Below are 72089 nucleotides of genomic sequence, written 5' to 3'. Positions count from 1 at the left end.
CCAAATTATTTTAGTTGCCTACCACGGCATTTTGGAGTTGAAACTGAACAATGAATATGAGTTGAAAGTGACTTTCCGTTTTAATTTGCGCATATTTACATCCAAATAAGTTGAACGATGTATGAATTACAACCATTTTAACACAAAGCCCCCCTCCAAATCATTTATGGACTTGACTGTAAAGTAGCCTAACTACTACTTACTTAACTACTATTTACACTGAATGCTATTGAGTAAATTCTCCCAAGAGAACATGGTTTCTTCTTCAGCCTCTCTGTTGTGCTAACATAAGCCACATTTTCAGCCACACCTCTTTTTGTGCTGTATCAGAAAATATGTATCAATTAGAGACACCATTGCATTGTATCGAAATTGAATTCTGAATTCATTACACCACTAGAATTATTTGTCAGTCTTACCGTCATTTCATGGAGGAGATCTGCAAGATTTTTTGCTTATTTGTAACTTGAGCTGAAATAGAAGAAGAAAGTGTACCAACACATTCACCATAGAGACACCATTGCATTGTATTGAAATTGACTTCTGTGACTTGAGTGGACAGATACAGTTACTCAAGTGTCCTATTAAAACAGTGCAGTTAGGGCAATATGACAATGTTTATCATTATTGTGATAAAGTATGTCACTGTATGTTACTATAAGCTTTTCTGAGCATATTGTGGATAGCACTTAAAAACACTTGCCAGTTGCATGTTTAACTACAAAAGAGAGCCTCATTAGTCATGTTTAATTGGATTACTTGCAGTACAGAATGTGAAATGTTGAATACAAATTACTGGATTCATAGTTTTTGAAAGTATTTTTTAAATGAGGCACTACTTTTTTTTTTTTTCTTTTTAATTTATCAGATATTGTGGAAATGTCTTAAAATATCGTAATATCACATTTTTGCCTTGTTGCCCAGGTCTAAGCGCTGTATTAACACTACATTACAAGTTCTGAGAAAAAATCAACCATAATCTGTGAAGGAGCTATAGAAGATATTAGGCCTCATCATGTATTTTGATGCTGCTGCAGGCAAAATTGGAGCTGCAGCTGTTATCTTAGATTTTCACAACATGACAAGTGCAGTGACGATTAATGATTTTTTTGCACCTGTGATAAGTTGCAGTGGCTGCAGGATGGCTCTGTGTTGTGGCTGTAGCTGTGGCCTGGAGCAGTGGCAAAGATGTAGCTATTGTCTGAAACTGTAGTGGCACAGCAGCAGTTGCTTGGGAAAGTAGTGGAGATACTGCTATTTCCTGGGCCTGTAATTCAGATGTAGCTGCACCTTGTACTTCTGATAAGACCAAAACTGTTTCATCAGTAGCAAAGTATAAAACCTGTGTGTCTAAACTTCTGTTCAGACTGTGGCGAAGATTAGCAGCAATGTACAGAGCGCTCTTCAAATAAATCATATTTCCTGTGAACCCTGGTCTCCTGAATCTCCTGAATGGCAAGATCAAAGATTTACATCAAGACTAACATTTTACATCCATGACATTTTAATGCCTGGAAATTGAGAGTTTAAACTCACAAAACTGTTTATGTATGAACACATATGTGATCATACGTGATCAACACTGTCAAAATCATTCAATGATTTACAATTAACAAAAAATGTCAATATGTGAACATAAGCTTAGGTTAACTGTGTGTGCTTTTGAGTGACATACTTCTGGATGGTTTGTCAGTTGTGGTAGTGGTGACACAACTAAGGCTATGCATAGAGGAGGTTACAAGTAGCCAGGGTGACCCATCTCTCTGTACAGCTGTTGATACCTCTGAAATTCTCCATCTTGCTGAGCAATAATATTCTGTTGTTCTGGGCTTTCATTTAGGGCATAAAACAATTTAAATACATTCAGAGATCTTTTTTACTCATTTATTTAATCAGAAATGTTTAATTGCTCACCTGACTTCATCACTACGATGTGTAAAAGTGAGGTAAAAATAGTTTTGAGGAACACAAAGATCTTGACAATCCCATAAGCTTAATTTAAGATCAAAATCTATCAGCTCTGTTCAATGTTTTTTAACTTTACAACAAACTAGATTATCACCAAATTAAGTGTTGTGGTAGCCAAACAGCAATCAAATACAACATATTGAGACATAACAACACTAATAGCTAGATCAGTGTGTAACCCCAAAAGTTGTGAATAATATTTGACAAGAACCAAAAACAGGGGCTCATGTTTTAGCAGCTTGTCTCAAAGGGCATTGTTGCATTGTAGCATTCGTCACTTCTCAAACTTTTCCACCTGTCCTAACCTGAAGAAACATAGAAATGTTCATGTTCTTAGAAACGGGCTCACACCTGCTATTTAGTCTGATTTGTTGTAGCATAGGTTACAATCATCTTATACCAATTATTTAACATTTCAATTTACTAGAAAAGTAGGCAATGATTAACACATATTGTATTCTTAGCCTTTTTTACAGTTATAGATTGTTGTTGTCTTTATAAGCTACACTGAATAGTACAGTGATTATTTTACTTATTTCTCTGAGAAATTCATTTAACATGGTTAACATGGTTCTTTAACATGGAGTCTTCATGGGAGCCTATAGTCTGCATAGCTGATGTGGTTTACAAATAATGATAGAATAAATCTGTATCCCTATTGGCTAAATTTTATAACAAATCAGTAATGAGATTTGAACATTAAAGCCTGCAGTCTCCCTTATGTTTTCAATTAGTTATCTGGTGGCTGAGCACCTTATCTGTTTGAAATTTCAAGGACTACACAAGGACTAATGCAGAAAGGTAGACACTCCATCATAAATCTCACCACTTGTTGTCCTTCATTGGTTAGATAAATGACGTGACCTGCCCTGCATTCCTGAGAAACCAGTAACAACTGTAAAAACTGCTATTCAGACTTACGGCAGAATGTTCTTGTGTCACTAAACTGTCCTGGTTTGTCTAAAACAACACAAGGGAAAATAATTGAGAAGATATAAAAAACTGCAGTGTTAAGAAATATATTATTTTCAAAGCAACCATTTTATGCAACCGTTATATTTTCATCCATGAAGAGATCACATGAGGGTCGAACATAGATAGTTTTATCTTTAAACAGCGTGCATAGAACAGATCCATCAAGAATTTGTCCCTGCTTCAACACTAGTGGCATCAGTCTCAGAGATTCTGCAAAAAAATCATCCATAACAAACAGATAGTAGTGTGGGGCTCTGATGCTAAAGAGGCAGGATTTACTGCTTAATTTCTTCCACAGTCTTTTGACAGAGATTGGTTATCGCTGATATTTATAGACTTATGTATCAAACATTTTCTAACATCTGATTTGAGCTGAAACGTTGTTCTAAAGTCAATGCATTTCTAAAATCCCTTTCATGTAAGCCATCATATTCAATTCATTTTTCAAAACATTATATCAAATTAACTTCCTTGACATAACAGGTTATTTATTATATATTATAGAAACAAACACCTGCCATGTTCTTTAGCAGATTGTTTAGCCAATGATGACTAAACTAAATCATAATCAAGTTGAACAAAATTTCTAACCTGCATGCACTGGAATAAGTCTTGTAAAGATTGATAAGTGTTACTTTTGTCAGAAAAGCATGTTTTCACAAAAACAAATAATGTAAACACAGGAATCAGATGTACGCCATGTCTTATATAGATGAAAATATCAGATTAGACCCAAAGTATTAATGCAACCAGAAAAATATGGCAAACTCCACCCTATACACATTCTGAAATGTTGCAAGAGAACTACTAAATAAGCAAAAAAGACTTACTGTATGTTGTCCTTAAGTTTGGACTGAAAAACAGTTCTTATATATATTTTTGCAATTGCACAGCAGAAATAATATGGCCCCCTTCTACAAGTAACACTCCTCCTGCTACATCTTAGGACTGTACAATCAGTGGCAGATGGTAGCAGGCAAACGTCGCGGAGGAAGGGAACATTGTCAGTAGTTAATTGTTTCCAGTTTCTACACCTAGATGGTGGGGAAAACAAATAAACTTCTCAAACTAGGTTAGCAAACAAAAGCAAGCTATAGCCACAAACACTGTCAAAAAAAAGTTGTCCCCTACAGAATACTCTTTTTTTTACCTCCACTCCCTATTCTCCAATTCTCGCCTTCTGATTTTAATATTTGATGTGACTCCAACCGCATTTCAATAATAACCCTAACACTTTATCTCATTGTAGCAAACTAATAATTAATATACATGTAGCTGGACTTGTAGTTACTAATGATGTATTATGTTTCAATGTGTCATTAAATTTAGACTATTTTATTGTCTTAATTCAGGGTTTTGCAGAAGTCCCTGAGAGGCTGTACAAAAAGTTATTTCCTTACTACACCATGATATCAGTGAACCACAAACCGAGATAAAGACACTGCTAACACCTGCTGCTGGAACAAACAGAAACATGAGTAAAGGGCTTTAAAATCTGACAACTGCATATGCAAATTTCAAAACTGAAATGTAAGATCATTCCTTTAACATTTTTTTTTCTTTTAAAGATTACTTTGAAAAGCTGTAATGAATGTATGAATGTGTACATGCATATACATCTTCATCATCATACTGTTCATTTGCATGTTTTCTTATTTCTTTTCTTTGTTTCAATAATATGGATATATCGGGTTACATGGACTGTTTCTCTTGCATTTACTTAAAAAAATCATATGAGTAAAGTGTTTTAAAACATGACAACTACATATTCAAACCTCAAAACAGAAATATAATGTAAAATCTGAAGTCATTTCTTTTATGGTTTAATTTTGAAAAAGATTACAGAGTGAAGCTGTAATAAAAGTATGAATGCGTACATGCATAGATGTGTAAATGAACAACGATCATAATGTTTGTTTAATTGTGTTATTTATTTATTTATATATATAGGTATAAATATATTGGGTTACACAGATTGCTTCTTTTGCATGTTCTAAAAGATGCACATGTCTTCCAAGTGAGAGGAAAGTGCATGATAGACTGGACATTTTAAGGTGGTAAAGTTAGGAGCTGATAAATGCATGGTTTACTTTCAGCAGTGCTGAACTGTTCAGGGCACATTATACTGTTTCATTATATTATTCAATAATAGAATTATACAATAATGATGAGTTCAAAAGACATCAAAACATTAAATTTAATGACAATCCAGAGACTGTATGTGTGTGTATGTGTGTGTGTGTGAAAAAGAGAGACGCTGCTTTGCACTGCTGTGTCCAGCAAGCCACTGTGACATCATCACAATCAACCATCATACACAAACATGCTGTCACAGAACAATTCCTGTTTTAAAACCTGCAGTGCTGAATTAGTACTAACCTCCAACTAAAGGCGATTTACAGAGCTCTGGAAGAGTTAATTAAAAGCTTCTTTTCTGCTTTGTGGTTACACCTGTTGGAGAATGCTGCAGTTGTAAAAAAGTTTCTTTTTGCTAATGTTTCTGGTTCTATTATTATTTTTGCTTTGATCTTTCACAAAGACAGAAAGCACAGTGGAGCAGCTCCCCAGAGCAGGAGTTTCCTGTTGTAGTTTTTCATAACTGCACTCACTTCAGAGAGATTCACACTAACACACAGATCAGCATTAGAGCACTGAGAGCTTAAACACACTACTGACTCCATCTGATCATATTCACAATGAAGAGAAACCTCCTTATCATTCTCATTATCACTTCAGGTACTCACATTAAACATGTACTTTGAAATAATCTAAAAATTATACTTTATTAAATTATCTGTTTTTTTTCTGCTACTTTTCTTTTAAGTGTGTTTGGTGCTGATCAAATTGGACCAAATGATCAGGAGACTGATGTTTCTAGAAAAGAGGGAGAATCTGTTACACTGAAATGCTCTTATGAAACAAGTGGTGAATATGTTATACTCTACTGGTACAGACAGTATCCTAACAGAGCTCTACAGTTTTTACTGCATAAAGGTGCCCGAAAACAGGGTGGTAGTGATACTGTAGAAAGCAGATTTCAGTCTACTGCATCCTGGTCATCCACTAAGCTCATTGTCAGAAAACTAAGACTGACAGATACAGCTCTCTACTACTGTGCTCTTAGAGTGCTTGCAGCCCAGTGATACAAAGTCTCTGAGAAGCTTTACAAAAACTCTCATACCTTCTGTTTGCTTTTCTTTGTTTCAATAATATGGATATATTGGGTTACATGGACTGTTTCTCTTGCATTTACTTAAAAAAATCATATGAGTAAAGTGTTTTAAAACATGACAACTACATATTCAAGCCTCAAAACAGAAATATAATGTAAAATCTGAAGTCATTTCTTTTATGGTTTAATTTTGAAAAAGATTACTTTCAACAGAGTGAAGCTGTAATAAAAGTATGAATGCGTACATGCATAGATGTGTAAATGAACAACAATCATAATGTTTGTTTAATTGTGTTATTTATTTATTTATATATATAGGTATAAATATATTGGGTTACACAGATTGCTTCTTTTGCATGTTCTAAAAGATGCATATGTCTTCCAAGTGAGAGGAAAATGCCTGATAGACTGGACATTTTAAGGTGGTAAAGTTAGCAGCTGATAAATGCATGGTTTACTTTCAGCAGACTGAACTGTTCAGGGCAAATTATACTGTTTCATTATATTATTCAATAATAGAATTATACAATAATGATGAGTTCAAAAGACATCAAAACATTAAATTTAATGACAATCCAGAGACTGTATGTGTGTGTATGTGTGTGTGTGTGAAAAAGAGAGACGCTGCTTTGCACTGCTGTGTCCAGCAAGCCACTGTGACATCATCACAATCAACCATCATACACAAACATGCTGTCACAGAACAATTCCTGTTTTAAAACCTGCAGTGCTGAATTAGTACTAACCTCCAACTAAAGGCGATTTACAGAGCTCTGGAAGAGTTAATTAAAAGCTTCTTTTCTGCTTTGTGGTTACACCTGTTGGAGAATGCTGCAGTTGTAAAAAAGTTTCTTTTTGCTAATGTTTCTGGTTCTATTATTATTTTTGCTTTGATCTTTCACAAAGACAGAAAGCACAGTGGAGCAGCTCCCCAGAGCAGGAGTTTCCTGTTGTAGTTTTTCATAACTGCACTCACTTCAGAGAGATTCACACTAACACACAGATCAGCATTAGAGCACTGAGAGCTTAAACACACTACTGACTCCATCTGATCATATTCACAATGAAGAGAAACCTCCTTATCATTCTCATTATCACTTCAGGTACTCACATTAAACATGTACTTTGAAATAATCTAAAAATTATACTTTATTAAATTATCTGTTTTTTTTCTGCTACTTTTCTTTTAAGTGTGTTTGGTGCTGATCAAATTGGACCAAATGATCAGGAGACTGATGTTTCTAGAAAAGAGGGAGAATCTGTTACACTGAAATGCTCTTATGAAACAAGTGGTGAATATGTTATACTCCACTGGTACAGACAGTATCCTAACAGAGCTCTACAGTTTTTACTGCATAAAGGTGCCCGAAAACAGGGTGGTAGTGATACTGTAGAAAGCAGATTTCAGTCTACTGCATCCTGGTCATCCACTAAGCTCATTGTCAGAAAACTAAGACTGACAGATACAGCTCTCTACTACTGTGCTCTTAGAGTGCTTGCAGCCCAGTGATACAAAGTCTCTGAGAAGCTTTACAAAAACTCTCATACCTTCTGTTTGCTTTGAACACAAGATGATCAAAGTAACATCCAAACCACAATGCATTATCTGTCTTTGTCTGAAATTACTGAGGTTACATTTCTGAGGCGAAGAAAAATGCATGCACATGTGGCAGACACAGGATGCAGGTAAACTGGGTGCACTCCAGTCATAAAATGTTTGAACAGAGCCTGAGAGACAACTTGGCTAACTAGGCAATGAACAGAGTAACCTCCTGACAGGTCAACTATGAATTAGGCTATATTCATCAAAGAATGATCACCAATGTCCACATCAAAAATTGATGGACTGAATTAATCCTTTTTTTAAATAAAAGTTTGTTTATAAATATAGAAACAGGAGGGCGGCACGGTGGCGCAGTAGGTAGCGCTGTCGCCTCACAGCAAGAATGGCCTGGGTTCGATTCCCAGCCGGGTGACCAGGGTCATTTCTGTGTGGAGTTTGCCTGTTCTCCCTGTGTCTGCGTGGGTTTCCTCCCACAGTCCAAAGACATGCAGTCAGGCCAATTGGACGTGCTAAAATTGCCCCTAGGTGTGTGTGATTATGTATGTATGTCTGTCTGTCTGCCCTGCGATGGACTGGTGACCTGTCCAGGGTGTATCCTGCCTTCTGCCCAATGACAGCTGGGATAGGCTCCAGCACCCAACCGCAACCCAGAAGGATACGCAGTTTAGATGATGTATAGAAACAGGGATTGCATGCATTAACACAAAAGTTTCATTCTTGTAGCTATAGGCTGTGCTAGACTCCACATTTTAGCATGGAACATATTAAATAAATGGAATAATTATATTGTAACCTTGGTAAAAAGAAGCTGAAGCCATGATTCTACTCGGAGAACAGCCCTTTTATCAAACTTAGCAAGCAGAAAAGGCACATAACAACACACATACTCACAGGGAGTTCACCACCAGCCACAGGCTTTACGCTGACAGTGACCCCACCTCACACACAAAACCCCCACAACCCAACACGAAACATCCCAATGAACACATATAACACATCACATTTTTTAACTAACTAACAAACAAATACATTTTTAACTAGGTTTTAAAAAGCCTCTTTGTGCAGCTCTCTGTTTTGCCAGCTCCTGGCTGGCAATACGCCCCGTGGCCATCATTACACTGTTCTCTCCTTAAAAATTCACTGTCCGGGTGACCCAACATAGTTCAACCAAAGTCCCTAGGGTACATGAAGGCTTCCTCCCCCACCCTCGCCGTCTTTCCAGAGCAGGAACTAAAGAACATCCACTGTCCTATTCCACAAAAATGTCACCGGCCACGTGCTTGTCCTTGGCCTCACACGCAGCTAGTCCTTTTTTGGGGCTGCAACTTTGCCAGGGCTGTCCCTCAACGTGCTCTGCTCCAGGTGTGCTGCATTGCTCTGGCCTTGACAGGCCACCAAACCGCATCTTTGTGGGTGTTCTGTCAAGTGTTGCACTGGAGCAGAGGGGCAGGAGATTTCTCTGTGCTCCTCACTGCCCACCACATCAGGTATGCTGCTATAGGGGACAATGACAGCAGCATCAACACTCTTCTCTGCAGCCTTCCACTTTCTCTGTCATCTGCCATGCTAAAAATGCTGGTGAGGCTGTTGCTCATGTGCGCTGCCTCTACTCCGCACCTCAGCCATATCACTAGCCATAGCGAACAGCTTCACGTGTCCAATCGCCCAGCCCAGCATTTCCTTCCTGAGGTTAAGCATGGCCCTGGCTGCAGCCAGTGAATCCAAGCTGTGAATGCACAACTCCCGTATAGGTGCAAGCCAAAACTTTTGTACTTGAGCTTCCTGGTCAAAATTCAAAATGCTATGTGTGGTGCAAACCTAACACTGTTCTTTCACAAACACCATCCCAACAGTGAAGTATGGGAGTGGCAGCATTATGTTATGGCGATGCTTGTCCTCCGCAGGGCCTGGGTATCATGGTAAAATGAAAGGACAAATGGATGGTGCAAAAGGTTTTAAAAAATTGCAGTCCACAAACACCATCCAACAAACCTGAGCTACGTGAAGCAAATCCACCAGGAGAAATGGGTGAAAATCTCTTCAGTGTGCAACAGTGTGCAAAGTTGGTAGAAAGTTATTATTTCTGCAGATGGTGGTTCTATCAATTACTAGTCTGAAGGGGTTGAATATTTATGCAAGCAGCATTTTTCAGTTTTATCTTTTAAGATCTGCTGACAAATAATTAATTTTGACTTTTGCTGTAAAAATGTCGAATTAAAAATTACTAGAACAGCATATTAGTTTGCAATAACAATACTTGCTGAGATGGACGGTATAGGTATAGGAAGTACCTCACTTTTGTGTAATTCCACAATCTTGACAGTAAGCTCATCTGTAGAAGAGTCTAAATCAACCTGGAACCTTGGAGATGTTGTATGTGAAGCTCTTATTAATTCGAGCTCTCGTCCTTTTGTGCCATTATCCTGTGCTGAGAACGACTCTTGGAGTCATAGGAGAAATCCAAAGACCTTATGCACACCTCTGTAGATGCTGCGAGAAGCAGAAAGGAAACTCTTTTGCTTTGGGATTGTCAAACAACACTTCCATAAATGGTTCAAAAACATGTCCATTATATCTGAGGCTGTAGAACTGGCTTGAATGGACAAAGACGAAGCAGCAACAGATGGGCTCTCAGTAACTGCTAATTCCTCTAATAAGGCATAAACCTTTGGCTGAAAGTCAGTTAGACTGAAAGCCTCAGGTGACTGTGTGGACTCTGAAGTAGACAGTTTTTCTCCTGTTTTTTGAAGGATGTCACTGATAGTCTGTGTTGCTTTAGTCTTGAACTGAGCACTGAAAACTCTCTCAATAGAGCAAATTGAAGAAGTATAATCCAGTGCAGAATGTACTTTAAGATCAGAGTCTAACTTAGAGAACGACACGTCCTTACATTTTTCTAGATCTCTGTCTGATGATATACTCTTGGATGAAAATCTGCTTTTTCTCACAAGTTCTCCCAAACCCTGAATTATTCCATATGCTGTTTCTGATTCTTCATCTCCAGCTGGTGCTTGGCACTCAGGGGACAGATCTGAGCTGTTGAATCTCTCCAATAATGTCGTTTGTGCATGTTACTGTGAGATCATCTAGCTGGGAAACAGTATGATCTTGAGAAAGCTGCAGATCAGAGATCAGAACATTCTGTGTGGAGACAGTTGCCTGACCCTCATGTTTCAGAGAGGACTCTGAAATGTGAACACAAGTCATGAACAGATCCTGAAGACAACCACGCACACCTCAAAGCATTTTAGCTTCTGTGGAGGAGGGGGGTCCTATGGGGTCTAGTTTTAGGCTTTCCTGACTTTTCTACGGATCAAAAAAGGTGATTAGTATGGCAGATGATTCCAGACTTTTGAGCACTGCTGAATGTTGTGTCAGAGTATAAAGTACATTTGAATTGATATCAGCACGTTAACACAGATACTGAGCCGTTTAAAATTCTACAGCTTGTTTAAACAGTAGAGAGTGGAAAACAGATCTGTTGGATGAATATAGATGAGTCCAGCACTCATCTGCATTGTGCTGAGGCCGGACAGCTGAATGCCCAACGTTCAACTGAGCAGAACAGCGTTGAGCCGCTTCTGGAAACTTCAGAAGGCTTCAAAACGCGTTTGGTGAAGATCAGCTAGATTGGTGGACTGGATCTGTATAACCTGCATTTCTCCGGAATTCAGAACATTTCCGTGTGTGATCATTTATAAAAAACTCATAAAATTGGCTGCCAAAGCTCATAAATAAAAAAACTCATGCATATAAACCAAGCTCAAGTTAGTTTCCTATTCGTCAGCTTCTCAATTGAAGTTTCCATTCCACCTTAAATGTTGCTGCAGTTACACTGAGGTGTCTTAAATGTAGAACTAATTTCTAAAGTTGGCGAATACGAAGCCAACATCAGCTCAAGAAATGCATCAGTTTACCTCAATAAATAATCCTTGATCAACAAATTACCTCAGACTTTTGCTCGGAGATGTTTACTGAGCAGTTAATGTGCAGCACAGCTAAGCTACAATCAGCCATTGGAGCTGCTGATCGCGTCTCACTGGCTGATCTAATGCTGCGTCCCAAACCACACACTGTTGTACTTCACCTACTACACTAATTAGCGCACTTCCAATGGTATATGCACTATTTTGTGCACTATTTAGGGTGCTAGTGTGCGGTTTGAAACACGAAAATAATATCCCAGCGGGAAATGTCAGCCGTTTAGATTATAGCTTTCGTTTGTCATCAGTACAACCACAAATCGAGTGAAATCAAGTCAGTACACTCAAATACACTGATTAATGTGCTTTACACATTTAAAAAGTGTTTCAAAAATGTGTTTTACTGTCTTTGCTGGATCAGTTATGGCTTTGGTACCTAATTACAAACCGCCACAGCACCGCTGAGTGAACTGAAGTTGATAACCAAATTGGTAGGAGCGCGATTGTGATGTCATCGAAATACTATATATAGGAAACTGCAGGCATTAGAATGTTGGGGTTTGCTGCAGAATGATTGGGTAGGACAAACTTCTATATGTAATGATGTCATAGTGGCTTTTTGTGACATAATTTGGGAAAACCTATATATTAGCTTGCAGAACATCAATTCTTCACTACTGAACTTAGCATAGCAGTGAAAGGTCAGCGCCTCTCGTCCAGTTACAGTAAATAGTGCATGTTTTATTTAGGACTTTCTTCAAACTAACTTTGTGATCTTTTCACTGCAGCGTCCCGACTAGAAGCGTGACAATAAAAATTGAAGGTGACTATATGGAGAACATAAGAACCGTTATACAGGGAGATTCGCTCAAAAGAGGCCCCGGATATTCTGTTGTAACTCCCTTTAGGATGAAGCAATCTGAACTAAAAAATACACTACATACCTTGATGTATCCAACCTTGACGCTTCATCCAACGGGAGTTACAACAGAATATTCGGGCGTGCCTGGTGTTGCACATGGAGAAACTCAGTGCTGACCTGACGATAAAGGACTGGCAGTTGGACAAAGCCAGAAAGATGGAAAAAGCGTCCAGGGAGACAGCTGAAAGGCTGAAGGACAGAGAGATCTCAGAGGAAGACAGAACAATGGAGGGAGGAGCCCAAAAAACACCAAAAAAGAGTGGATAGAAAAGATGAGAAAAGCTGCTGAGGCACTGGACAAAGAACATCTAGAAGCCCAGATAAAGAAGCCCAACCAGAAGCTCTTAGTGGCAAATGAGCAGCTACAGGATGAGCTCCTGATGAAAGATGAAGAGATTGAGGAGATGAGAAAGAAGTGGAAAGCAGAAAAGAAGAAGGTGGAGATCATTCATTTGTTTCAATTTCGTTATAATTCAATGAGTAGCCTAGAATATTTTTATGCTGTTAACATGAGTCATTGTATTCCGTACTTTCTATCATTTCTCAGGCATCCCAAAAAAAAAAAAACATACTGTCACCAACACCAACAGTACACCATCCTTTAAGAGAGTAAACAAGTACCTGTGTCCCAGTAAAGATCAATCTGTAAAGTACATCTTTACTGATACTGCAGTTTTGGAAACACTAACATATTTTAATATCTTCACAGAATGTCAAGGAAAGGACACAATTTTCCAGCCAAGAAGACAGCAGTGGGCATCTGAAAGAGAAACAGTAACTTTAGATTGTGAATACAACACCATAGACACAAATCCAACTCTGCAGTGGTACCAAAGAAAGATCGTCACTCTCCAAAATATATTTTACTGACAAATTCATATGGAACTGGAGATACAGCAGCAGAGTTGAAGTGAGAAATTCACACATTAGCAATTAACATTTACTCTAAATGATTCTACACAACAAACCAAACAGGAATCAAGATATATATCTTGCTGTAAACATATATATGTTTTTCATACTTGCACATTGTATCAAATGTTTTTTATAAGGATCTAAGAGTGGGTTTCCATGGTGTTGCTCCAAAAAGAACACTTCTGACAGCTTAAAACTCAAGAGAATAAGATAATTGAATGACAGATGCTGTCAGTTTGTGCATATTTCGTTCTGTTGCTGTATTTTAGGCCTAACCAGTAGGTCAAAATCCACAATGACCTAGTTCTGAATTTGGTCTCACTGACAATCTGTGGAAGTACTGAAAAATTGTAGTTCACAAACACCATCCAACAAACCTTCACGACCTGCTGCGAAATCTGCTAAGACAAATGAGAAAAGAACAAAAAATTATGTTTAGCGTTAGAACAATGTAAATTATTCATTTTCATTAAACTATCTGCAAACAAATCACTTACTATGACCTTATAAACTCTTATATTTAGTTTAAAGACATGGATTCACTTTCAGCGTTTTTGTCTTGTTCAACACCTATGCATCACTTTTGACTGGTACTGTATGTATCTTAACCTCTTCATCATGGACAAGAAGGAATTCAGCTCTATCCTCAGCTCAGCAGCAGTGACTCTGTAAACAGTACTAAGTCTGTACTGTACTAATGATGTAGTTCATAGTTCAGACTCTCAGAGCTGACTGCCACATGCTGTAATAATCAACATATTTCCCACAAGCACTTCCTGGGTGGGTTGCCAGTAGTGTGATTTTCTCAAGTAAAGAGCGAAGCACTGAGACCACTTTCATACACAGAGACCTCTGTGTTCCAAAATGGCTCAGAGATGCATCACACAGCACATGGAGAGATATATAACACTTTATCTCATTGCAGCATCAGGTGATCTATTAATTAATGTTGATGCAGCAGGAATTAGAGTTACTAATTATCTAATATATTGTTTCAGTGTGTCATTATGTATATACAAATGTATATGTGTTTCTTTATTTCTTCATTTTATCTTTTTATGTTATTTTCATATTTCATTTTTTAATTTTTTTAAATTATTTTTTACTACAGGTATTTTTGCAGATACAATTGAACCAATGGAGGAAGATGCCAACCTTGTCCGAAAAGAAACAGACACTGTTACTTTGAAATGCTCATATGAGTCAACCAGCAATGATATCAGGCTTTACTGGTACAGACAGCGTGTTAATGAAGCTCCAGAGTATTTACTGTATAACGGAGCAAAATCACTCAGTTGGGACCAGAGTACCCCCACTGACACTCGACTTGAAGCAAAAACAACTGATACATCAACTGGACTTATCATCAGTGGACTAAAGCTCACAGACTCTGCGCTCTACTACTGTGCTCTTAGAGTAGACCCAGTGATACAAAGTCCCTGAGAGGCTGTACAAAAAGTTATTTCCTTACTACACCATGATATCAGTGAACCACAAACCCAGATAAAGACACTGCTAACACCTGCTGCTGGAACAAATAGAAACATGAGTAAAGTGTTTTAAAACATGACAACTACATATTCAACCCTCAAAACTAAAATACACTGTAAGATCTAAAGTCATTGCTTTTATGTCTTACTTTTTAAAGTATGTTTTGATAGGCTGTAATAAATGTATGAATGTATACTGTATAGACATGTAAATGATCCTCTATAATATCAATCATGAAATGGTCTAGCATTTTATAAAATATGTTTGTGTCCACTAAGCTGGGGTAGGGTGCTTGATAGGGTGGATATTTTAGCTGCTGTTAGCATCTGTTGAACGCATAGGTAACTTTCAGCAAAGTGTTAAGCTGTTGAAAACAGCTTCATATATTATAGAACAATACATTTACCTAATAATGATGAGTTCAAAAGAGACCAAATCACCTTTAAAATCAATTTTACTGACAATTCAGAAGCTGTGTGTGTTCATGTAGGATTTCATATTAGTTTTAATTAAATAATTAAAAATACTATTTTAGTTGTCGTTTAGTCATTTAGCTATTTTTGATTTCTTTTGTCTCATGTTTGTTTCTAAATTTATTTCTGCTGCTGCTGATCAAATTGGACCATCAGATGATCAGGAGACTGATGTTTTTAAAAAAGAGGGAGAATCTGTTACACTGATATGCTCTCATGAAACAAGCAGCCAATATATTTGGCTCTACTGGTATAGACAGTATCCTAACAGAGCTCTACAGTATTTTTTCCTTAAAGGCGCTCGACAACGGAGTAATAGTGATACTGTAGATTGCAGATTCAATTCTATTACATCCTTTTCATCCACTGAGCTCAGTGTTAAATAACTAAAATTGGCAGATACAGATCTCTACTACTGTCCTCTTAGAGATGTTAGGGTTTTTACTACTAATGTAGTAAATGTGGATGGTGCCCTTCCTCCAGTCACGACATGTATGAACACGACTGATGGATAATTTTGTGCATTCAAAAAGTAAAAATATGGCAGGACTGTGATTTTTTTTTATATTTCTTCTTTTTAAGTTACTTTCTTTTCATTCTTAAGCTGTAAATCTCACTCATGACTGATCATATGACTGGTATGAGTGTCAATGCTGAGTCTCAGTTCCTTTAATTTTAGTCCACATGACTAATCATGATGAGCTGACTCTGGTCTAGCTCTGTATTCAAAACAGTTATTGATTGGAGTGCTTAGTTCTGTGTCTCCTGACTTAATACAGCACAGATAATTGTTAACGACTGAACTGCATAAAGCTCCTGCTGTCAGAACTGTCATTTAGGCAAAGCTAGGCTGGAACTTCAGAGCGCTACAATAATATCTTCCAGCATCCTGTGGTCTCCTGACTCCTTTTGGCAAGAACAAAGACTTACAACATCACCGTTCTCATTCTAACAGTGTAGTGAGGATGATCATCAGCTAATTAGACAAAGAAGTAAAAAACCCTCTAACAGGCCATGAAGGAATTGAATTTTATTAGTCAGTGAATGTTCACTAACTGACCTAGCATATCAGGAAGTTATACTGCCATAAGACAAACAACTGTTACTATTAAAGTAGATGGATGGATTGGGGTCTTAGCATAATTTCTAACCACAATTTATACACGCTTCTCTTTTTCATGTGGGGGCCCAAATTAAACTCCTAAACTATCAGGCCTAAAGACCAGGCTCTATCTCCATATATATATATATATATATATATATATATATATATATATATATATATGAAAGCTTTAGCGCAAGTTCTGCCAGGAAGACTCCAATGCTACGTCACTTATTACTCTGACCAATCACAAGCTTCCGCCTGTCTTTAAAAATGACTCGACTTACACACCTGCTTTGCTGCTTTCAGATGCTGACGTTTCGTCGTTCCTTTTCGAGTCAATTCCCTTGGTGTTGCTACTCGCAAGTATTCTGGCAAGAAGCGGCTTGTTTTTGATTTGTCTTCTCCTCATTCAGATCTGGTTGCTAGTGTTAACGAATGCTTTCCTCTCGAGTCGTTCTCCCTGCATTATGCCTCTGTTGATGATGCTATCCGGTTTATTAAGGTTGCGGGTCGTGGCGCTCTGCTGGCTAAAGCGGATATTACGGACGCCTTTAAAATATGGCCTATTCACCCATCGGATTGGCCTCTCTTTGGCGTTAAGTGGGAGTCTGGGTTTCATTTTGCCGTCCTGTGTTGTGCCGAATTCCGACTCCTCGGCAGAATCCGACTCCCCCTCGCGTGCATGCGCTTCATGTAAACATGTGGACGTTACGGACTGCGCTCAGGATTTCTTAGTGTATTTCTGTGTGTAAATAATGCTTTATCTTTAACTTTCGTTCACAGCGAACAACACAACAGGATCTAAAGCCAAACAAAGACTCTCACCGTGATAGTTTAGTTTAATATTACGAAATAAAAACGATTGTTGTTGCTGCAGTACTTGAGAACTGGTGGGACTGACTGGCTTTCAGTCATGATGATAAGTGTTACGACACATTAAACACAGCTTTAAACCTCTGTCTGGAGCAATAAAGCTCACATCTGATGACCTGACGCTGCAGTATTAGCTGACTTGTTTTACTTGTCATTATTCAGCAACCAGACTTTCATTGCTTGCACAGCTAGGACAAATTAAGTAAATCAGTATACATTACTGCATTAAAGAGTTGCCTATGATTAAAAATTGCAGTAAGAACAACTGCTGTAATGGTAGTAATTTAAGATTAATTTTGGCTGAAAAGTCTTCAGTTTTTACATAGTCAGAAGGTGTATTGTGAACCTGTCAAAATTATGCCCCTCATATCTCTGGGGATGCATTATGACTGGAATGATTAACTTGTTCTGCTGACTTCTGATTCATAGATTACAGCATATAAAGCATATTTCCCTAAATTCAACAGGGGGGATTTTACTGGGGGAGTAAAATTTTGGCAGGATTATTTTATTGTCCTTCTTCTTCATCATGTTGTGTAAGCAGCCCTTGTATTTGCCTGTTTCTATCTGTCAGGTCTTGAGTTTATTGTTTTTGATTTCTTATGTTACCTCGTCTGTTTCTACCCACCTAGTGACTGTTTAGTAAAATTAGAAGCTTACACTGACATTGTTTTGCAACTAGTCCTCATTTGTGACAGTTGCCTTCGTTTTAATTCATGTTTCATGTTAATAATATGACATGTTTTAACTCCTGCATTGATACACAGTGCCTCATGAGGGAATAGTTTAGCCTACAGTTACCACTGAACTCAGAAATGAGTTAATCATTGGAGTGTCTTTCTCCTGGGGTCATAAGAATCCTTAATTGTATGCACATTTTTGTGCTTTCCCAGATCTAGTACACCTGATTGAACTCAACTGCTAATTTACAAGCTCCTGTTGTGCTGGTTGAGGTGTGTCAAGAGTGAGAAAAATACAAAACTATGCAGTGTCAATTCTCAATTCACTATAAAGAAAGCAGTGATTACTGATAACTCATGATGAATTCATAATGGTTGTGCCCCCTAAAGTGATGAACCAAACACACTTTTCTTACTCATTAAATACAGATTCTTCATGATGAATTCATGTTTGTGCCCCTGAAAGTGATGAGCGAATCACAATTTATTACTGATTATATACTAATTCTTCATGATGAGTTCATGAGCTAATAAAATAGCAGGGGTTAATCATTTTACTTACCAAAATGACGGTCATTCTTTTGCCCTCTCAAGAACAGTGATGAAGGATAAGTAGCTACAATATGGCTCATATGAAAACATGACACTGATTAAATTCACAGGAATAAAAAAGCATATTTTATTATCATCTTATGACTTCTACACAATACACAGAACCAGAGCACGTGAATCTGTCACTGTAACACGGAAGAGAAACCAATACATACTGATTCTGTAGCTCCACAAACATCTGTAAAACGGGCAGAACTGCTAGCAAATTAAAGTCACAAAGATATTCACACTGCAGCGGTGTTTCCACATAACTCACACAAGCTGAAGATCGAGTCTGTGACTCAGCTTTACTGAAAAACTCAGAACGGAGTACAAAAGAAAGGGGAGGATATGGCGCTAGGTTAGCGCTCGGCTAAGCGCAGTTAGCGCGCCCTCTTGCTGTCTCGGCTCAGTCTATTTACTACTAGGCCCTGTGAAGCACTGCCACCGCACACACCGCCCTTCACAATAAGAGTCCCTGTCAAAGGAGGAATAACGAACCAAGCAGCATAAAATTAACATGTGATTTTAACCAGACAAAATAGACGTGCCTGACGCCACATATTACTACTACAATCACACGACGCTCGTGGGAAACACAAACACCTTACTATTAAAACCAAAAAAGTTTATTGCAAATAACTAAACACCAAACCAAATATTTAAGCTACTCCTGAATTTAGAAATAATAGTTCCTGTAAATCCGTTCTGTTTCACCACAGATAACAGCTGCATGTTTTACACCTTAGTCTAAAAAGAGGTGAGGCACGAACATACATACCAGCACTCACAACACTCAGACAATACCACGTGTAAATATTATATCTGCGATGTAAATGACGTATATAATACAGTATACATATGCATAACTCACCTTTAAAAGTAAGAAAAATGTGAAATATTGCAAAAAGGCAAAAAGAGAAATATTGATTTTTTTATTATTATTTCAATTATTTTCATTCGCTTCTCTTAAACGTTGTACTAGAGATATTCACTCAAGACTATATGGCCGCTTGACATATAGCATTTAATGCAATTACTGCCATTTACTGGCGAAGAAAAATAGCAGTAATTTCCAGCTGCGGAAACAGTTGAAGTGTTACATTGCAAAATGCTGTGTTTCCATTAATAAAACATTTAGATATAGCAAATTTTTGTAAAGAATAACAGATGCATAATGGGAAACACATTTTCATTTTCTGAAGGTGGTATTTCTCAGAATAACTGTGGCATATATTAAGATAATTCACAGTTTTACTTAAATCAAATATTTTCAGTAAATAAACTAGTTTACAATCTATTAAACATACAACAGTTTATGTTTCTGTTGTAACAGTACGACATTGCAGTATGACATAGGTAATCATAAATTGCATGGATAGAATGAAACTACCAGAGCTTCTGGCAGTTCCCCAATGTGTACTAACATTATTTTTGTATGTTTAATTAACACATGAATTCCTAATAAATTCAGGTGCTGAATAAAACTTTTATTACCTTCATCTTCATTCATTAGTACATGTGTTAGTAATTTAGTCTTGTGGTTGTTAATATGTGACATTCATTTATTCCTGATTAATGACTCATTGCTTTCTGATTAGCTATTCATTAGTAAATGCCTTAATCACTGCCAGTTCATGTACCCTTATTATAAAGTGTTACCCATATTTCTTGTTTAATTTAAAGACAATCCTCGAATTGTCTTTAATGTTGTTGTTTAAAAAACTGCTAACATAAGCCAGGATTTAAGATTCTAATGTGATATAAATTAATAAATATTTGTTTTATTTTTTCCCACAAATGTTTGTTCTCTGTACTTTCTATAGTATTAGCTAGTCAAGCTGATCGAACAGCTGGTCTAAATGGCCAAATGGTCAACTGTACCTGGTTTTAATGTTTTGACTGAGAAAATGTGCATCATTTGTTACTGGTGATGCTGACACTAATTGACCTGTGTGGTTCCTACAGAGTGGAGGTTGAGAGTTTAGTGCTGTGTGGTGTTGAATGTCAAGCAATCAGTATTGTTCTGTAATAATAACTTTATGTAATGATAACTTTATGAAAGTTAGTTTAACACTGAAGATTTTCTGTATGGTTGCATTAAAATATTTCAGGTGTAACAAGATCCATATAAAATGTTTATTTTTAACAGGCTTGGATAGTCCTTTCAATTAATTTTATGTTATTGTTATACATTACTCTGAGTTTTTGTTGATCATTATCTTTTAGCTTATGCTTGCGGTTCTACTATTATTTCTGCTTTGATCTTCCACATAGACAGAAAGCACAGTGGAGCAGCTCCCCAGAGCAGGAGTTTCCTGTTGTAGTTTCTTTTGTTAATAACTTTTTTTTAATTTTGATAGCAAATACACAAACAACACTCATGCTTATCAACACCACAGAAGGATGGGGGTGGGCATCCACATACATACATGTACAAACAAACATACATACATGTACATCATACATTAATACACATTCTACAAAAGCAACTATGATTACAGAGTCTTAACATAATTAATGGCCTCAGTCCAAAAGTGAATTGTTGCTGCCTTGGCATTGTGGAAACTGGCAGTTGCCCATTCTAAAATAAGAAGGGGGGTTAGGTTCAAACCATTCTTTCAAGATTGATTTCTTGGCCGCAGTCAGGGCTGCCATCATGACTTTCTTTTGTTGTACAGTAAGCATTAAAGTTAAAGTAAGGCTGGAGACAAGGGAATGTTCACGGACAAATAACCGGACAAGATTTGTATGACATGCAGCCATCACAAGCCTTCACAACTGACCAAAACATATGAACATAATCTCCAACTAAACCCAGCTGACATCTGTTACAGTTTTTGTCATTTGAAAGCTTCATCAAAAAAGCACGGCAAAGAGTGATGTAAATCCTGTGAGCTAATTTAAAGTGAATTAACTGATGAGACAAATTTTTTGAAGACAGAAAAATGTTATGCCACGTCCCAATTTGCAGAAATTCTGAATGTACACAGGTCTCTATTCCAGAGCTCTACTGCACCTAAAGAAGAATTCTTAAATCGAATAAACAAATCATACAAATGTGAGACTAAGCCTCGGGAAGATTCATGATTACACAGATGATCCAGTAAGAAATGGTTCTTCAACTAGTATTCCATGGAACCCCGTATGCACGTAGTGCAGAGCGTAGTCTCAGGTACAGAAAATAGGAAGTACTAGGACTATAGAAAAGGTTAGAAAACTCTTGAAAAGAGTAAAGCCCATGGGTGCCAAAAATATCATTCAAAATACGGATGTTGTTATTAGACCAAGTGGGAAAAACAAATGGCTTGGAACCTGTCAGAAGAAAATTATTAAACCATATGGGAGAGGATTTGTGAGCAAGTAATAATAGTGCCATATCTTAGAAGTGAGGTCCGATGTTTAACACCAGCAAAGGGTAAGTCTTGGAGCCTGATGGGAAAAAATAAGTTGCTGTTCTATTGCTCGCCACGATACTTTAGAAGTGGAATCAAATCATGACCTTATGGCTCTTAACTGAAAAGCCCAAAAATAATATTTAAAATTAGGAATAACTAGACCACCAGATGAATTTAGACCACCAGGTGATTTTAGGCAGATTTTAGCTCTTTTGTTGTTCCATATAAAATTTTTGGATAACTTCTCAATATCATTAAAGAAGTTGTGTGGGGGATAGAGGGGAAGCATTGCAAACAGAAAATTTATATGAGGGAGGATATTTATTTTAAGTATGGAAATCCTCGCAGACATGGAAATTTAAAGTAAAGACCATTTTTCCATATCCTTAATAAGTTTATTAAGGAGATGAGCATAGTTGTGCTTCCAAACAAGGGCAAGATTTGGATACATTTTAACACCTAAATATGTAAAGTCAGATGTTTGAACTTGTATCTCCGGATGACCAGGAAGGTTTAAATTACTATTATACTGACCGATGGGCATCAGAATTGACTTTTCCCAATTTATCTTATATCCTGAAAATAAGCCAAATCTATTGAATAACGAGAGCGCCTGTGGCACTGAATTACTGGCATCTTCAAGAAACAAGATAATATCATCAGCATATAGGGAAATATGATGTGATGAACTGTTCATGTGAATAGGAATGATTAACGGGTTTTGTCTAACAGCTTCCACTAAAGGTTCGAGAGATAAAATAAATAGGCTTTAACTAAGGGGGCAACCTTGTCTTGTCCCTCTCTCAAGAGCAAAGGGAGAAGAAATAATGTGTCCTGTAGAAACACATGCTGTTGGAAAAGAGTATAGAATTTGAATCATCTTGATAAAAGAGGGCCTAAAACCAAACTTCTTGAGCACTGCCCACAGATATTGCCACTCAAGTCTGTCAAAAGCCTTCATAGCGTCCAAGCTAAAAAGTGCTTGAGAATTATTCTCATCCCTGTCACTGGCGTCAATTACATGTAAGACACGCCTAATGTTATCTGCAGCAAATCTACCTTTAATAAATCCAGTTTGATCGTGATGTATGAGATCTGATAGGCAGCCTTCAAGTCTTTTAGAGAGAACTTCTGCATATATTTTGATATCGGCATTTAGTAACGATAGGGGTCTGTAGTTCGTACAGTCTAAAGGATTTTTGGCGGGCTTGAGCAGCAGTGAGATCAATGCAGTAGTTTGATCCTTATGAAAATGGCCTATTTGTAAAGAATAATTAATGGAGTCCAATAGCAATGGGCCCACTATGTCCCACAGCTCAAGAAGAAGCTCAGGAAGTATGCCATCAAGACCTGGAGATTTGCGTTTCTTCATTGAAGCTGCAGCAGATTTCAGTTCACTTAGTGTAATTGGGGAGTCTAATTGCTCTGCCTGGACAGTTGGGAGGTTTAAATGATCTAAAAAAGAATGCATGCCTGTTGGGTCATCAGGGGCTTGGGATTTGTAAAGAGTAGAATAAAAATCATAAAAAACTTTGTTTACCTGAGAAGGGTTTGTAAACACCTTATCAGAGGAACCTTTGATAGCATCTATGTAAACTAATCTCTCAGATTGTTTAAGTTTAATAGCAAGAAGCTTACTACAAACTCAGCCCTTGTAGTAGACAAGTCACTGAATTCAGCCTTTAAAGAACGTATGATGACAATCCTGTGAGGATCAAATTTGTATTTTTGCATAGTCTGTAATTGAGCAATTTTTGTTTCTAATGAAATAATTTTATTCTTCCACATGGTGGCAAGTCTAGTAGAATAAGATATACAGCTTCCTCTGATTGCACATTTTGTAACTTCCCACGTTGTTTGAGGGTTTGTATCCGGGAACATATTTAAATCAATGAATTGCTTGGTCTCGTTTCTGAGATATGCCAAAAACTCCTTGTCTTGAAGAAGATGTACGCTAAAACGCCAACGTTTTGCACTGCCATTACTTCGATTATTACATATCACAAGTTGAACTGGAGCAAGATCAGATATAAGTATAGGTAGTATGCTAGCATGAGTGATAAAGGGCAGCAAGTTGGGGGACATAAAGATATAATCAATTCTAGAATAAGAGTTATGACGACATGAATAAAAAGTGAAATCTCTTGTAGTGGGATTTTTTAAAAGCCAGGGATCTGAAATGTTTAGGTCGGTCATGAAGGTTTTGAAATAGCTGGCAGATGCATTCTGGTGTAATGAGAGGGGAGTTGTAGCAGATCTATCCAGATCTGAAATGGTAAGATTGAGATCAGCTCCTTAAATTAATGGATAATTACCTAAAGCTAGTAGTTTGATTTTAATATCATCAAAAAAGGAAGATTCAAATAAGTCTGGTGCATAGATGGAAGCTAAGCAGTATGTTATCGTGCCTAATTTGACTACTGCATAACAGAATCTACCCTCGTAACCACTTCCTGAGCTAATAATTTGTAAGTTCAGTTTACATATATATATATATATATATATATATATATATATATATATATATATATATATATATTGTAGCTATCTATAGAATTTGTACAGAAAAAAGATGCCATTCAGCAAATGCAATATAATCATTATACAGATCATACAATTTAAAGAGTATGGACTGAAGCAATGAATGGCAATCAGGTAAATTAAACACATGTTACAACATTACAGGGTAAACGAAAAAGTCTATGTGTTAGCTGCCAGCATAATTAAATGCTCTGTATAAAACGTTGAGTGTCGTCGGGAGTGAGGAAAATGCGTTGCTCCGTTAAAAGTTACCTTAAGCATAGCAGGATAGATGAGAAAGCACTGGATGCCCTTCTGATAATCCAAGCAGTTAAAAGGACGGGAAGGGTTACTGATGTCAGATGGGTGGCATTATTGATTGAAACAGTCCATTTTGCTATGTCAAAGGCTTTAGTTTGACTTTAATTTCTGTCAGAAAAGAAGATTACTAGAATTAATTGACCTAATTAAGCCATCAAGACAGATACAGATAAGCTGCTGTTTTTAATCACATTTTTATTGTGTGTCATAATACAGACATTAGTTGCATTAATTTAGAGTGAACATTAGTTAGATTAATTCAGAGTAGGCATTGTTTGGATTTATTTAAAGCAGGCATTGGATTCTTTCATTTAGAATGGGCATTGGTTGCTTTAATTTAAAATGGGAACTGGTTGCCTTTATTCAGAGCAGAAACTTGTATTTATATAGAGCGCGCAATGGTTGCATTCATTCGGAGTGGGCGTGGACTATACCACATTTGTGTTAGTAGTAAAGTAGTAAGTAAAAAAGAAGGTATTTTGTTCGGATTTGAATTTGATGGTGTTATTTTTGGACTGTTTTGTGGAAAGAAAATCCTTCCTTCTTATTTTTCTAGCAATTTGCATTGGAAGGAGATAAAGACAAATGAATGCTTGGTCTTGAAGAGGTTTAGTTATTTTAGGTTTAGGTTTTGATCTTACTCTCATTTGGACTCTGTCTTAACTTAGATTCAGCCTCCTTTAGTCTCGGTCTTGACCCGGTCTACTACTCGACTACTCATGGTCTTAGACTTTGACAAAGGTGGTCTGGACTACAACCCTAGGCTAAATTCATAAAACTCAATGGTGACAGTGATATGCCATGCAAAATAAATTGCATGGTAAATAAAAGCTATTTATAAAAACATTGTTTTGGTGATTAGTGTGGTGTCTTTTAACACTGCTGTATTTTTATCAGCGTTCTAGACAAAAGCCAATCAAAATTCACCCTTGCCAAGTAAAGCTCCTGTTGGCTTCCAAATGAAACAAAAACAAGAAACAAAGGAAAGCACAATACACAGAAACAGATAGCTGTGAATTCTACACTACAATTCTGCTCTACTTCTTTTAGTAAAACTGCAGTTTGTTCACAGCTTTCACAAAAAGCATGACCGGCATAGTACAGAATAACATTAACAGTAGGAAACTCTTACAGCGTTATTGCTGCCAAAATACTTTGATAGTTTATTTACTTATATGAACTACTTATGAAAAGACCAACAAAAGTGAAATTTCTAACAGTCCACTTTAGAAATGTACTGGAGTTCTCAGTGTGAGAGCCATAAAGCTTTAGTGTGTAGAGGAGGTTCAAATCTCTCTTAATACAGATGATTAGAGTGCCATAACAACATGCATCATGGGAAAAAAAACAAACAAACAATGAAAGTGCTCTTTAATGTGTTTTGAAACAATCACTCGATTATCAATGATATTTTCTGTCACTACACATAAACTCAGTAGATTATCTTTCCCTTTTTGAGCTTAATCGGGCATAAAACAAAAAAGTACTGTCAATGCACCAACAGGGGGGGACATGACAACATATTTCACAGCTCCAGCCCTAGAAATGCTGCTCCATCCTTTAAGCAAACAAACAAGAAATCTGTATCCGTGTAACCCTGAAGGCAGACAGACAGAAAGCAGCTTGCATGGTTTGCTGTTGATGGGTTTTTATGATGAACTGCTTTACCAGGACACATTTTCTGAGGACTCTGTTAATACTTCTTGCATGTGCTTTAGGTAATGTATAATCTCCATGAATAAAGTACTGCTTTATTGTTCATGTCAGACATTGCAGTTTTGTAAACACTAACATATTTCAATATCTTCATAGAATGTCAAGGAATGGACACAGTTTTCCAGCCAAGAAGACAGCAGTGGGCATCTGAAAGAGAAACAGTAACTTTAGATTGTGAATACAACACCACAAGCTTAAGTCCAACTCTGCTGTGGTACCAACAGAAAGATCATCACTCTCCAATATATATTTTACTGAAACGTACATTTGGAGATGGAGATACAGCAGCAGAGTTCAGAGAGAGATTTCACTCCAAACTCAATTCCAGCACAAGAACAGCTCCACTGATGATCCAGAAGCTGAGTGTGAGTGACTCTGCTGTGTATTACTGTGCTCTGCAGCCCACTGTGACTACATAACACTCACAACTCCAACAAAAACCTACTCAGCTCAGCTCACACTGATGATAAGAGATTAATGTAACATTGACAGCAGCAATGTGTGTGTGTGTGTGTCTCCAACAGAGAGTAAATTATTATTCATGTTGATAGTATCAGACAATGAACTGAATATTCTAATTTTGTTTGTGTTATAATATTATCATTCATATAATTATTCACCACTATTCCTTCACAAAAATGACACACAGAATTCATGTAAAATACATGAATTAAACCCTATAAGGACTAAGGAATGAGTAATTGTGAATATTTGTCATATGTGTTCACCAACCACACTGAGTTACAGTCATTACTGTGAAATAGCATTTCATGAATTTATTGACTTGAACTCAGTGGATTTACTACCATTTTAGCTTTAAGGATCAGATATCTGCTCAACATCCAGTGAACTATTTCTTCAATGAACTTGGATTCAAAGCATTTGAAAAGGAGTGTCTTTACTGAATACTGAAGGGCATAACTTGAGTATAGTTATAGTTATATAGTTGTATAGTTATTATTACTGCAGCTGACAATGCAACTAATATTTTCATCATAGGACATGTAATTTACATCACATAATGAAATGTCAATTACACATTAAATAAGAATTGCTCAAACATTTCCTGATATAATTATTACAGATAAACACCATAAAATGAAGGACACAGGCACAGGAGTGTTTATCAGTATTTTGTGACTTCTTTATACTTCTAGAATTCATAAAGTTACATCTATTTGCCATACTTTCATAATGTCTATTAGGTCATCTAAAGAAGCAGCTTCACATGCATTCTTCACTGCCATCCACACACCATCCAAAGTTTTTGGATCTATCAGTGGTAAGAGACCACCATAGGCCCACTGCTAACCAGATATGATCTGGGTGGTGAAGCATTGCCAGCACAGCAGTGACACAGATACGATATAGTAATGTGTGTGGTGTTGTTATGAGTGAATCATGCACAGCACTGTTTCTGCGTTTTTTTACTCGTGTCAATGTCACTGCTAAGTTGAGAGTGGTCGATCTTCCAAAACACCCGGCCAAGAGTGGTAATGGTCAAAAAGTCACCACTGATGAAGGACTAGAGGATGGCTAGCACAAACTGTGCATCAACAGATCTACAGTCTCTAAATGCACACCAGCATGTGGAGCTACAGTGGAAGAGTTTGTGTTTAACACTCTGATCAACTCAGTGTAACTACTGATGAGTCCACCACCCATGTAATATCTGGTTAAAAATAAATGGGGTAAAGGTTGGACTATGGCTGGCTACAGCATGTCATTTTACATATAGAGGTCCTATAAGGGTGGTGAAACCTCATCAGTACAAGGCAGAAATATCTAAAAAACTGGTGACTCTAAGACATTATTCCTGGCTGCTAATGTACTTTTTTAAATATTCCATGCTTGCATAGAGGAGACAAACAAGTTGTTGCTGTTGGTAAAATCATATTATTCTCATATTATTTTGCTTAATACAGCAGGAGTTGACTAGTAAACTGAGAAACACTGTGCACAAATGAGGAATGTGGCTCCATTTCAACAAAATCAAAAAGAAACCAGCAAAACTGAAAATCTGAAAAAATGACTCACTCTCATTACATTAATGGAAGCCTTTAGATAAGATAACATTTCATGGTTTAGTGAAGTTTGAAAATGTACAGTAAAAATCATTTATTAGATGACAAAAATTGTCATATTACCCACAAAGTCATATTCCATTACCCACAGAAGCCTTCTGTCTGATTCTGTGCCACACTTGTGACCCTGACCTAAAATTAGTGTGGACGCTCCACTCGTGGGTTCTTCGATTGTGTTTAGTTCAGTTAGATTGAGATTTGGTAACTAGGAAAACAAGCTGAAGTTAAGTTCTCACTTGAAAGAAACTGCTGCAACGTCATGTTTCTACAGAGGGAAGCTGGAAGCATTAGCATCTCATCCACATAAGCTCTTTAGCATTTTTTCCTCTCCCCTCAACCCTCCTCCTTCCATTCCACCCTCTTCTTTAACCCCTAAAGAATTTGTCATCTTCTTTGAGGCGAACGTTGATCTAATCCGCCAGTCTTTCCCCCCTGTCTCCACTTCTTCCACTAGACCTCGATCCACAGATGATGTCCTGATCAAATCCAGTAATCCAAGCACCTGCCCACTGGATCCCATCACATGCACCTTGCTCCAGTCAATCTCCATTGATCTACTGCCCTTCATCATTTTTCTCATAAACAACTCCTTGTCATCAAGCTTTCAAGACTGCAAGAGTAGTTCCCATCCTGAAGAAGCCCATGCTTGACAGCTCTGATGTCAACAGCTACAGACCGCTATCACTCCAACCAATCTGGCTTCAAACCGGCACGCTCAACAGAAATTGGTGTTATAGCAGTGACTGAGAAACTCCAGGCAGCAAGATCAGCCAAACTGTCATCTGTTCTGATTCTTCTTCATCTCTCAGCAGCATAGACACGGTCAAACATACAGTGCTTCTAGATGTCCTCACCTCCTCTCTGTGCAGACTCTCCATTGATGTCCCACAAGGCTTGGTGCTGGGTCCTCTTCTCTTTTCACTTTACACTCGTACTCTTGGTGATGCAGTATCCTCTCATGGCTTCTTTTACCACTACTATGCTGATGACAGTCAACTAATGCTTTCCTTCCCACCTTATAACACCCAGGTTTCCAGTTACATCTCTCCATGTCTGACTGACATCTCTTTATGGATGGCAGCTCACCACCTGAAGCTCAATCCTAGCAAGACTCAGCTGCTATTCATCCTTGGCACTACAGGTCATCATCATGGTCTTGCCACCTCATTTGAGAACTCTCTGATCGTTCCGTCTGAAGATGCAAGAAGTCTTGGTGTGATTCTGGATGGCCAGTTGTCGTTCCCAGCTCATATTGCGAACCTGACTCAGTCATGCAGGTTTCTCCTGGACAACATCTGGAGGATTCGACCCTTTCTCACTCAAGAGGCCACCCAGGTGCTAGTTCAGTCTCTTGTCATCTCAAGGCTTGACTACTACAACTCACTCTTGGCTGGTCTTCCTATGCGGCCATCAAGCCTCTATAACTCATTTAGAATGCAGCAGCACGGCTTGTCTTTAATCTTCCTAAGCTTAGTCACATCACTCCACTGCTGCGCTCCCTTCACTGGCTTCCTGTAGCTGCACACATCAGATTTAAAATCCTCATGCTTGGCTACAAAGCCAAAAATGGACCAGCCACTCCCTACCTAATGGCAATGGTCGAAACTCAAACTGTACCTCAAGCCCTTCAAGCTTCAAGTACAGCTTGGCTTGACCCACCATCCTTTCTGATCCATGGAAGACAAGCATTAAGACTTTTCTCTGTCCTGGCACCCAGGTTGTGGAACAAACTCCCACTGGCTGTCCGAACAGCAGACTCTCTTGCAGTCACAGACTGAAGACACATCTCTTTTTACAGCACATAAGTGAGCAAGTATTTATTGTAATGTATTTTACTGCACTTATTGAAATGTTTTGCACTGCGCTGTGTTTAATTCTGTTTCTTTTTCTCTAGGTGTCACGCATCCACCGAGTGCCTCGTGGGATTCGGACTCGATCTCCCAGAGATCACCTGACTTCCACACAGCCAATCAACGAAGATAGACAGCCGGACTCAAACTCCCAGAACTCTCCGGAAGGTCACACGACTCCCTACCTGACCTCAAACTCCTATCCGTGTTCGCGATCTCCTGAATACTAATGAATGTCACCTGTGTTTTGATCAGATGACTACTATAGTGTAGTATTTAAGCCCGGGCTTTAGACTAGGTAACTTGCGAAGTATTGCATCCATTTTTCGTGATCTACTGAGCAGTTATACCTGTATCTGATTATCATGTATGACCTTTTGCCTTTGTTCTTTGACTTTGTCTTTTTGCCCAGCCCTTTGGATTGTTTGCCTGATTTTGGATTTTGGACGTAGACCTTCTGCTTGTGTTTTGACCACGTTTTTGCCTTCTCCTGTTTGGAACTGTTTGCCTGGTGTTATGTTTATTGTTTTGTTTCTCAACTGCTTTCTGGAATTGACCCACACCTGTTTTTTTGACCACGAACTTGCACTGCACTTCTACTAGTAAAGCCTCCTTTGTAGTTTATATCTGTGAGCATCTGATTCTGTTTGATTCGTCACTCTAGGTATCAACATGGGCTTTTGCTTGTAGCAATATTTGAGCTCAGGACTGGCTTCCTCTTTAACCTATTTGTAACTAGCAAAGATGCTTTCTCTAGGTAGACAACAAAGCACTTTTTGTAAATCGTTCTGGATAAGAGCATCTGCCGAATGCTGTAAATGTAAATGTGAGTTTCTCACACTGAACACCTGATTGGCAGTGAGGTTCAGATATACTGTGGTATGTTGCTCTGAAAAGTAATAAAAACACACCCCCTACCATCGTAACACCACTACTAGACTGACAGATGCATAAACTCAAGGTGTTAGATACACCTCTTGTTTATAAATTGAAATTCTGGGGGATCCCTGAAAATAAACTTAGGATGGTTTGCTAAGACAAATTCAGGGAAAAGGTCATTATTTAGCTGTTTCTCTTACAATTGAGCCTCTGTCTTTATTTTTCTTAAGTAACTAGAGCTGCAGTGCTGGTCTGCCTCAGAGTGGCACTTTAGCAAACTGGTTTACCCAATTGATCATTCATAGCCTAGCAACCGTAACTATGCCCATCATACCTCTGAAAAACTATACAATGTGCTGTTGCATATTGGTAAATCTGACAACTTGCCAATTTTCCAAGAGTTTGGAGGAAAGAGTGAATGGCTACTCATTTCGCACACTAAAGAGAAAAAAAGAGGAGATGAGTAAGATCTCAATTAATGTGAAGAAGAGAGCATTGAGAAACTCAAAAAGAGCATTTCCAAACGAAGAAATGTTAAAACAAACATTTTGTTGCCATTGAAGATAGCATCTGTGTTGCTATGGCAAGTGCATAGGCAGCCAGCCAACACTGGAGGAGCCAGCCAACATGGGACCCCCTGAATACCAGGTAGTGTTTTGCACACTTCATAAGCTTGTGGAATTTCTCCATTCTTTAGTGCTGCATAAGTGTTTATTATTATGTGCTCAAAAAACTCCCCTTTTAGGGGTTAAAATCGCAGTCTGTCCATGTTTTTTCTTTCTTACAAACATAAATTAAACATTACCAGACAAATTAGTAATGAAGAACCCCAAGAGATAATAGTCAGAAACAGATCAGAATATCTGAATAGCAAAAATATGAAAAATTCTAAACACTGATTGAAAGTGTCTGTAATACAGAAACATGGAAAATCAGAGCAAAATATCCACATAAAACTTTAAATTAAGATTAATGTAAAGCTATATGCGAAATCTAAAGAAATGAGGCATGACAGCAGTGTATTATGACTGAGTGTATGAGCTGCATTATGGGTGGAGCTGTGTGTCTCAGCAGAGAGCTACACTAATCCCATTCAGCTCTGACTCTGCTCTCAGTCACTTCACATCTCTATCAACATGCTGCTCTCTATCCTTTCTCTCCTAGCACTGCTTTTAGGTAAGAGAACTTTAATGACAGAACTGTCGTGAGAAAAAAGAAAATCTGAAAAGCAAAGTAGAAATTGTAATAGCAGATTTATTTGAATGTTGTTTGAGAGATTCCAATGTAATTTCTTCAATAATTGTTCTGTTTCCAGGAGACACATCAGCACAGACAGTTGTACCACTGGAAAGAGAAATTCATGTTTCAGAGGGTGATGAAGTAACTCTGTCCTGCAACTACAGTACGAGTGATACTAATGATGTTCTTCAGTGGTATCGTCAGTTTCCCAGATCCAGACCAGAGTTTCTCCTGTATATTAACCTGCAAGGGTTTAAGAGTGATCCTCCTCCTGGAATGTCTGTTGAACTTCATCAAGACAAGCGTGTGGATCTGTTGATCTCCTCTGCTGCAGTATCAGACTCTGCACTCTACTACTGTGCCTTGAGGCCCACAATGGCAGGAAACCCGGCTACACTGTACAAAAACCCCTTATTATACTCCTTACAATACACAACTTTAAACATTAGATACTGTACAAAGCCTGTGAATTAATAATGCTATTTTTCTTAAAATATATCTACAGAATGAAGATTTGTAACATTATAACTGAAAGTTGTAACTTTATAACAGAATTTACTTTACACTGCATGTCATACTGAACAGATCTTACATTTAAACTGGCAATATTACATTTCTCTGAATTACTGATGATACTGATTAATATATTTAGTTCTCTACATTGTTAAGAACACAGTTCTCACCTAAATTAATACCTGTGTCTGTGGTCTCAGAGTGAAATAATATTCTAACACAGAGAGGTAATGAGGGAAACTGTCCACAGGAGGGTAGATGTCATCTAGTCTTTACTGAACACTGAAGCAGTTTTGTTGTTTTTGTTAAAGAACTGTTTTGAACATGCTTAAAAAATGCAGACTTTGAACCAAACAATTAAGACAGACAATTTAAAGACCTTCACATTAGATTTTATCTCAGGTGAATGAGGATACAGTTTGGTTTCATAAGCAACATTAGACCTTTGTGTTAAAAATATTTATTTTTCAACAGATGAAGAAAGTGGTGATCAAATGTCAAGGAAGAAGAAATTACTGTGAATAAATACAGTGTATTGTTCATTATTTAATAACTTAATGTTCTACTTCATATAATGATGAACATCTAAAAACTGTGTTCAGTTTATGATGCTAAAACTTGTATTGCAAAAGTTATTACTGAACAAAATAGTAATAATGCTTAATATGACAGGTGAATGCAGGTGAATTTGAAAGAGACTTTACACAGTATGTCATTAAGTATCTAGACACCTGTTTCTAATTTTTAAGATTTCTAGGTTGACAGATTACAGGATTGGTTTATTGATTGATTTATTTCATGAGAAAAAAAATCATGTTCATCTTCAGGAGACGAGCGGCAATCCTGCTCAGGGGATTATGGGAGCAGCAGTGAACTGAGTTTTCCCATGTGCCTTTTAAAGATATATTGTTAATGTAATCTAAAGCTTTCTGAATAGTTTTCTTTTTTATGCCTTGTAATAGGATATATTACTGAAAACATAAACAATGTATTCAGTATTCAGCCTTCACTATTCTTCAAAGTGTTCTGCCCAATTCTGAGTGAACATGCTGAAGAAATTTCATACAGTAATGATGATGAGTTTAATAAAAGATCAGATGCAGGTATTTCAGTTTCACTGATACAGAAGCTGTGTGACTCTACTGTGTTCTGAGGTCCACTGTGACTAAAACACATTCCGAGCAGTACATGCATGTCTCTAATTTAAAATGTATTCTATTCATTATGTTGGCTTGACAAATCCACTTACTGTCTTTAGTTACATTATTATTATATTATTTTCTAAATATATTTCGTATTTATATATAGTTTTTAAAAAGATTACTTTTAGCAAAATGCATGTGAAAAGCTGTGTAATTGCATACATACATGTACAGATGTATAAATAATACTCTATTATGCTGTTTGCTTGTAGGTGTGCATGTTACGTACTAAAATAAAATAAAATTAAATTAAAAATAAAATAAAAAACACAAATATATAGGATTTCATAGACTGTTTCTATTGCGTCTTATAAATGATGCACACGTCCACCAAATCAGGGGAGGGTGCATGACAGGCTGGACATTTTAAGGCAAAGTTATCATTTCATAAATGCATGTTTTAGTGTTGAAGTGTTGACCAGTTCAAGGCAACTTCATACTGTTTCACAATATTATACCATAGCACAATTATATGATAATGATGATGAAATGTGCATGAAACTGCTGTGTACTACTGAGACCTGAGAGCCACTGTGACATCATCACATTCAACCATCATGCACAAAAAAATATATATATATAATAAACACAAAGAACTGGCCAAGAATTAGCTGATATGTTCATGTTTTAATGCTTTTGTCTTTTGTCATGATAAAGCACATGTACCATTTAATGCCACTGTTGAATATTTTGCTTTGTTACATTAGATTTCATGTTTCAGTGAGAAAATTATTATCTTAGTTGTCTTTGTTGAAGTGAATAGTGTGTTCAGTGTAGTGGATTAAAGTTCCAGTAGCTGGATATAAAAACAACAGCAAAGATCAATGTGAAATTCCTCAAACAGAAGAGTATTTTGTCAAAGTATTTCTTCTTGGCCACAAATTGCTGTTCTACGCTCGCCACTTGTTATGTAGTAGTCAAACAATTGAGAAAGTCTTAACTATTTTTATTGTCCTGCATTTTGATCTTCCACAAAGACAAAAAGCACAGTGGGGCAGCTCCCCAGAGCAGGTGTTTCCTGTTGTAGTTTCTCATAACTGCACTTACCTCAGAGAGACTCACACTCACCAACACACAGATCAGCATTAGAGCACTGAGAGCTTAAACACATTACTGACTCCATCTGATCTTATTCACAATGAAGAGAAACGTCCTCATCATTCTCATCATCACATCAGGTATTCACTGTGAAGATATGCTCAGAAGTATTTAATCAATGACATTTTATTATAATTTCAAATACTCTTTACATTCTACTTTTCTTTCAGGTGTGTTTAGTGCTGATCAAATTGGACCTTCAGTGGATCAGGAGACTGATGTTTTTAAAAAAGAGGGAGAATCTGTTACACTGAAATGCTCTTATGACTCAAGTAGTGATTATGTCTATCTCTACTGGTACAGACAGTATCCTAACAGAGCTCTACAGTATTTACTGTACAGAGGAGCTCGATCAGGGAGTGGTAGCAACACTGCAGACAGAAGATTTGAGTCTACTGCATCCAGATATTCCACTGAGCTCACTGTTAGAGAACTAAGACTGGCAGATACAGCTCTCTACTACTGTGCTCTTAGAGTTGGAGCACAGTGATACAAAGTCTCTGAGACGCTTTACAAAAACTCACACACCTTCTGTTTGCTTTGAACACAAGAAGATCAAAGTACCATCCAAACCACAATGCAAGCACCGAAGTGATCTGTTATTACACTCTCTTGAAGAACAAAATAAGCTTGTCACACATTACAATACATTTTTAACTTGAATTTGCCTTTCCTGAAAAAGGGTGGTGGAAAGGCTTTTTTATTGTTCTTCACATTAAAAATGTGCATATGATCTATTAGGCTAATAAATAATAGTGCAAAAAGCAGTGATGGAAAGAGTACTGAAAATCCCTACTTAAGTAAAGCCACTGTTTTGTTGCTGTACTGTTACTTTAGCTATTATTTCAGTACAAGTACACGTAAAAATTTGAATAAAGTAAATTATTGATGTAAAAGTAAATAAATAGATGTTTGGAAAACTACTTGAGTAATCAAGTTATTTTTTTGTATATCCACACAAACAACATTGAAATTACATCATTAGCAATAATCTGTAAACAAAAAAAAATTGTGTTCTCCGTTCTCCTAGTGCACATTTACACATCTTTCTGTGAACTGTGTAAGGAACAATATTAACATAAAACCACACGCATTTCATGGTAAAAGGCTTTTTAGTTCATCTAATAAAGTAGTTTATAAACTCTCAAAGATTGCAGAGTTCATTACTGTTTAACTAAGTTCATTTTAAAACATCATATTATTTGAGTAAGCCTCAAAATAAAGCTTAGATTACTCAATTAATAATGTCCTTTTCAGTAACAGCCCTACTGCCCAGCTGCCTGAACATTAGCTTACCTTAACTTTGGTTGCATGGTGTAATGGCGAGCACTCTGGACTCTGAATCCAGCGATCCAAATTCAAATCTCAGTGGGACCTTCTCATCTTTTTGGGGACAGTCGTGGGCTGGAACTGAGGGCACCAGCCTTGCAACCGGAAGGTCGCCGGTTCGATCCCCTGGGCCGACAGTACATGACTGAGGTGCCCTTGAGCAAGGCACCTAACCTCTAACTGCTCCCCGAGCACTGCGGATAGGGCTACCCACCGCTCCAGGCAAGTGTGCTCACTGCCCCACTAGTGTGTGTCTTCACTAGTGTGTATGTGGTGTTTCACTGCATGGATGGGTTAGATTGCGGAGGTGAAATTTCCTCATTGTGGGACTAATAAGGGTCACTTAATTAATAGGTGTCAACCTCTAGAGACAGTAAACATTACATTCACAGCCTTCAAACTGTATAAATTCACTGATACCTACAAAATTTCTACCATTAAAGTTATGAGAAACAACAGCAGCAGTTTATCCAGTTTTGAAATTAGTGAAATTGGTGTCATTCAAAATATATGGTGGAAATTTTAATTTAAAACTACTTGGTAATTAAATTATTTAGTAACTAAATTAACAATCTTGGGAACGCATTGTGAAAAACTGAGTTAGTCCAACTAAACCATTTAATCTAGAAGACGTTGAGCCAACTTAACTATTTAACTAATGAACTGAGTTTTCCCATGTGCCGTTTAAAGATATATTGTTAATGTAATCTAATGCATTCTGAATAGTTTTCTTTTTTATGCCTTATAACGGGATATATTACTGAAAACATAAACAATGTATTCAGTATTCAGCCTTCACTATTCTTCAAAGTGTTCTGCCCAATTCTGAGTGAACATGCTGAAGAAATTTCATACTGTAATGATGATGAGTTTAATAAAAGATCAGATGCAGGTATTTCAGTTTCACTGATACAGAAGCTGTGTGACTCTACTGTGTTCTGAGGTCCACTGTGACTAAAACACATTCCCAGCAGTACATGCATGTCTCTAATTTAAAATGTATTCTATTCATTATGTTGGCTTAACAAATCCGCTTACTGTCTTTAGTTACATTATTATTCTATTATTTTCTAAACATATTTTGTATTTATATATAGTTTTTAAAAAGATTACTTTTAGCAAAATGCATGTGAAAAGCTGTGTAATTGCATACATACATAGATGTATAAATAATACTCTAATATGCTGTTTGCTTGTAGGTGTGCATGTTACGTATTAAAATAAAATAAAATTAAATAAAAAATAAAATAAAAAACACAAATACATAGGATTTCATAGACTGTTTCTATTGCGTCTTATAAATGATGCACACGTCCACCAAATCAGGGGAGGGTGCATGACAGGCTGGACATTTTAAGGCAAAGTTATCATCTCATAAATGCATGTTTTAGTGTTGAAGTGTTGACCAGTTCAAGGCAACTTCATACTGTTTCACAATATTATATCATAACACAATTATATGATAATGATGATGAAATGTGCATGAAACTGCTGTGTACTACTGAAACCTGAGAGCCACTGTGACATCATCACATTCAACCATCATGACACAAACATGCAGTATTATATATATAATATAGTATATCAACCCCAAACACAAAGAACTGGCCAATAATTAGCTGTTTTAATACTTTTATCTCTTGTCATGATAAAGCACATGTATAATTTAATGCCACTGTTGAATATTTTGCTTTGTCACAATAGATTTCATGTTTTAATCAGGAAATTATTATCTTAGTTGTCTTTGTTGAAGTGAATATTGTGTTTAATGTAGTGAATTAAAGTTCCAGTAGCTGGATGATAAAAAACAACAGCAAAGACTAATGTGAAATTCCTCAAACCAGAAGAGAATTTTGTCAAAGTCTTTCTTCTTGGCCACAAATTGCTGTTCTACGCTCATCGCCTGTTATTTAGTAGTCACACATTTGAGAATTTCAGTCTTTTAAACTACTTTATTGTCCTGCATTTTGATCTTCCACAAAGACAAAAAGCACAGTGGAGCAGCTCCCCAGAGCAGGTGTTTCCTGTTGTAGTTTCTCATAACTGCACTCACCTCAGAGAGATTCACACTAACACACAGATCAGCATTAGAGCACTGAGAGCTTAAACACACTACTGACTCCATCTGATCATATTCACAATGAAGAGAAACCTCCTCATCATTCTCATCATCACATCAGGTATTCACTGTGAAGATGTGCTCAGAAGTATTTAATCAATGACATTTTATTATAATTTCAAATACTCTTTACATTCTACTTTTCTTTCAGGTGTGTTTAGTGCTGATCAAATTGGACCTTCAGTGGATCAGAGACTGATGTTTTTAAAAAAGAGGGAGAATCTGTTACACTGAAATGCTCTTATGACTCAAGTAGTGATGATGTCTATCTCTACTGGTACAGACAGTATCCTAACAGAGCTCTACAGTATTTACTGCGAGAGGCGCCCGATCATGGAGTCAGTTATAGTGACACTGCAGACAGAAGATTTGAGTCTACTGCATCCAGCTCATCCACTGTTCTCACTCTTAGAGAAGTAAAGACTGGCAGATACAGCTCTCTACTACTGTGCTCTTAGAGTTGGAGCCCAGTGATACAAAGTCTCTGAAGCGCTTTACAAAAACTCACACACCTTCTGTTTGCTTTGAACATAAGAGATCAAAGTACCATCCAAACCACAATGTATTATCTGTTCTTACAGTCTCTGAAATGTCTGTTTTTAAAAAAAAAAACAAGGTAAGAATGAAAGGCATTGAAGATGTAGAAAACTGAGCTAGTGTTTAGGTGAGACAAAGACCTGAATAAGTTTCCCACTGTCAGCAGTTACAGATCTTGGCAGTGATGTGCACAGACTTCAGTGAGGTCAGGGGTTGAGTTGTTTCAAAAGGGAATGTTGTGGAGGCACTTCTAGATAAGTATATGAAATTATGATTAAAGGCAAAGTTGTTCTCTTATTCTGATGTTCTGCATGCATATCAGATCTTACTTCTACAAAACTAATATGTTCGAGTCAGTTTTTCTTTTCGCAGGAATCAAGAAAAGACCTAATCCCAACAAAAGCCCTTTTAAACAAGCACAGGTAAAACATAAAATTCAAATACATAATGTGATCAGATTTAATTGAACTCATCATTAAGCTATTATTATTAAAACTATGCACTCTGCCTTCATCTTTTCTTCTGTTTTTTTATAACAGGCTTGTAAAAGGCTTTGGCAAAAAGACTTAAACATCAAAACTTTCTCAATAATCTCCAAAAAAAAAAAATCATAGACTTATACCTCATTAAATAAAGTACACTTTGAAAAAATAATATTCAAAGTGGAAATGTCCTAAAACTATGAATACTTACCTTAAAATGGAAATAACAAGCTTGTGTTTTTTGGTCCGATTTGACTACAAATTTTGTACAGCAATGGTCCAAAGACCATTTGTTTTTCCCATTAGAAATGAATGGCAGAAAACTTCAATCTAACTGCCACAAATAATGACACAATGCACACTCCTCATACTGACATTACATACAGACTCACATACATATGCACAGTAATTAAATAATTGTTAAACATATAGAGCCTAATACACAGTGATAACAGTTATAATATTTTTAAACATACACAACCAATAATGCAAAGTAATTACATTTATTACATAGATATTACACAATTATTACAAAAACACAAAATATACGCAACAGATGTGGATACACAAACACTTTGCAACCCCCTAGCAATCTCTAGAGACAACACAGCAATGGCCTAGTAATACCTTAGCAACAACCTGGAATACTATAGCATAAAATATCTGGGGAAACAGAAGAGCAGAGCAGTAAGAAGGGCCCGGAACTGCGATTAGAAGGCAAGACGTCACAAGGACTGACAGAACAGGAAGAGTATTTAAACCTAGATTACAGACAGTAAGTTGCAGGTGCAGCATATAAAATGGCTTAATACTGGACAGAGTGACCTCTACAGTTGTTTGTGACAAGCTTTTTAAAAATTCTGCTTTTGTTACAAGTTAAAGAACATTGTTTGATACAATATAGAATCATTGACACTTTCACTTTTCTAACCTTGCCAAAAATGCAACCTACATTCTGACAATTTGAGGATATAGAAGCATCCTTATCTCTCTCTCTCTCTCTCTCTCTCTCTCTCTATATATATATATATATATATATATATATATATATATATATATATTATATATATTATGGCAAGCCAAACAGGAAATATTTCATGAACATTGATATATATGGAATGATATATATATTTATAGATATATATATATATATATGATATCTATATGATATACATGACTTTGATATATGGAATGAACATTGATATATATTGAATGAAAGTCGCTGTTGAAGGGTTGAGGATGGCCAAGAAAAACTGTACATCAATAAATGGGCATTAACAAACTCCAGGTGGAGCTTAAAGGGAGGGAATTCTGATAAAGTGACCAGTATCTATACACAGTGATCCCGTGGACAGAGTGACCTGAGAGTGGCTGATATATGATGTGAAGCTACAGATGGGTGGAGTTTCAATATATACATAATTTGACATGGTGCAGAAGAAGAGTCAGATGAGGCCATAATTTCTGTTTGAAAAATGCTCTTTTATTTAGAGCAAGGGAAATATATATAAATTTTCATTCAATATATATCAATGTTCACTCCATATATATCAATGTTCATTCCATATATCAGTTCACTCCATATATCAGTTCATTCCATATATATCAACGTTCATTCCATATATATCAAAGTTCATTCCATATATATCAATGTTCATTCCATATATATCAATGTTCATTCCATATAACTCTTGATTGAACATTGATATATATACAATGAACTTTGATATATATGGAATGAACTTTGATATATATAGAATGAACTTTGATATATATGGAATGAACATTGATATATATGGAGTGAACATTGATAATATTATGAAAATTATATATTGAATGAACATTGATGTACATGGATCGAACATTGAGATGAAAAAATGAATAATATAATTCATAAAATATTTTGTTTAGACAGAGAGGGACTTTTGTGTTGTAGACTTGCACCCTCCCCCCCCACAAACAGACTGTATACATTGTTATTTAATGTTGCTATGTTGTTGCTCTTCAGTTACAGTGTGTGTATGTGTTTACTCTGTTATTTTTTGTCCAGCTCAGAGTTAGGGAGAGTGTGTTTGTGTTTGGTGACCATCAGAAGAAAGAGTAGGGCTAGGAGTGACCTACCTCAATTTTCAGTTGCTTTTCAAGTGGCACTGTTTTCCCTTGCTCTCAATAAAAGAGCATTTTTCAAACAGAAATTATGGCCTCATCTGACTCTTCTTCTGCACCATGTCAAATTATGTACAACTCCACCCATCTGTAGCTTCACATCATATATCAGCCACTCTCAGGTCACTCTGTCCATGGGATCACTGTGTATCAGAATTCCCTCTCTTTAAGCTCCACCTGGAGTTTGTTAATGCCCATTTATTGATGTACAGTTTTTCTTGGCCATCCTCAACCCTTCAACAGCGACTTTCATTCAATATATATCAATGTTCAATCCATATATATCAATGTTCATTGTATATATATCAAAGTGCATTGTATATATATATCAATGTTCATTCCATATATCACTTCCTTATATATATTATATCTATATGTATCATATATATATATATATATATATATATATATATATATGTAAAGACTGGCAAAATTAGTAATACATTTATATCAGTATGAGTAAAAATGAGTAGCAATCTTTTTTAAAAATTAAGTTTGATTTAACTCTCATTATTTGTATTTGCAACATATTTAGGACATTTTGATACTTATTATTTTGCTTGTGGAGTTCATTATTTTATTTGAACCTTCCAGCACAATATTAACTCCATACTCCTGTTTACTAAATACCTTTAAACACTCTTGTAAATAACACAATAAGTGTTTCTTCAAGTACTTAAGTGGGTCTTCTTTATGCATTAAAGTGGTGCTATTTTAAAATCAACAAAATGCAAGACCAAAATCATATGACCATAAGCAGAATCTTTCCTCTGCATGATCCAAGTGCCCTTGTCTGTATGAGTGTTTTAATCCTACTTTTTAAGTCCTACCTGTCTTCATTTTACCTGCAATTTCATGCATTCTGAAATTCCTAAGAAAACTTTTTGTTATGTGTGAATATATTAACCCCTTAAAATCCCAGCCTTATTACATACTTAGGCTTATTATGCAAGTAACTACAGGGACTTCAATGTAAAGTGGCTATTCTTAGATTATAGAAGTGTGTAATAAACCGTTGGGCCACCGGTGGGCCCGTGGCCATTTAAGGGGTTAATAAAATCATTATTATCTTGGACAGGATTTTTAATCTCAAATGAGCTCAGTGGTCCAATAAATGACCCAATACAGAAATAATAATAATAATAATAAAAAAAAAAACATATCAAACTTGTTATAGTTATGCCAAAAGCTAAAATACATGATCAACATAAATACCCTTTTTTGATCATGAATGTGCAAAACACACATGCCAGTTAACATTGGTTTAGAAGCCTTGATATGCATTGATTTGCTGCCAGAATACATGTTTATTTTGCTTTAATCCCATCTGATCCTTTACATGCCTCTGGTAAAAAAAGACTTGTTGTATTCTGCTCACTTGAAGATGGTTATCATGCACTTCTTCTGCCTCTATAAAAAATAAATACTTTGAGTAAATAAATACTTTGAATAAACAATACTTTCAAAGTCAATTTTTAAATATGTTATGAAGAATACTATCAATGTGTTACGTTAACAATTCATAGTGCATAACAAACATGGCTATAAAGTGTAATGCATTTTTAAATATTAAACATTGTTTTTAAACACATCATCGCTTTAAAACACATCATTGTCTTTTTCTGTTCCGTACAGACACGTCAAAAAACACTTTCTCTATATGACTGCATGCATCACCTGAATGAGCTAAATGCACTGCATTGCCCTTAACACATCTGCTAAATGCCTGTGCAGTTCTCTCTTACTTTAGTTAAGATGTTTCTTGCTAAACATATAAGTACAACAAATCCATATGTGCATCCAGTGTGGACAGAGCAGCCCAATAGCCCACTTAATCCTGTAATAACAATTTATATTATAAAAAAATACATAACTCTAACAATTAACATTCATTGAAATCTCGTTAAGAAGCAACACTAGGCTTCATCTCTTTCTACAAATCTTTCTATACTTCTAAAACATTACTTCCTGTCATTTTGCACCCCCCGAGGTGGTGCTCTATGAGCCTTTGTTGGATCAACACACTGACCTCCTTGAAGAGGAAACTCAGTACTGAATTAGAGTCATTTCGCTCTACAAAGATTATGATGTTTTTCTGTGTCTTTATTCAGCTTGAAGAAGAATAAACAGACATGAAATGTAATTTTTAAGACATTAATTAGTAAAAGCAGCAGATAAATTCTGCTGTATATATATATATATATATATATATATATATATATATATATATATATACACACATATACACACACACAGACTACCTACTACATGGAAGCAAGGAACAGCAGAGGTTTATCCACACAAACAAACCTTGATTTCTTTCAGAATCAGTGTAAACTCTACTCTAAACAATCAGAAGATAAAGAAATAAGTCATGGCAGCAGTATAAGCATAAGTGTTTAAGCATATCAGCTGCATTATGGGTGGAGCTGTGTATCTCAGCAGAGAGCTACACTAATCCCATTCAGCTCTGACTCTGCTCTCAGTCACTTCACATCTCTATCAACATGCTGCTCTCTATCCTTTCTCTCCTAGCAATGCTTTTAGGTAAGACAGCTATAATAACGTTGTAAGAAACAATGAGAAATATGTAAAAATAAAAAGGTGGCAAATTTTAAATCTCTAGGGCAGATTCTGAATGTTGTTTTAGAGATTTTTTTTGTTCAATATTTGTACTATTTCCAGGAGACACATCAGCACAGATAATTGTGCCACTTGTAGGAGAAATGTATGTTTCAGAGGGAGATAAAGTTACTCTCTCCTGCAACTACAGTACCAGCGGCACTAATGACCCTCTTCAGTGGTATCGTCAGTTTCCCAGATCCAGACCAGAGTTTCTCCTGTACATTTACCCTCGTGGGGGTATGAGTGATCCTCTTCCTCCTCGTATGTCTGCTGAAGCTGAAGAGAATAAACCTGTAAATCTGTCGATCTCTTCTACTGAAGTATCAGACTCTGCACTCTACTACTGCGCTCTGAGGCCCACAGTGACAGGAAACCCAGCTACACTGTACAAAAACCTCCCACTACAGAGACTGAAAATAAACCTGTACGCAGAATAAAGATCTGGAATGAAAGAAACAGCATTTAAAGTGTCATAATACCATAGAATGTAGAATGATTTGAAGGATGCCACAGTATACAAAGAATATAAACAAACAAATACAAAAGATTTTAACTTAATCTCTCATGAACTCATGAAGCAACTTGTGAGGATGCCAAGATTGTGTGAAGCTGCATCAAGGCAAAGGGACTAAATTTTTAAATAATCTAAAATGTAGGATTTTTAAAGGTTTGTTTAACACCTTTTAGTCTCTGCCTAATAACTGTCTTTACTGTTATTCTAAAATGAGTAAAACTTTTGACTGATAAATGGTATAAACCATTGTTCAAAAATTGGAGTCAATGCTCAAATAATATGAAAGTAATAGAACAATTATTTTGTAGCAACTAGACTTATAAATTGCTTTAGAAATTGATTCTACTATTATGTAAATTCACAAGTTTCAAATAATTAGTGGGAAGTGTCCAGAAATTCAACACACGGATCTAGTAAGACATTTGTTGCATCTTTAAACACTGTTTTGCTGATAAATCCAGGCATCCAGTCAGCTGTGTTCAGTTTGTACTGCTGGGTGCTGATGACACCACCTTTACATGCATTACTCTTAAAAGCAAAGCACATTTTATTTATGGGAAATAATCTCATTCATGCAGTAAAATAAATGTAAGAAAAGATACAATTAATCTCTGATTCAGTCAAACGATAAATGACAGATACTGTAATTATTACAGTCATGTTGAAGCTCTGTAAAGCCAGAAGGGGGAGACACACATTATGTGTAAGTCAGTAGTTCTGAGCTCCATGAGCTCCTCCTTTTTCTTCAGTCAGTTTGTTTGCTCTTGTTCTTTCTATCTTTCAGCCACAATAACCCATGAAACACTGGCTGAGACGTCTGCTCTTTTTAAAATCACTTTTCTTTTACAGTTCTGTGGTTCTGTTTTCACAGATTGCAGTGGAGAAGAGAGAGAGACACAGCCAGTCAGAGATGTGACTCAATTTGAAAGAAAATCAGTGACATTAGATGGCAATTATCAAACAGCTTCAACCCAACCAGAGCTCTTCTGTTACATTCAGAGATGGAATGACTTTCCCTAATACATTCTGAGAAGTGATGAATATTCACTGGAGTTAATGACAGAGTTTGGTGCATTCTGTAATTAAGTCATCAACATCAGTTCAACTGACAGTCCAGATGCTGTATATGTGTGTGTGAGACAGACTCTGTCCTGAGTAATACACATCATCTTACAAACCACACATTTTGTTTTAAACCCTAAACACAAAGAGTTGACATGAAATAGCTGACATTAATTGTAAATCTTTCTTTAAAGATTCCTTTAATGTTTGCCATTTGCCATCAGCACAAAGTAAAGTTTTGCAATAAATGTTGCTAGAGTTTTTACAATAAATGTATTAAATGTACATTTACATGCTGCTAATGTATCACCCTAAACAGCAGGACATCTAGTGACCAAACTGTTGCCAAAGGAAATTAGCAGATTTGATCAAGGAAATATTCCTTTATTGTTATATGTTTAACAGTTAAGAGGTTTTGGGACTCTGTTCTCCTCTCAGGATCAGTATTTTGTACTAGATTGTTTTACATTAGCTGAGTGCTTTAGATTCTTTTTTTACCTGCAAAAATGTTATAACTGTTTTTTTTCCTGTTCCAGCTGTCTCAGGAATGATCAGTGTAGATGTTCACACTGCACAGTGGACTGGACAATGGACTGCCCTAGCTTAGTTCTTTCCTCTGTCCATGAGTCCCTCTTTTAGGGTAGTTCATTGCCCCTCCTCTTCTTTCCTCTTGGAGTGTCAGTACTCTGCACCTCCATCACTCTTCCCTGCTCTTTTTTATAGTAGACAGATTGTTCTCAGTGGAACTCTGTGGCTGAAACTCTCCTGTGTCCTTTTCCTCTGTACCTGCAGCACCTGAATTCAGGATGATCATTTGAAGATTTAATGGATTTTCATAGAACATGAGCTGAATATATCTGCAGTTATTATATTAATATCAGACCTGCAGTTTAACTTTCTGTCACAAGAATAGATTAGACCTGAGTTTCCTTCTCACTGACCCGACCAGACAAAGTAATATTCTGAGCTCTGAAGGTTGTGACATCGCACTGGTCCAGCATGACATCACAATTTACATGTTATTCATGGGTGTGTGATGTCATAGTGCTGTTTAGAATAGTTGGCGTTGGAAATGTAAACACAAACATCTAATGAACTATCAACTTGTTAAATCTGAAAGTCAAGTTATTTTTTTAAATGCTTTTTAAACGTTTAAAGCTCTGAAAGATATTTCTATATACATAGAATGCTCTGCAACTACTGAAAAAGGTAAACTTCAGCCAAAAATTTCCAATGTACTAACAGAATGGATGAAGGGCTAAAGTTATTTATACAATTTGCAGACACTGGTGAAACATCTAGCTGATTTTTAGTAGTTCCTCAATCAGCTCAACTGATTTTCTTAAAATTCTAAATAGTTTTTGACAACACATTTTATTTCAGTACAAGCAAAAGATTTAACAGCCTTATTAAAAGGATAGTCAGATGTTGAGTTTCAGAGTCAGCAAACTAGTGTAGCATTATATGATAGATGAGCTCAGTCAGGAGGAGGAGCTGAGCATTTGTTCAGAATAGAGATTAAACTGCATGCTGAAAAATTGAGAGTCATTGTGTTTCTTCTTCCACTGAGTTCTGTACTGCACCACCATGATCATTTACACTGTGCTGCTGCTCTCAGCTCTTACAGGTAACACTTTCAGTAAAAAATCATCAGAAATATAATTTAAACTAACAGAGTAACTGGAGAAAGCATCATAGCATTCATTACACCTGATTTACTACAATAGTTTTAAACTATTATCTAATTGTCCTTAAATGTGTAGGTAACAGAGCTGAAGATGTCATCACTCCAAACAGAGGATTTGTTTTCGCTGTTGAAGGTCAAAAAGTTACACTTTCCTGTAACTACAGTGGAACTGCTTATGGTCTTCACTGGTATCGACAGTATTCAGGTTCACCTCCACAGTTCCTCATACTTGACTCTTATGGAGCCATTACTGAAGCTCAACCTCCAGTTCCTGGAATATTAATCAAACATACAAATGAAATGAAGAAAGTGGATCTGTTGATCTCCTCTGCTGCAGTATCAGACTCTGCATTCTACTACTGTGCCCTGCAGCCCACAGTGACAGGAAACCCAGCTACACTGTACAAAAACCCAAACTGTAAATCATAGACGAGAGAAGAGGAAAAATGTAGAAAAAGGCTGATCCTGTTGCAATGATAGAAATTCTGTCATAAGTAAAATAATTAACATCATATGAATGTCAAGGAAAAAAAAATGCAATAAAATGAATTTAGATAAGCTTTCAATGCAGTAAAGCAGATAAATACAGAGTTGCAGCATTCACCAGTAAGGGGCACTACTGAATAGGTCTTAAGTCAGTTGTTACCCACAAGCATTTGCTGGGTGGATTTCCACAAGTCTAAGTTTCTTCATGTAAACTTTAAACTCCACTTTCATACAGAGACCACTGTGTTCCAAAATGGCTCAACAATGCCTCATACTGAAAATGGGGAGACACATAACACTTTATCTTATTATTTATCTTGTTGTAGCATCAGGTACACTTTCATTATACATGAATAAATGCATTATTATTATTATTATTATTATTATTATTATTATTATTATTTAATTTATTTATTCATGTATTTTCAATTCTTTACTTTTATTTTCTTCACTTAATACAGGTGTTTTTGCGAATACAGTTGGGCTGATGGAGGAAGATGTCAACCTTATTAGAAAAGAAACAGATGTTGTTACTCTGAAATGCTTATATGAGTCAAAAAGTTATTTCATTACTGCACCATGATATCAGTGATCCACAAACTCGCATAAAGACACAGCTAACACCTGCTGCTGGAACAAACAGAAAAAAATTAGTACAGTATTTCAAAACATGACCACTACAAATTCAAATCTCAAAACTGAAATACGGTGTATTACATAACCAACAACCTGAATGACTTTGGGCAGATGTTAACAGGATTGTGTCAGACCTATATAGACAGTTGTTTCAATACATGGAACATACTGATATTCCATACACAGATGATGAGATGCAGTTGTAGGCACTACATTATGTGTTCTTTGAAAGCATGTGTGTCAGTCAGTGGAACTATCAGTCTCACAACAGAGAGTGCCAAAAGTCCAATGGCCTTGAGGAACAATGAGTCAAACCTCATGTTAAAATGCATCTGAAACAGAGAGATATGGCACAAGTCTTTATCATGAGACTGACCAAAAAGCACATTACATGTAAGCACCATAGATAGCCTACTGAATATCTTCAAACATTGCTGGACCCCTTATCAGATGACTGAAAATATGGAGTACAGCACTACCTATTAGTTTTAGATGTCATCTAGACAACCATCTCGAGAAACTTGAATATAAATTACACAGTATACATTAATGCAGCTGTGTAAAATGTTGTATTACTGAACCTCTGAAATGTTACAGATAAATAAAAGACTCAAAGTTGTTTAGTTTGATTGAAAACTTGGTGTTATTTAGATTATTACATCAATATCTGTTTATGCAAATCAGTACCTCTGACCTCTATATATATATATATATAGTGGGTAGCGATGTTGCCTCACAGCAAGAATGGCCTGGGTTCGATTCCCGGCCGGGCGACCAGGGTCATTTCTGTGTGGAGTTCTCCCCGTGTCTGTGTGGGTTTCCTCCAGGTACTCCGCTTTCCTCCCACAGTCCAAAAACATACTAAATTGCCCCTAGGTGTGAGTGCGTGTGAATGTCTGGTGACCTCTCCAGGGTGTATCCTGCCTTCCGCCCAATGACAGCTGGGATAGGCTCCAGCACCCCACCGCGACCCAGAAAGATAAGCGGTTTAGATGATGTATGTATGTATGTTTTCCTACATTGTAAACAGTTGGAAGTAAAACATGTCTTTTGTGTGTCTGAACTAACTTTCAGTGCTATGATGTGGTAAATACACCGCAAACCATTCAAACATTACTCATAGCTAGTGAGCTAAAATAAAAAGAAATTAATACATGAAAACACATTAAATTAAAATACATTTTTTTCTGAAAATTCTCACCATTATCTCAAAACTGAGCTGTAATTTTCAAAAATGTACATACACAACATATGTATAAACACTACTAGAGGTAGTTTGGCAGGAGCAGAACACAGACTTTAAACCTAAACTTTTCCAAACCCCTCTGAGCCTTGTACTCTTCAGTTAGTAAGTCCTATAGTTCTGCGTTATCTTGTTCCAAGAAGAGCACCGTGGAACAGGTTAATGCATAAGGAATTCTTCAGCATCCATCCTCTTTTGCATAGAATGCAGTCTCAGCTTTTTTAGAAAAGCAAAGTGGAGGAAGAGAATAAGCACCACTTATGAATGTAAGATCCTCAAAAGTCAGCCATGACTCTTTCTCTGTTGATTAGACAAACATTGACAGGTAATTGGTACAAAGCTCATTAACCACGTTATTCCAGATTTCAATGTATTAATGGTGAATATATAGTCAGGTCCATAAATATGTGGATGTCCACAAAATTATTTTAGTTGCCTACCACGGCATATTGGAGTTGAAACTGAACAATGAATATGAGTTGAAAATGACTTTCTGCTTTAATTTGAGCATATTTATATCCAAATAAGTTGAACAGAATTACAACCATTTTAACACAGAGCCCCCCTCCAAATCATTTATGGACTTGACTGTAAAGTAGCCTAACTACTACTTACTTAACTACTATTTACACTGAATGCTATTGAGTAAATGCTCCCAAGAGAACATGGTTTCTTCTTCAGCCTCTCTGTTGTTGCTAACATTTTCAGGCACACCTCTTTTTGTGCTGTATCAGAAAATATGTATCAATTAGAGACACCATTGCATTGTATCGCAATTGAATTCTGAATTCATTACACCACTAGAATTGTGCGCCACCCTTACCTTAATTTCATGGAGGAGATCTGCAAGATTTTTTGCTTATTTGTAACTTGAGCTGAAAAGGAAGAAGAAAGTGTACCAACACATTCATCATAGAGACACCATTGCATTGTACTGAAATTGAATTCTGTCACTTGAGTGGACAGATACAGTTACTCATGTGTCCTATTAAAACTAAGTGCAGTTAGAGCAATATGACAATGTCTGAGCATATCATGGATAGTACCTAAAAACACTTGCCAACTGCATGTTTGACTACAAAAGAGAGCCTCATTAGTCATGTTTATTTGGATTACTTGCAGTACAGAATGTGAAATGTTGAATACAAATTACTGGATTCATAGTTTTTGAAAGTATTTTTTAAATGAGGTAATTTATCAGATGTTGGAAAAAATGTCAGTATGTGAACATAAGCTTAGGATAACAGTGTGTGCTTTTGAGTGACATACTTCTGGATGGTTTGTCAGTTGTGGTAGCGGTGACACAACTAAGGCTATATATAGGGGAGGTTACAAGTAACCAGGGCGTACCATCTCTCTGTACAGTTGTTGATACCTCTGAAATTCTCCATCTTGCTGAGCAATAATATTTTGTTGTTCTGGGCTTTCATTTAGGGCATAAAACAATTTAAATACTTTCAAAGATCTTTTTTACTCATTTATTTAATCAGAAATGTTTAATTGCTCATCTGACTTCATCACTACGATGTGTAAAAGTGAAGTAAAAATAGTTTTGAGGAACACAAAGTTCTTGCCAATCTCATAAGCTTAATTCAAGCTCAAAATCTATCAGCTCTGTTCAATGTTTATTAACTTTATAACAAACCAGATTATCACCAACTTAAGTGTTGTGGTAGCCTCAAACAGCAGTCAAATACAACATGTTGAGACATAACAACACTGTTACAGCTAGATCAGTGTGTAACCATAAAATTTGTGAATAATATTTGACAGGAACCAAAAACAGGGGCTCAGGTTTTAGCAGCTTGTCCCAAAGGGCATTGTTGCATTGTAGCATTCGTCACTTCTCAAACTTTTCCACCTGTCCTAACCTGAAGAAACATAGAAATGTTCATGTTCTTAGAAACGGGCTCGCACCTGCTATTTAGTCTGATTTGTTGTAGCATAGGTGGCAGTCATCTTATACCAATTATTTAACATTTCCATTTATTAGAAAAGTAGGCAATGATTAACATATATTGTATTCTTAGCCTTTTTTTTACAGTTATAGATTGTTATTGTCTTTATAAGCTACACTGAATAGTACAGTGATTATTTTACTTATTTCTCTAAGAAATTCATTTAACATGGTTAACATGGTTCTTTAACGTTGAGTCTTCATGGGAGTATATAGTCTGCAAAGCTGATGTGGTGTAAAAATAATGATAGAATAAGTCTGTATCCCTAGTGGATCATTTTTATAGCAAATCCGTGATGAGGTTTGAAGCCTGCAGTTTCCCCAGTTTCCCCAGTTTTTTTTTTTTTCAATTAGTTATCTGATGGCTGAGCACCTATCTTTTGGAAATTTCAAGGACTACACAAGGACTAATGCAGAAAGGTAGATGCTCCATCATGAATCTCACAACTTATTGTCCTCCACTGGTTAGATAAATGACGTGACCTGCCCTGCATTCCTGAGAAACAATCCAGCAACAAGATAATAATTTTTTTTCAATGTTTTTGACAAATGACTAAGGCAGCAAACTAACTCTGCTGTGTAAAAACTGCTATTCAGACTTACTTTTGTCTAAACCAACAAAAGTGAAAAGAACTTAGAGGATCTATAAACAGCAGTGTTAGAAAACATTATTTTCAAAGCAACCATTTTATGCAACCATTATATTCTCCATCAAGACTTTGTCCCTGCTGTAAAACTGGTGTCATCAGTCTTGCATGAGATTCTGCAAAAAGATCATCCTTAACAAATAGATAATAGTTTAGGGCTCTGATGCTAAAGAGGCAGGATTTACCACTTAATTTCTCAGTCTTCTGACAGAGATTGATTATCTCTGATATTTATAGACTTACATACATCATCTAAACCGCTTATCCTTCTGGGTCGCGGTGGGGTGCTGGAGCCTATCCCAGCTGTCATTGGGCGGAAGGCAGGATACACCCTGGACAGGTCGCCAGTCCATCGCAGGGCAGACAGACAGACATACACATTCACACACTCACACCTAGGGGCAATTTAGCATGTCCAATCAGCCTGACTGCATGTTTTTGGACTGTGGGAGGAAACCGGAGTACCCGGAGGAAACCCACGCAGTCACGGGGAGAAAAGGCAAACTCCACACAGAAACGTCCCTGGTCACCCGGCCGGGAATCGAACCCAAGCCATTCTTGCTGTGAGGCAACAGCGCTACCCACTGCGCCACCGTGCCACCCATTTATAGACTTATGTATTATTATTATTATTTTAACATCTGATTTGGGCTGAAATATGGTTCTAAAATCAATACATTTCTAAAATACCTTTCATGTAAGCAATCATATTGAATTCATTTTTCAAAACAATTTATTATTTCATATTAACTTCCTTGACATAACAGGTCACTTTATAAAAACAAACACCTGCCATGTTCTTTAGCAGATTGTTTAGCCAATGATGACTAAAAGTCATAATCAAGTTGAACAAACTTTCTAACCTGCATGCACTGGAATAAGTCTTGTAAAGATTGATAGATGTTACTTTTGTCAGAAAAGCATGTTTTCACAAAAGAATAATGTAAACACAAGAAACATATATACGTCATGTCTTAAGTAGACGTAACAGACAAAAAGCATATTTGGGTCAAAATATCAGATTAGACCCAAAATATTAATGCAACTAGAAAAACATGGCAAACTCCACCCGATACACATACAGAACTTTTGCAAGAGAACTACTAAATAATAAATAAGCAAAGACTTACTGTATGCTGTTCTTAAGTTTGGACTGAAAAAAACAGTTCTTATATATCTTTTTAGAATTGCACAGCAGAAATAATATGGCCCTCTTCTGCCAGAACACTCCTCCTGCTACATCTTAGGACTGTACAGTCAGTGGCAGATGGAAGCAGGCAAACATCAGGGAGGAAAGGAACATTCTGAATAGTTGATTGTTTCCTGTTTCTATACCTAGATGGTGGGGAAAACAAATTAACCTCTCAAACTAGGTTAGCAAACAAAAGCAAGCTATAACCACAAACACTGTCATAAAAAGAAATGTTGTTCTTCACAAAATACCCTTTTTACTTCCACTCCCAATTCTCCAATTCTCGCCTTCTGATTTTAATATATGATGAAACCTGTTTATGTGATCCCAACTGCACTTCAATAATAACCCTAACACTTTATCACTTTGTAGCAAACTTGTAGTTACTAATGATATATGATGCTTACTGTGTCATTAAATTTAGACTATTTTATTTTCTTAATTTCAGGTGTTTTGCAGATACAATTGGGCCAACAGAGGAAGATAACAAAAAAACAGACACTGTTACACTGAAATGCTCATATGAGTCAACCAGCAGAGACACTTGGCTTTAATGGTACAGACAGTGCGTTAATGAAGGTCTAGATTATTTACTTTATAAAAATCAGTAGTTGGAAAAGTTTGCCCACTGACGCTCGACTTGAAGCAACAACAACTGATACATCTACTTAAGTTTTTATCAGTGGACTAGAGCTTACAGATTCTGCGCTCTACTACTGTGCTCTTATGCTTCGTTCACACAGCAGGTAAAAGTGGCCCAAATTAGATTTTTTTTGTTTGGCTGTTCACATTATCCTTTAAATGTGACCTGTACGCGACATTAGTCTGAACAGATCACGCTCCTAAACCGACCCGCATGAGTAATAATGTTGCTTCACGTGGCGCGCGCATCCAGAGGTAAACAATCATGACTGCCATCAAATGCTGGTTCACTCCCGGAGCTTTCAGTTTCATCTTCGCCAGCATCACAGAAGCGATCCTGAACCTTCACTGGCTGACAGTTGGGCTCATCACCCAGAATGTGTTCAAGCGCGCCATGAAAAGGGCGGTCGCTTCTTTGGTTCGTGTCCTCAGATTCTTTATACTATGCTTTCAGACTTTTGACTGCTCTTTGACGCTGCAGCCTCGTTCTCCTACAGCTGCATTTGGCGATTTCTTTCGAAGTCTCTTTGAACACGGAGGATTTTGGATAAGTCTCTTCTAAATTTTTGTACTGAAACATCAGCCTAAATGTTTATGAGGTCTCAGCAGCGCACAATTATGACGAATGTGGAGTTGGATTGACGTAAAAGCCGCATTAATTGTGACCTGGCCGTTCAGACTGATTTGCATAGCCGCATATCGGATTCGGATTTCAGTACCACATATAAAAGCGTCTCAAATCGGAACTGAAAATCAGACTCACTGTGTTATTTGCTGACACACAGATAACACATCTGTGTCACATATGAAGAATTGGAAAAAAAAAAACAGATTTGTGCCACTTTTACCGGCTGTATGAACTAACACCTGCTGCTGCTGCAACAAATAGAAACATGAGTAGTGTTTTAAAACATGACAACTACATAATCCACTCTCAAAACAGAAATGTAATGTCAAATCTGAACTCATTCCTTATATGCTTTAATTTTGAAAAAGATTATTTTCAACAGAGTGAAACTGTAATATATGTGTGAATACATAAATACACAGATTTGTAAATGGTCAACAATCATTATGTATGTTTAAATGTGATATTTATTTATTTTAAGTATGAATATACTGGGTTGCACAGATTGCTTCTTCTGCATGTTGTAAAAGATGCACATGTCTTCCAGGTGAGAGGAAGGTGCATGACACACTGGACATTCTAAGTTAGCAGCTAATGAATGCATGGTTTACTTTCAGCAGTGCTGAACAGTTCAGGGCAAATTATTTCAGTATATTATTCAATAATATAACTATACAATAATGATGAGTTCGAAAGACATCAAAACATTACATTTAAATTTACTGACAATCCAGAAACTGTATGTGTGAAAGATAGATAGACTCTACTTTGTACTGTTGTGTACAGCCATTGTGACATCATCACATTCAACCATCATACACAAACATGCAGTTCTAAACAATAATCCTACTAATGCACCTGTTAGCTTCATGTTACAATCATTCAAACTGCACATTCAGTATTAAATCCCACACAAAGAGCTGACACAAGTAGCTCATATGTTGATGTCTCAGTGTTTTTATCTTTTATAATGGTAAATTTAATCAAAATATTGAACAGTTTGCTCACAGAAAAAAAAAAATCCTGTTTTAAAACCTGCAGTGCTGAATTATTACTAAACTCCAACTGAGGATGACTTACAGAGCTCTGTTAGAGTCATTAAATGCTGGTGATTCTGCTGTGTGGTTACACCTGTTGGAGAATGCTGCAGTTGTAAAAAAGCAGTTTTTCTGTTTCTTTTTGCTAATGTTTGTGGTTCTGTTATTATTTATGCTTTGTTCTTCCACAAAGACAGAAAGCACAGTGGAGCAGCTCCCCAGAGCAGGAGTTTCCTGTTGTAGTTTCTCATAACTGCACTCACTTCAGAGAGATTCACACTAACACACAGATCAGCATTAGAGCACTGAGAGCTTAAACACATTACTGACTCTGATCATATTCACAATGAAGAGAAACCTCCTCATCATTCTCATCATCACATCAGGTACTCACTGTGAAGATGTGCTCAAAACTTTAGCATAATGATATTTTATTTTAATCTATTTATTATTTCTATTCCACTTTCAGGTGTGATTGGTGCTGATCAAATTGGACCATCAGAAGATCAGGAGACTGATGTTTTTAGAAAAGAGGGAGAATCTGTTACACTGAAATGCTCTTATGAAACAAGTAGTCAGTATGTTCTACTCTACTGGTACAGACAGTATCCTAACAGAGCTCTACAGTATTTACTGTATAGAGGAGCTCGATCAAGCAGTGGTGTTGACAACACTGCAGATCATAGATTTGAGTCTACTGCATCCACATTATTCACTGAGCTCAGAGTTAGAGAAGTAAGACTGGCAGATACAGCTCTCTACTACTGTGCTCTTAGAGTTGGAGCCCAGTGATACAAAGTCTCTGAGACGCTTTACAAAAACTCACACACCTTCTGTGTTCTTTGAACACAAGGAGATCAAAGTAACATCCAAACCACAATGTATTATCTGTTATTACACTCTCTTTCATATTACTAAGGTTACATTTCTGAGGTGAAATAAAAAAATGTGAAAGCTTGCGTGGCAGAAACAGGATACAGTTCAAGCTGTATTGTCTGACAACAAATAAAGTGAGAGACTAATGCGGTGTATGTGTAAAGTTCTCATCGTCCAGTTATGAAATCTATTCCAACAAAGTCACTGGAGATGCATTCGAGATGCATGGAAATTCCCGGTGTAAACAACTACATGTCTTACTGTTCTCTTATAATCAGACAGATGTTAATACCAAATGAGAACAGACTCAGAGGGATAACTTTGAGTTATTACAATGATTTTACTCACAAGTTGGACACATCAGTAAGCAATGAAGACTATGACACTGCTGTGATGAAAGCACATTGATCAAATCCTGACAGTGGAGAAAGGATGATCATCAGTGAGCCAGGCCATGAAAAGATGAATCTTTGGACATGATTATTTCCCCAGGCTGTGATAATACAGGTTTATGTACAACATAATCTTGTGGATAGAATTGGGTTTCAGCATAACTTAGTAACACAGGGAACAATTCCCAATTTTTCCATGCTTCTATTTTTCATGTAGTGTTCAGTCAAATCTAGATCTAGAAAAGAACTGTTTCAAACATGCTTAAGAAATGCAGACTTTGAACCAAATGATGCTTCAGTTTAGCTTTTGCCTGCTCTTCTGTGGCTTCTTCTTCTTCATGTTTTACGTAACAGAAACAGATAACACAGATGTATTAAAGCCCTTCAAATCAGATTTTACTTCATGTAAATACAGTTTGTTTCCATTAACAATATAAGCAGATTTGGTCATTATATATATATATATATATATAGTCAACTCATGAGCGCAGCCACAGTATCACAGGCCACCACATCAAATGGGGACAGATTATTTGTTATGCCACATTTCTGGGATAATGAAATTTGATTTGTTTTTCTGTGAGTGCTGTCAGTTTATTATGGCCAATCAAAATCTGCCAAGGTCTGTGTTATTTTCTAAACCCTTCAATCACTGCTTAGCAACCGTTTTATGCTTATAAAATGCAAACTCCATTAGTTTATTTATTTATTTTTTTGGAGCACTCACAACATTTCTAGCTAAATCAACATGCTTTAGTCCAGCTCCAGTAGCTGCTCAATTTAGGCTCCAAGTAGTTGGTTTTGTTGAGAAAGATCACTATTAGCATATTTATGGGATAGCATTATGTAGATAACATTATTAAGAAATCAGCAGATATATTATGCTGCAATTGTCTCATTAACTGTATGAGTAGCTACCTTGCCCATTAGCTGGCGTTTGATACAGACAGCCTTTTATAACGTATGTTTAATGTATGCTTTTACAGTAATCAACGAGGAGAGAGATGCAACAGAGAGAGAGAGAGAGAGAGAGAGAGAGAGAGAGAGAGAGAGAGAGAGATAAAAGAAATGAAATCAATTTGAAAATATCACTTGATTTAGTTTAGGTTTCAACATGTATTTTCAGCTGAAAATAAACATATATAATAAATAAATAGTTAAATGATTATTTGAATAAATCTAATCAGGGTAGGAGTCAAATCAGTTTATGGAACAGCAGTTTATGGAAGAATGGGATGAGGAAAGAACAAATGAAGGAAAAAGGTGCATATCAGTTATGGATGGGTAAAAAGGAGCAAAGATCCTTTTGATGATAAAAAATATAAAATAATAAAATAAAAAAAAAAGTAAAAGCTTATGGTTGATGATATACTTATGTTCGTGATTTCAAAATGTCACCTATTTTCTTTCAAAAAGATAAAGTCTTGAAAAATGTTCATTTGTTTTCCTCAGGTTTTGACTGATAAATGAAAAGCAAACAGTTTAGCCAATGCACTATATTAGTTGAACAGCTGTAAATGTGTGTGAATTTAGTATAAAATATAACTGACCGAGCCCTCAGTCTTGTCCTGAAGGAGATTTATATTGACCAACTGAAATTATTTCACTTGCAATGGAATTGAACTTGGCTATCCCTACGTTGAACCGACTACTGTTACACCTGCTGAGTGAACGCACAGTGGAGCAGCTCCCCAGAGCAGGAGTTTCCTGTTGTAGTGTTTCATAACTGCACTCACTTCAGAGAGACTCACACTAACACACAGATCAGCATTAGGGCACTGAGAGCTTAAACACACTACTGACTCCATCTGATCATATTCACAATGAAGAGAAACATCCTCATCATTCTCATCATCACATCAGGTACTCACTGTGAAGTTCCACTCAGACTATGATGCTAAGATATAAAATGTTAAATATACTCTCTATTCTACTTTTCTTTCAGGTGTGTTTGGTGCTGATCAAATTGGACCTTCAGATGATCAGGAGACTGATGTTTCTGCAAAAGAGGGAGAATCTGTTACGCTGAAATGCTCTTATGAAACAAGTAGTGAAGGGGTTCGGCTCTACTGGTACAGACAGTATCCTAACAGAGCTCTACAGTATTTACTGTTTAAAGAGGCTCGACTGTGGAGTGGTAGCCATACATCAGATGATAGATTTCAGTCTACTACATCCAGATCATCCACTGAGTTCACTGTTACAGAACTAATACTGGCAGATACAGCTCTCTACTACTGTGCTCTTAGAGTTGGAGCCCAGTGATACAAAGTCTCTGAGACGCTTTACAAAAACTCTCACACCTTCAGTTTGCTTTGAACACAAGGAGATCAAAGTAACATCCAAACCACAATCTGTTATTACACTTTCTCTGAAAATGACTAAAGTAACAGATGCAAAAGAACCATGTGAATTTTTTTTTTTTAATATTGTGGGAAAAACAAATACTTTCAATAATAATTATACTTTCAATAATTTCATGCTGAAATTGCATGAAGTATATTTCCGGATGTCATCGAGGCTTTCCTCCATGGCGGCTTGGGGCGATTGCTTTTAGATCTGTTTGTTTTGTTGCTAGCGATTGTCTACTCTCCTCCCAAACGGAATAGCTTAGCTTTACCTCTTGTTCTATACCCAGTTATCTCTGCAGTTAAACTGTAAGCTCATGATCTGTCTCTGCAAATGTTCACTCTTATGCCGACCAGGTTGTAGGAGTGGGTGCCATTTCTTTTGACCTTGTTTTCTCCTGTTTTTGGTATACTTAGGGAGTTAGGAAAGACTGACCATACTTTTGTTTCTTTATGTTTGCATAGGTAAGTTAGTTCTCTAGCATCTCTAGCTAGGCTGGTTTTGTTTATTGTTCTGGCTCTCTCTTTTAATGTTATGATCATCTCAAACCCCTAGACAGGTCGTAACACCAGCTAAGCATATGAATAATTGTGGATTTATGCTGGCTGTAAAAATGGCTCATCAACTCAACCTAAAAAAAACCTTCATATGGTAACAAGTAAATGAACAAATTTTATTCAACTAAAAACTCTGAATGAATGATTCTTTCAATCGAAGTAAATTTTTTAATTGAATAAAACTAGTTGAACTGCTTGTTACTACATGAAGGTTTGGTTAAACTGATGAGCCATTTTTTCCAGTGCAGAGTAACCCTGCATTCATACAGCGCTGCCCCTGTTACAGCCCTCAACAAATGTTGGACTTTCAAATCATGTCAAAAACACTGGCCTAAGTTTGACTGTTTCACATCATTTACTGGAATGGAGTTACACTGTTATTCACCCAGATCAGAGCCACCCAGTGAGGCTGATGGTGCACATTCATGGGAGATAAGGCAACCTTCAGCAAATCAACTGCAGTGTTTCCAGGAGATGCGTGAGAGACAAATGTGGATGCAGCTAATCTTCTTCTCCGGAGAGATTCTTAAGTTATTTCTTTTCTTTCTGCTCCCAGTTGTCGTTTGGAGACTTAATATACCGTGTATCTTGGCCCGGACTGCAACTTACCCTGTTTGTTTCATGCTTTAAGCAGTTTGTTCGTGCGAATGTGCAGCCATACAGTGGCTGTTAGGGTAACGTTAACCAGAGGACAAATTAGCAAAAGACTGTGTATCCTAGCCCCGAGCATACAGGCCTCCGTGTGAACACTTCCAAGTAAGTCAAAAGACTGTTAAAGAAAGCTAAACCAGTTGAAGGAGTTGTGACTGAACTGATGTTACGCACTTTACGTGCTGAGCTTCGAAAACCTCCGTGAATCGCTTTGCCCCACAAGTTCGGACTGTGTGTTTCAGTGGGGTTGCGCAGTGTGAGGATTAGCCGTGAGGAATGCTGCTCCAGCCAACGCGCTTGTGCTTTGTGAATCGAGTGGAAACGTGAGTACTCTCCGGCTGCGCTGCTGCTGGGGACGCTGCGCCATTGTTCTGTGTGCTTCGTGAGTATCGATTGAATCAGTGTGTCACTTAACGCCTTTGTCTGGGATCTGCAAATGTGCACCAACGAAACGGGCCCCAATAAGTAGTTAAATCACAGCGCTGGTGAATTATACTAATTTGACACCGCACATTCTAGAGTTACATTTTGAGACGAAGTAGTGCATTTTGTTTGTGAAATACATACCTGTTCCTTCTTTTACCCAGTTAAGTGTTTATGAGTAAACTCATGTGTTGACAAAACCATTTAAGTGTTCTCAGACAAACTCATTGCCATTTGAGGTATAGGCAAGCTCAGGAGGCTGTTTTATTCCTTTTCTTTTTTGTGCTAATTATTGACTCATTTTCCTTTAATATGTAAGTTCACACAAATAATTTAATTCTTCTATATATAATTCTTTTACCCTTTCTTTTCCCAACAGTAAGGTTAATTTAAATAATGGAGATGTTTCAGTTTTCTTTTCTTTGGTTTAATTCCTGATCCTACTTTATTTATTCTCATTTTTACTGAAAGAGCTTGGGTGTTCAAAATAAATGGTCTCATTGTTGAGTTTTCCTAAAGTGTTCAATCAAGAGTACAAATCGGACAGGTTTTCAAGAGAGGAATTAATACTTAAAATAAGTATTAGACATTTTTGGAGGCACCGCGCTAATAACAATTGTGTATCTGCAGATTTGCATGTCATTACTGAGATGTGTGCCCCTTAAATATTTTTCCCAGTGCCTTTAGGGAGGGATTACATATATATCATTTGAATTGTTATGTTCAAAGCTGGACTTCACTGAAGAGCTCACTGAGGCTAATCTAACCAAGTGCGTTCTTATTGAAAAATCAAAAATAATAAATTGAAAATGGAAACAATACATTTACAAGCTGAGAATTGTGTTGTTCTCCTGATCCACGTCCTTTGACCATATAACAGACCTCCTGACAAATGAAGGAGGAGTCTTTACATGTTTGAAAAGTAGCACCAAATCTCTCCTAATTTTCGGAACTGCCATGATGTTTCTGTGCTCTCTGACACTGTTTATGATGATGCTAAGTATGTGTAGCTGACTTGATTTCCTCTCTTTTTAAACCAAGTTTTTCTGTTTTTAAATTCAAAGTGATGTATATGTCTGTGATAAATTAGGCTGTGTAGCAATTTATCTTTTATACAACACTGGACACTGATGGAAATTTTACGCTTTTAAAATGAATTTATTTTTTTATTTATTTTGTATGTTTTCTACAGAGAACTGTGTTTCATAGTCAATAACACCACTAGAGGGCAAAATGCAGGTTCATGCTCTTGAAGATGAGAGAGCTAATCTCTCCTGCAAGTATGAAGGTAGAGTGGACAATCTGTATTGGTATCGTCAGTATCCTGGATACAGCCCAGAGTATTTACTGATCATCCCATCAACAACATCTGTAAAACCAGCTACACTGTACAAAAAAGACTTCCAGCTTTTTCAACCCTCAGGTTACAATGCAAGAATGCTCTGGAAGACAAGCCATCATCTGGTTGATCAGAATTAGTACTGTACAAAAAGTGTTTCATGTGACTCATATAGAGCAATCCCAGAAAGAGAAGCTGTTTGCCTTTTTTCTTTTAAACCTTCTGAATCTGATTTGGAAGACAAACCATGATCTCGTTCATTACAATAAACTGGTCTTCTGGGAGGCGGCATGAGTACTTCAATACAAAAAGCACTACTAAAAAGCTAAAGTAGTTTAAAATCATTTATGGCTGCCTTCAACATTAAACAGTAAGTTAAGAGATCAATACAACTGTGCAGAGTCTTAAACATTTTTTGACACAGAAACGTAAGCATAATCCTTTTTTCCACTATAGACCGACTAATTAACCCTAACTTCTCTGCTAGTGCGTTTAATGATGATTTATCTTCTAAAATCTGTGAAGAGTTCGCAATTCATTTCCAAAATAAAATAGACCTGATACGACAGGGTGTAGCTCAGCAGACGCAAACAAGCTCCTATAATGTTCCTGATAGGCCACCTACATCAGTAATGACGTCTTTCTCTGTTATCAACTGTGAGGAGCTCACAACTATCTTAAACAAACTAAGTTCATCCACATGTGATCTTGACCCTGTTCCTACTTCATTCCTTAAGATGGTTTTTGATTGTGTGCACAATTATGTTTTAACTATTGTAAATTGTTCTCTGTCAACAGGTGTTTTTCCAGATGCTTTCAAAACTGCCCTGGTGAAGCCTCTGCTAAAAAAGAGTAGCATGGATCCTTCCGTACTAAATAATTTTAGACCGATTTCAAACCTACCTTTTCTAAGTAAAGTCTTAGAAAAAGTTGCTTTCAAACAACTAAGTACGTATCTAATATCAAACAATTTATATGAGAAGTTTCAGTCAGGTTTTCGTTCTAACCATAGTACAGAGACAGCATTGATTCACGTTATGAATGACCTGAGGCTCAGCGCTGATGCACAAAATCCTTCTATTTTGGTTTTATTAGATCTTAGTGCAGCCTTTGATACCATTGACCACAAGATTTTACTCCAGCGTCTTGAATGCTGGGTCGGCCTCTCAGGCACAGTTTTAGAATGGTTTAAATCATATTTAAGTAATAGGCAGTTCATGGTTTCACTTGGAAATCATTCATTAAAATGATTTGCCGTTTCTTGTGGAGTCCCCCAAGGTTCAGTCTTAGGGCCTTTGCTTTTCTCTTTGTACATGCTACTTCTTGGTGATGTTATTAGGAAACATAGTATAAATTTTCATAGCTATGCTGATGACACCCAGCTGTACATTTCTATTCCTTCTGAAGATCAAGACTCTGTAGACAGACTAACCAGCTGTGAGCTCAAATCCTGTGAATGCCAATACCATGTGTAGCTGAAGGCCCCAAAGAAGGAAGCCTGGGTCCCAGTTCAGTGACCCAACTGGCGCTATGCAGGGATGGGGGAGTAATTTGTAGGTAACTACAAATTTTTGTAGCTAATAGCTGTAGCTGCTACAGTTTTCTGAAATGTAGCTAATAGCTGTAGTGCCTACAAATTTTGTGTAGCTGTAGCGATAATTTTCACTACAATTTTGTTACAGGCTTCAGGCAATCCAGGCAAAATCTGAACCACAGAACGTGGTCGTTAACTGGGCTGGTGGCGATTGTGCAGTAATGACTGAGCTGTGGACAGTTAGAGCAAACGGGCACGCGCTGATCACCCCTTACTAGTAGGCTTAGCTCAGGGGTTGCAACCGAGATGTTAAGAAGAGCCATTTTGTCCTTTCCACAAAAATGAAACCACTTTGGGAGCCACAAGATTTTATGTCTGTTTTACTATCTTGGCTGTAAACATGTCTCAGTATGTGCTAATGTGCTAGTACAGGCTAAAAATTAAACAAACAAAAACTCGTACTTTGCTCTGCTTTAACCTTTAGCGCAGCTATAGCTGCTTTTCATGAATCTCAGGAAACTTTTCCGCGAGTTTCTTGCAAAATGTCTCTCAATGTTCAACTTTTTACGAGGCAGAAGTCGCTTCTCTTTCTCCTGCTTAAATGGAGGAGGTGGAACGGGACAATTTGAATGAGAAGCAGGAGAATGAGAAGCTGACTTCAGCTTCGCAAGCTGTTGCAGATTAAACGAATGAGGAAACCAGCTCAGTGATTATAAATGCAAATAAGTCCTTTCATCTCCAAATGATCAATGTAGTCTTAAATCTCTCTTTGCTTTTTCGTTATCTGTGTTGCTATGGTGTCCAGCAGTCTGTGAATTAGCAGTTATACATTAACTCCAGCGTTTAAGACCATTTATTGTGAAAACTGTGTTAGAACTGCGTGTTATAATGATTTTACAGCAAAGGAGGATTATGATATGTTATTTTACCTAAAAATCTAGTTCTGCTGTGGAGCCGCAGCAGCTCTGCAGCAGTGGAGAGATTATTTAGCTGCACAGGCCTGATTCTCACCCCAAACAGAGCCAGAGTAACTGATGAGAATTTTGAGGTTGAAGTGTTGCTGAAGTTTAACAAACGACTTTTTTCAATTGTTTGTTTCTTTCTGGCACATGACTAAACGCAGTGTCTTGTTCTCACTGTCAGTTGGGCTTGTTTGCTGTGTCAGGTGAAGATTCACAAACATTCTGGCAATCGTGCTTTGAAAGTAGCTAAAAAGTAATGCACTACTTTTCAAAAAGTAGCTAGCTACAAATTTTGGGAAAGTAGCTATAAAGTAGCTAACTACTAATTTTTCAGTACCTATCCCTCTAATTTGTTTTCTTTTTCTTTCTTTTTTTATAGGAGTTGCAGTGTGTGAACTTCCTCCTTCTCCTTGTGCTTTGTGTGTGGTCTTCAGTGTTGAATTAAGTCCTGAATCCAACTGCCTTTTGATTCCTTTACCTTAACTGTTGTCATACATTCATTCATGCATTCATTCATTCATTATCAGTTTCTGTTAGATTATGCTTGTGGTTCTGCTTCTGTTTATGCTTTGAAAGCACAGTGGAGCAGCTCCCCAGAGCAGGTGTTTCCTGTTGTTGTTTCTTATAACTGCTCTCACTTTAGAGAGATTCACACAAACACACAGATCAGCATTAGAGCACTGAGAGCTTAAACACACTGCTGACTCCATCTGATCACATTCACAATGAAGAGAAACCTCCTCATCATTCTCATTATTACATCAGGTACTCACTGTGAAGATGTGCTTAACCATCTTTGGAAAATGACACTTTGAACACTTTGAAAATTTAAAGACTTATTTCTGTTCTATTCTTTCAGGTGCGTTTGGTGCTGATCAGATTGGACCATCAGTAGATCAGGAGACTCATGTTGTTAGAAAAGAGGGAGAATCTGTTACACTGAAATGCTCTTATGAAACAAGTAGTGAAAATGTCTTTCTCTACTGGTACAGACAGTATCCTAACAGAGCTCTACAGTATTTACTGCAAAGAGGAGCTCGACGGGAAAGTTATAGCCATACCTCAGACAGTAGATTTTCATCAACTACATCCAGATCATCCACTGAGCTCGCTATTAGAGAACTAAAACTGGCAGATACAGCTCTCTACTACTGTGCTCTTAGAGTTGGAGCACAGTGATACAAAGTCCCTGAGATGCTTTACAAAAACTCACACACCTTCTGTTTGCTTTGAACACAAGGAGATCAAAGTAATATCCAAATCACAATGTATTATCTGTTATTACTCTCTCTGAGCACCAAAAAGTGAAATGCACATGTGGCAGACGCAAAATACATTTAAGTATGCTGCGTGTTGCAGGACGTTGCATTAATTGACTTATTCATTTTAACTACATGAGATTGATAAAATATTAAGCATTTTGGCTTTGTGTGCCAGATGTTTTCTAATGTAACATAAAAGATGATAGTAATTCTCTCCTGTTTAGCGGTGAGGAAAAGTAAGCACTCAGGATTAGCCAATCATATGAGACCTCATAATTTGTAAACCAATCATTGAACTGATTGATCTCACATTAAGCCTTGAGTTCTTGTAAACCTGTCTTTAATGAAAATGAATATGTTAATAAACACAGACAAAGAGAGGGAGAGAATGAGCCTAACAGGACTGGAAGAGCAGCTCTGATCAGATATTGATATATAGTCTTTGAATTTGACAAACATATTTTGGACCTACGGCTTTTCTCAGAGAGACAGTCTAGCATCGCTTGACTTCAGTACTGTTAGCTCACAGTTTCTCTGGAACTTTGCAGTAGACACAGACAGCTCTTAGAATGATGAAAAAGCAGTTTATTTGAAGATATGAATGGCTACCTGAGAGAAATGACCCTGATTCTGTGGAGCAGAAGGGTTTCTGCCAATGTAATGTGAAGTACACACTTTATACAGATCCAACAAAGCTAATGTGAATGTGGAGTCATGGAACTGTGATGTAAGGACAAATGGCAAATTTCCAAGTGGCTGATGGGGCTATTAGATTTACAACATAAAAGACTTCCTGAGGCCAAATGTCCTACGTCCAAATATCTTAACCATATATATACAAAAGTCTGCATAAGCCCAAAAATCCAAATCTAAAAAGTGCACTCATTAAAAAAGATACTAAATTGTCTCTGAGGTGGTACCTTCAAGGGTAACCCATCAATACCTTTAGGTAAGTTTTAGTTAAGAAAGATAATTGTACCATAATCCATTGCAATTATATTTTAAGTGTATTGACTGTACAGACCCTGTCTTGACTCTAGGATTTTTGTTTCATGTTTCGGTTTCAAAATATTAGGTTATGAAAATGTACAAATATGTACTTTTTTCTCCAAGGAAAAAAGGCTCAAGTACAACATTGGACCTTAAAATCATTGTTGATAAATTTGATGGTACATTGATATTGTTCGTTTCTTGATGAACAAAAAATGTACCTGCACAATACCTTTTGTCTAACAATGTTCAGTTGCTTGATATGGGCATGTTGTAAGTGGATGGATAGCATTTAAGTCATATTAGATCTGTGCCTAACACAGACTATGAAGAGAGAGATCTTCTATGTGCCAACTTCACCAAATAGCTATTATTTTTAAACCAATTTTATGCATATTGATACTCTCACCACAAACAAACATTTTAGGGACATTTACAGAAAAATTCTCCAGGGGGAGCATGTCTCCAAACAACCAATAGTAAAAGCTTAGTCCCCTAACCATAAACCTCTAGTGATGCCTCTGGATAGAGTGATGTTCTGTATGTTAGCTGGGGTTCCTCTATTATTCTGTTTTGGCCAACGTCCTGCATCTGGATGTTGTCTGTATATGTATTTAAAAGATAAGTCACAACTGCATGTGATTGAAATGTGTTGTCTGAGGTAGAACAGCACGCATTATGATCAGATCTGTCTGCACAATGCGGCCAGCTTGGCCACATTTGCGGTTTAATTTTAGATGTGTGCCTCCCAGAATAGTTAATATTTAGCAAGAGAGGAGGGAACAATATTTAAAGTTGTGAGTAGCGTTTTTTAGGCTTTTGTAGGCTTATGAACATGACAGTCAAAACACAATTTGTCATCTGAGATAGACAGAAGACAGATCTCCCATCACTCCTGTCTGTGTTTGTATCCATGGGTTTTTATCAACTGTGCTTCAGTTGTGGGTCCTAAGTGGAAATATCTGGATACAGTAGCTACATTTGAATAGCAGTGTCATGCAATACTTATGCTGTTATATTTACTTAGGTAACTTTCTGAATGAATTGTACGTGTTTTAGATGATACTTTATACTCTCCCTTGAGTTTTGTGGCAGTTTTCAGAACTTTTTAGAAACTGAATTTCATTCAACAACTGTAAATTTTAGTTTCAGATTTTATATAATTCTGTTGCAAATTCAGTTTCAGTTCAGAATTTAGATTTTTGCATTCAAATTAAAATTTCTAATGGCATGAATCTCAACTCCATCTCATTAGCTGTGGAAAATACCCAGCACTGAATCATATGCTGTTTCAAGGTATAGCAGGATTTCTTCTTCAAGCACTGAGACATAATTACAGAAATCTTCCAGTAGAGGGCAGATTTCTTCTGACAGATGGTGTCATGTGTTACTGTTTTAGGGGAAACTGAAGTAACATTAAGTAACATAAAGCACACACAGCAAAACTGAACTATAATCGACTGCTGTTCAGCCATGGCATGTCTTGGTGGTTGGTGTCTGCTCTTTCTAATGTTAGGTAAGATATATACAATTAATGCAGAGCTTTGTCAGATAAAAAATGTCACATCTCCAAATATGCATTGAAGAAATGGTTCATTTTGGTAAATAAAATCTTAAATTCTCATTAAGCTTATGATAAATCTCTTCAGCAGGTTACACATCTGGAGAAGGAATAGAACCAAGTTCTTCCACAGTCAGTGTTCTACAGGGAGATTCTGTTACTCTGTCCTGCAGTTACACTGGATCTACTTTAACTGATTCTCTGCTGTGGTATCGTCAGCATTCCAGATCCAGACCTGAGTTCCTGATCTTGGTCAGTGAAACTAACACTACACAAAATGCTGATCCTCCAGTTGTTGGAGTGTCTGCAAAAGTAAATGAAGAGAAAAACCATGTGGATCTGTTGATCTCCTCTGCTGCAGTACCAGACTCTGCACTCTGCTACTGTGCTCTGAGGCCCACAGTGACAGGAAACCATAAAACACTGTACAAAAACTCTTAGCAGTCAGAACTTAGTAGCATTTAAGAGGTCTTCTGTCTCATTTAATCCCTTACCACAGGGGTGCTCAATCCTAGCCACCCTCACTCAAGCTTGCATCATGTCCCACCTTGCTCAGTACACTATGGATCACATACAGGGCATCTTTGACCAAAATGTAGCATAACTGCTTATTTACATGTGACATTTAGTGCCAAATTTAGCTCTACAAATCTTATCTTTGTCCTCTCAATGTAGTGTCACGATAGTTTCTTTTTTATTTTTAACACACAATGTAATCTTGGATAGGGTAATCTTGGATAGTTACTCAGGAGGTAAGATAACTTGCTTAATTTTAGAAAAACTAAGAAGCTGTTCAGGAGCTAAAGAGTCAGATCTTATTGGTGAGTATAGTCAATTGATCTGAATCACTGAAAAGAACTGCAGTGACCACATAGTCTTTGCAGAATATGTTGTACTGCTTTAGGGCCTCTATTGATTTTCATCAGTTCATGAATACACAGCCAAGTGGCCACACTATTAGTGGATCTGTTGTTTTGATGCACTGTGTTGTGTTGTGTTGTGTTTAATGTATAACAATTAAGCAAAATTTCTTCTTCATACACAGAGATGTAACTGTGGAAATCTTCCAGAAGAGGGCAGATTTTATCTTGAAGTTGTTTAGGTGCTGAAACTGAATATTTAGTGTCAGTGGGTTGAACAGTGCTGATAGGAAGCTGAAATAAAATGTATATATGCAAAAGAAGCTCTAGCAGAGTTTGAGCTTTATGAGGCTGAACTTTAGTCTTGCCATTCATTGTATGTCAGTGGCTCCCTTTTTTCATTTTAGGTAAAAAATGAACAATTGAAGTATATTTTCTAGTTAATTACTACAATCAAGCTTACATTTGCTAATCCAAACCATGTCTAAACATACTGGTATCATCAGTATTCCAGATTCAGATGAGAGTTCCTGTTTTCGGTTAGTATCAGACTCTGTAATATTGTGTTCTGCTCACAGTAAAAAATAAAAAAAATAAAAAAAAAAAATAAAAACACCATGACACACTGGACAAGAAACCTCTTGATCAGTCAGAACTCTAGGCTGAGCAAAACCACTGCTTTATTTGATCTGCATTACTGTCTTAAACATGCACAAGAGAGTTTTGGCCATTAGAGACAGCAGTTGAGTAGTTTATATTCCTTTCAAGGAGATGTACAAAATCAAATGTGTTGATGTTGATTCAACCATTATTAATACTATAAATACTGGGATATTAGATTAATGATATACAGTAACACTATGTCCATATTGAAACTGTTTCAAAAATCATGTACCTGATAAGACACCATCTCAGTATCTAGAGAAACAATAAGTTTGAACAGGAGAGTCTGATAAAAACAAATCTAAAAGCATCAAGAGGAAGAAACCTTTCTAGTATCTCTACAATGTAAGCTGACAGGAATATTTATTTATTTATTTCATTATTATTATTATTATTATTATTATTATACAGTATATAATGTATATACTACAACTCCATTTCCAAAAAAGTTGGGACGCTGTTCAGAATGTAAATAAAAATAGAATTCAGTGATATGCAAATCATGTAAAACATACTTTTAAAGGAAAATAGTACAAAGACAACATATCAAATGTTAAAACTCAGAAATTTTATTGTTTTTTTGAAACATATATGCCCTTTTTGAATTTGATGCCAACAACACATTCCAAAAAAGTTGGGGCAGGGGCATGTTTACCATTGTGTTTCATCACCTGTTCTTTTAACAACACTCCATAAGCGTTTGGGAACTGAGGACCAACTGCTGTAGTTTTGAAAGTGAAATGTTTTCTCATTCTTGTTTGATACAGGATTTCAGCTGCTTAACAGTTCGGGGGTCTCCTTTGTCGTATTTTTCATTTTATAATGCACCAAATGTTTTCAGTGGTGACAGGTCTGGACTGCAGGCAGGCCAGTTTAGCATCCGGACTCTTTTAATACGGAGCCATGCTGCTGTAATACGTGTAGAATGTGGTTTGGCATTGTTTTGCTGAAATAAGCAAGACCTTACCTGAAAAAGACATCATCTGGATGGCAGCATATGTTGCCAAAACATGTATGTATCATTTAGCATTAATGGTGCCATGGGCACTAATGCACCCCTATACCATCATGAATACCGGCTTTTGACCTGTGCACTGATAAGAAGCTGACTGGTCTTTAGCATGGAGGACACAGTGTCCATGATTTCAAATGTTGATTCGTCGGACCACAACTTTTCCACTTCCCCTTCAGTCCATTTTAAATAAGCCT

The 72089-nt window shown here is 36.8% G+C and overlaps 2 gene segments (V, D, J or C); both read left to right on the top strand.

The window, feature by feature from the left end:
- Positions 1-32529: 32529 nt before the first annotated feature.
- LOC118826457 lies at positions 32530-33165 on the top strand. The segment is given in 2 exon segments: positions 32530-32596; positions 32736-33165. Coding segments are annotated over 2 exon segments (438 nt in total).
- Positions 33166-59552: 26387 nt separating this feature from the next.
- LOC118826112 lies at positions 59553-59994 on the top strand. The segment is given in 2 exon segments: positions 59553-59592; positions 59675-59994. Coding segments are annotated over 2 exon segments (360 nt in total).
- Positions 59995-72089: the final 12095 nt, after the last annotated feature.

The sequence above is a fragment of the Colossoma macropomum genome, unplaced genomic scaffold (assembly GCF_904425465.1).
Source record: "Colossoma macropomum unplaced genomic scaffold, Colossoma_macropomum, whole genome shotgun sequence".
Classification (NCBI taxonomy): Eukaryota; Metazoa; Chordata; class Actinopteri; order Characiformes; family Serrasalmidae; genus Colossoma; species Colossoma macropomum.
Note: the sequence above shows the minus strand (reverse complement) of the source record. Positions and strands in the feature narration are given on the sequence as shown.